Source organism: Dendropsophus ebraccatus, chromosome 2 (genome assembly GCF_027789765.1).
Source record: "Dendropsophus ebraccatus isolate aDenEbr1 chromosome 2, aDenEbr1.pat, whole genome shotgun sequence".
NCBI classification, from domain to species: Eukaryota; Metazoa; Chordata; class Amphibia; order Anura; family Hylidae; genus Dendropsophus; species Dendropsophus ebraccatus.
This window is the reverse complement of record NC_091455.1, coordinates 81315557-81387645: the sequence shown is the minus strand read 5'-3', so window position 1 is coordinate 81387645 and position 72089 is coordinate 81315557. Positions and strand designations below refer to the sequence as shown.

At 43.4% G+C, this 72089-nt stretch overlaps 1 long non-coding RNA gene across 1 annotated transcript; it reads right to left on the bottom strand.

Moving 5' to 3' along the window:
• Positions 1–21502: 21502 nt before the first annotated feature.
• LOC138784535 (uncharacterized) lies at positions 21503–49647 on the bottom strand. Its single transcript, XR_011361872.1, has 3 exons — positions 49520–49647; positions 38454–38548; positions 21503–21677 (listed from the first exon to the last, which is right to left on the bottom strand). It is a non-coding gene; the product is annotated as an uncharacterized lncRNA (long non-coding RNA).
• Positions 49648–72089: the final 22442 nt, after the last annotated feature.

Genomic DNA, 72089 nt, shown 5'->3' with positions numbered 1-72089 from the left:
GGGCCCAGTACAGCAGAGCTCTCTGTCTGGGGAGAGAGGGGTTACAGCTATGGGGAGATTACCTCCACAGTCCTGTCCCCTGGTGTAAGCCCCAGCCTGAAGTGGATCTGCTATGATTTGGAAGGTGAGAGAGACTTCCTGGGTCAGAGTACAGTGCTGTAGACCCAGCTATGCAGGCCATGCCCCTCCTCCACTCGCACTCCCACCCAGTACAGGGAGCTCTTAAACCAAAGCAATGCTCTTAAACCAAGTCACAATTTTGAAAAACTGTGAGTTCTTAAACCAAAACGCTCTTAATCCAAGTTACTCTTAAACCAAGGTACCACTGTACATATATGTATGTAAATAGAAGCCTGGATTTACTGTTACATCTTACCAGGGATTCTGCATTACATGACACTACTATACATATATACATACAGGGGTAGAGGTAGAGGTTTTCTTAAGCACTTACAGTAGCACTTAGATCAGTGATGCCGCTTGATGCCAAACTGGCATCAGAATTGGAAGTTACACAGTACCTTCTTCTGATAGCTTCAGGCAACCCTATGCCACTGAGCAAGTTTGCAGTTCAAAGCATGACATATATGGATTAACAACGGCTCATACTGTACTTTTATATGGATTCACAAGATATATATATACAGTATATATATATATATATATATATATATATATTAGCAATGAGCGAATAGTGAGATATTCGAATATTCGATATTCGTATGAATATCCCACAAATATTCGAATATTCGATCGAATATTCGATCCCATTAAAGTCTATGGGAACAAGTATTCGATTAGTGAAAAACATCTAATTGACTATTTAGAGGGTAAAACCGGAAGCTGGGGGATTTGAACGCTTATAGAATATATATTGAATATTCGCGGGATATCCGTACGAATATCGATATATTCACTCATCACTATTCAGTATTCGCTCATCACTAATATACAGTATATATATATATATATATATATATATATATATACAATCTATGAAAAAAATATTGTGGTGTGATTCAAGAAATGTCATATTACAACCTACAACTGCATAGACTATGTAGGCTGATAACAAGTATGTTACTGTAAACCCTACATTGTTACATTTTGTGAGATGCCTCATAGAAAATCTGAAGGTGGCGATAGTTTCCTTTGCCATACCCCTTTCCATGACCGATGGAAGAATATCCCACAATTTATTTCTTCTGGAGTGGGGATTCTTGCACAGGTTCTTCCAACACAGTTGTAAAAAAATGGGACCAAGCCAATGGCCTAATTCAATTGCCCTATAGCAACTAAGTAAAGTATAATATTACCATGTTCATTATATTTTATTTAAAAAATACAAAGATTTATATATAAACTGTAAGCTGGATAACTAACATCCACTATGGGTGTAGCAACAACAACCACTGAACCACCAATGATATATGTAAGTGATTACAATATTGGTCCAAAAGAATACGTTAATTATGGAAACTGTACAACTGAAAGGAAGACCTGGTACCCTATTTGGCCACCGAGATACAAGATAAGTCATAGAGACATGCAGATTCCATCTGGCATCCTGTTGCACATTTGCCCACAGAGCTTGAAGCTGGACCTATAGACCCTGATGATAAATCTGGCGAGCTGGCAGGCCAACTGTTACAATCAAGAGAAGACACTCTGGAGAGGAGAAGAGCTATTTTGCATAGAAGGATTTGTCTTTTTGGCTTTTTGGCAAATCAGGAGAGTCAGGGCCCTTTAAATGGAGTGTCATTGACTTTTAGGGGAATTGTAGGCCATCTATAGGTGCCCCCAAAAAACTGCAACTTTTTTTTCTTCATAAAAGTACCTGTCATGAAAAATACTCTTTGGCGTGTCATCAGGCATCCTATGTGTTCACATAGACATCAGGCTAAGCTGTGACAGCAAGATGTTTATGTTTACTGAGGCACCATGACTACCACTGGGCAGCACCATCCACCAGTTTTTTTCGTTGGGCCACGGTTGACTTTCAGTAGTGTCACATATGGTAATCAGGTTCAGTTTTTGAAGTTTTGGGCGGCTATTTTTATGAAAAGAAAAGCATTATTTGACTTAAAAATTTTTGTTTCTGAAAAAGAAATAAATATACAGTGTATGACAATGTGCAGACTACGTAAGAGACCGGCTGGATGATCGTTAGGGCCGCAGAGTTCTGATGCGGGCGCATCCATGCGCGCCCGCATCAGAACTCCTCACTGCAGAGAAAACCCTGTATTCTCGCTCTATAGTGTGCACTGACAGGGTTTTCTGCTGCTGCGATTCACTGAATAGCGACCGCAAAAAAACTGACATACGAGAGATCCCGGCTGGAGCATATACTATGGGGGGGATTTATGAAACATACGCCCGAGGCGTACGCCAGGGAGAAGGTGCAGATTCCCCCCTTCTCTCTGGCATACGCCTCCCGTGCGCCCCGCTCACCCGATGGGTGGGCTGGGGGAACTTGGGTGTGTGTGACGAGATGGGGAGGAGGCGTGACCGCCTCCCTCGCCACATTTACCATGATTTAAGCCTGCTCGCAGGCATAAATCATGATCACAATCTACAGCTGTTTGAAAGCAGGTGTAGATTTCGTACGCCGGGCGCAGGTTCGGGCGCCCGACCAGCTGGATTCACTAAGAGGCGTGCGCCTCATAGTGAATGCTGCTTGAGAAAAGAGGGCGGAGCCTAATATAAGACCAGTGTACTTGTACGCTCTTCTTTGTAAATCCCCCCATGTGTATAAGCTGCGGCCGGGATTCCATAGAAGACAAGGCAACGTATATTTTCGTAAAAAGTACAGCTGTTGTTGCAACAACGGCTGTACTTTTACAAAAAAATATGTTGTTTATATATAACCTATATATATTTTTTAACATTTTACGAGACACATTTGAACATATACAGTCATTATATGCTTATATATTAAATGCATCATAGTAAAGCTAGACATATTCTATTCTCGACTTATTCAGGGAATAAATGCAAACATTTAAACAATCCTGTAAAAAAAAAACTTTTTTAGAAAGTGAATGGTCTGTTTCTAATTTCCTTCCATTAGCTGAACACATTTATAATTGGTTGTTTATAATAGGTTGTTTTTGCATCAATTAATCTTTTATGGGGAAAAAAACATAGTGAAGGAAGTTTTTCAAGATCATCTCATCCTTTACAATTGGTATGATGTCTTGTCCTAATCCCTTAATCAATTTAACAGTATGACAGGAGGTCACACAGTCACATCTAGGATACAGTAGAAACACATTTATCTGCCTAATCACTTTTTAGTGATTAAAACATTGTAATTACCCTACAGCATACTAATGCTATAATTGGCTCAGAACACATCTCAAGTTTAAAAGGTTGTGTATAGAAGCACGGTTTTATGCATCCGTACCTGTTTTGAAAACATGATAGATGTGACTGACAGGGAAGTGAAAAAGACAATTTGAAAATTAAGCATTAGTTAAAATCAGGTTCCAATAGAAGAGGGATTGAAATCCTGCTACAGTGATGTTGACCACATGGATTATTAGTACTTTCAGGCACAGGAGGTAAAATTATTACTATTGGTAGGTAGAGGATGGGGGGGATTATTATATCAGAACAGAAAGGGGAGTTTACAAAAAAAATAAAGTATATCCAAAAATTTCAAATACGGACAAGGAGAGAAAGGAGCGCCGCACCTCACAACAATGGCTGACACTAATGCCTCTCGGCTACATTTAAAAACCATAGCCAGGATGTTGGTATATAATTTGATCAAACCATATTGCCTCATGTACCACGTGCAGGTCCCCTGGTTCACATAACTCCCTACACTAACTCAACACTGTGTCAGTCAGTGACCGCCAACCCTGCAAAGCGAGCACAGATAGGGAAGGGAGGCCATAGAACGGCCCTGAAACCCCAATGTCACAAGACCAATCCCCAAGGATCCCTCCAAAACCCAGCAGGCACCGCCGGCGGCGAAAGCTGCCACCAAGCAACACAAGTGTGAACATGGTCTTGTCACTCACCATTGCTCCTGCAGGTAAAGTGGGAAAGATAGGAGGTACTAGTCATGTGTGCACAGGTGCCTCCTGCTGATTGCGGTCGTGTGGGTCTTCCAGGAGGAGTGCAAACATTCATAAAAGATAGAAACGTAAAACACAGACAAGGAGAGAAAGGAGCGCTGTACCTCACACCTATTGCTAACACTAATGCCTCTCGGCTACATTTAAAAACCAATGCCAGGATGTTGGTATATAATTTGATCAAACCATATTTCCCTGTGTACCACGTGTAGGTCCCCTGGTTCACATGAGTCCCTACAATAACTCAACACTGTGTCAGTCAGCGACCGCCCACCCCGGAAAGCGAGCACAGACAGGGAAGGGAGGCAATAGATTTCAAATCAGTCTGGGGACTGTGACTGGACAGGCCAGGCCTACCCAATGCCATTCTCTTACAAATTTGTAGAAACCTGCTACAAATGTTGCGTAATACCGTCTTGAAATAATAACTCACTTAACAGATAATCTCAATTTTAGTAATGGAAACCCATCCAATGCTCTGCTCACAATGAAAATGTCTTAACATACCCTCACCTTTCAGGGGTTAAATGCAGGCTGAACCAACACCTCTAAGTCAGTTGTTCATATAGCTGTAAAATGTATGGTACTTCTTTCCTTGCACTATGGTCTCTATTGGATATGTACCAGTACAATACATCTCCACTGCACATAACTAGTTTATTGCTTCTCTGTATTTTTATGGTTCTTACCCTCCCCTTTACCCCCTTTTTATGTTATAGCTTCCAATATTTCATCTCTGTACTGTAAAAGCTTGATGCTTTTTATTCTTTGATTCACATATCCTGTAATGTGTATTGTTGTCTACTTTTGTAAAAGTTTAAATAAAAATAAAGATAAGATCTGATCTGGGAAAAAGGATGTGCAGCAGCTGATAAGTACTTGAGGGTTCTTTTTTTTTTCTTTTTAAATAGAAGTAATACATAAGGCTATGTTCACACAACTTTTTTTTTTTTTTAGCTCCGTTTAAAATTATGTCCGTTATTTTGAGTTTGAAATAACGGACATAATTTAGCCGTCTGGCCTCCCCTTAGTGCAATAACTGGTTTTTGTACTTTATTCTAGTTTGGTTACTGATTGGCCTTTGGGTGTGGCTTAATTGTCCAATTCAAGTCCATTGAATTTATTAGTAAAAACAGAGAAAGAACTGTGACAAAAGAAAAACTGTGTGTGAACAACTAATAAAAATACGTTCGCTGTTTGCAAAAGACATCTGAAAATAATGATCATGTTCATAATTTTAACGTTCGTGGTAAAAACGTCCGTTATTCAATGCATTGAATGCATTAAATGTCCGTCTTCCCATTGACTTCAATGCATTGCCATTGCAGTCAATAAAATCGGACATTTTTAAAATATCAAAATCGTCCGCCTCTGCTCTATTTTTGATGTTGTGTGAACCTAGCCTAAATCTGTAAAACATTCTGACACCAGTTGATTTAAAAAAAAAAAAAAAATTTCACTGCAGTTCACCACTTTAACAGCATTCATTTTGAATAGCCTAGAATATAGGTGTCAAACTAGTGGGTCTCCAACAGTTGCAAACTACAATTCCTATCATGCCAGGGCAGTCAAATCAACAAAAATGTTACTTTCACAATAGCTGGAGTCCTGCAGGTTTGACACCTGGGCCCTGGAACCATTCTTCTATACATGGTTATTAGAGATGAGCAAACTGAACCATTCAAACCTTGTTTCGGTTTGAATTTTAAAGATGGCAGCTTTGCATGCATTAGAGCTAAAGGAAGTGAAGAGAAAAAAGCATGAGAAAGAGCAATTACCCATAATACCTTGCAGCCAGCAGATCTGCAGCTAGCATGCCCCCCCCCCCCCCCCATGCAGGCACCCTTGCAAAGCTTGGATAGGAACAGCATGTCTATGTCTCACAGAACGAAGAACATAGGGAAAGATAGAATTTGAGTGATTCAACCACATTCTACTGAGCCACCACAGTGCTTGCAGCAGACATTCTGTGTGATGAGTGATATAAAGAGCTTCAATTGCTTCTATTATGCCCCTTTCAGCAAATGTTTTTTCAGTAAAGTGTTTAAAGCACACCATTTTGGGGGGTCATTTGCTATTGTCAATTTTTGGGGGTTATTACAAGTGTCACACAAAGCTGTTGTCGCAGTCCTTTTTTTGAACCGCGACCTGGTTCTTGTGTATGGCGCTGTTCTATCCCCGGGCATCAGCCCAAGCTGAAGCGCTGTAGGCAGGCAGCGGAACCAGCTTCCCCATGCCGGTGCAGCTCTATACATATGCAGAACTTAAAGCGAATGTACCTGATGGTACCTTTGCTTAAAGAAGTGTACATTTTTATACCACAAACTCTAGTGTCTTTAACCTTCTTGGAATTGAATGTTTGCTGTTCAGATGGATCATCATTCGAAGAAAGTGGTGTACTTCATCAACACCAGACACCAGAGAAGACTCTTGCATGAGTTTTGATTTTAAGAACTGGTGCATAAGACGTGTTGGGTATTGAACAATTACAATGGCACTTCTACCTGTAATCTCCATCTCCTCACTTCTATTATAAAACCAGGCTAAATATAGAAAATAGAGCAACATTTTAAATTGAAGAATATATTAATAAAAAGGAACCCAATTTTTTAATTTTTTTATTTTTATGATAGGTTTTTACATTATAAAATAGAATAACACAAGCAAAAGATGCAAAATTATGAACAACTATGTAGGCAATGCAGAGGCAGAGAAAACAGGAAGTACACAAGCCAGAGGTTCATCTGGACTGCTTTATATAGTATACAATTGAATAGACCCATAAATCAACTGATGGGTTAAATCTTTCTCTTCACTACTAAATTGATCATCAGAAGCTTTACCTGGTATTTAAAACTGACAGTTCCTAAGGAAGCTGAGATGATGTGATCCCCATGTAGTTGCTTCAGACAATTAAGCTATAAAGGCAGTGGATTTGGGGTGAAGACATCACATCACTTGTGAACTCCTGCAGTTGATGCAGGGAATTACACTTCATCTCACTTATAATACGTAGGGTGAAGTGACAGCTGCCAAGACCTATTGGAAAGGTTTGAGCCGACAACTACTGTCTAATGAAAACAGACTAGTATGTAACTATGGAGATGGAAGGAGGGTCAATGCATGAGTGGGCACACATTTAATAACAAGTGAAAGAAACTGGCAATCAGCATAGTTACATACCAAGAATCAATATGCCCCAATGATGATGAAGTAAACAATTATTAGTATGATGATTATCCACTATGACTACAATATTGTATTTACAATTGGATAGATCAAGTTATTTGGTGACCATGAGTGGGTAGCAGTATATATCATGTTTTTACACATATTTTTATATTTTCAGAATCTTCATTAAAAAATAGTGATCCAGATGGGCAAAAAAGTGTTCGGTGGAGCCTCAGTTGCGAGTCTCAAAACACGGGAATAGCCAGATATCCCTTCAGGGGAGGGAAGCCTATTGCCAAGGGCTCCCAGTGTGGAGATCACCAAACCACCCTGATACGTAGCCCCTTAAGTCCCACTCATATCAGGGTGGCTTGGTGATCTCCCCACTGGGAGGCACCCCCTTGGCAACAGGTTTTCCTTCCCTGGAGGGATATATGGCTATTCCTGTGTTTTGAGACAACTGAGGTTCCACGAAAGCATTTTTTGTATGTTTAAATTTATAGGGGGCAATGTATCAATGGAGACTCTTGACTGAGTGCTTCATTGGATCTCCTTGAGCTCAGTGATTTCTGTGTTTCGGTGATCAATATGCGGGAAGGAAAAGAAGAAGTTAAAGGGGTATTCTCATGTATGCAATTCTCCTTACCCTGGAGAATTAAAAGGGCTCTTCAGAGTGTATCATTTCTCCATTGAGAATATTACTAGAGATGAACAAACAAGATTTGTTTTGCTTCGTATGAAGCAAAACTGATCTGGGCTCATATCCCGCAGGCTGGCTGCTCCGTGGAAGGATACCATCCAGGACCGCCTGGAAAATGTGCAGATTAGTTTTGCTTCGTAGGAAGCAAAACAAATCTTGTTTGCTCGTCTCTAGATACTACACTTTCTGTCAAATTTATCCGACAATGGGAAATTCTGTAGCTATTTTCCAAAAGTAAAACTCAAATAAGACTTTGGGCAACTACTGCAAAAAAGTTATGTGTAGTCCCATGTATGAGAATGGTCATTCATTTTCATATAACTGGCACCTATTTAATTACAATATATTCTACATATGTAGCAAAACTTTTATTTGAGACTATTTAAATCCTGCTTCAGTCGTAAAGTCATTATTTAATACAACTGTGGCAGGAAAGAGAAAGGAACAAAATGGAAACCACTGAGGAAGTGTTAAAACCATTAACCTTTAAACAGATGGATAATTCCAAACAGTGTAGTAAAATTAATAGAGCATAGACTATATGTCTCTAAACTTTACTGAATGCATGTTTCAGAGTATATATTAAAGATTTTTGTTTCTTGGTACCGCTTCAGATTTTAAATAAAGCTCATTGAGTTTATTATTTAGAAGTCGGACCTAAAAACAAAAGTTAGGCAGATTTTTCATGCGTGATAGAGCTGTCTTTAAAGTACTCTGCATGTGAATGAGGGGTGTATTTGGGAATGTTATTATATAGGAAGGAAAGGTTATACATGTATTTTAATGTTGTAGAATTTATACATTAATATTTATTTTTTTTTGGTTGCTAAAGTGATGCAAAGTTCACATTGGAAAATTCACCAGGCTTATGCCTGTAAATGCATTTATCCGCATATGTCTGTAGACCCAGTGGTGGACATTAATAACAGATTTTCATGCTTTTCTCTTCTTTTTAATTGTCAGTTTGATAAAAGTGAAATGCTAGCAACAGAATACCTTGTGTATGACTATTAAGTTACCTACTGCTGTACCAGTCCATATAGATGGGAATGGCCATAGCCCCTTACAAGTATGTGAAGAGATAGTAGGGGGCACTCATTTCTTCAACATAACAATGGCCCTCCTCACCAGCAGTACCACAGCCCCTGTATTTCTGCCCTTGAGCAGATTTGCAAAGTTGTTTGACCACTAGAGATGAGTGAGTACTAAAATGCTCGGGTGCTTGATACTCGAGACTAATATTTCCCGATGCTCGGGTGCTCATTTCGAGTAACAAACCCCATTGAAGTCAATAGTAAACTTGAGCATTTTTGCAGGGGACCAAAACTCTGCACAGGGAAGGTTGTGTGAAAACCTGGAAACCTCAGAAAATTATGGAAACAACACGGAAATGGACAGGAAACAGCAGGGCAGCATGTATTGATGCCTTTTGGGGCTGGCTGAGTGCAACATTATGCCAAATTATGAGCAACAGTCGGGTGCTGACCCAGACCAAGATGGGCAAGGCCAGGGCCGGCTCCAGCTTTTTGTGGGCCCTCGGGCGACAGAGCCTCGGCGGGCCCCTTTGAGGAGCAAATCACGGAGAGACAGGTGAGGAAAGATTTGCAGCAAAAGAAACATGCGGCTGCTGCATATCTTTCTCCTCCTGTATCTCCTGATCTCTTCTGCATGCAGCTCCTGCTGTGTGTGTGTGTGTGTGTGTGTGTGTGTGTGTGTGTATATATATATATACATGCGCACACACACAGAGCAGGAGCTGTATACAGGAGAACTAGCAGCACCAGCATGATTATATATATATATATATATATATATATATATAAACATGGTGAGACCCCTAGTTCTCCTATATACAGGTCCTGCAGTGATATACAGTGTATATATATATATATATATATATATATATATATATATATATACACACTGAACATCACTGCAGGACCTGTATATAGGAGAACTAGGGGTCTCACCATGTTTATATGATAGAGACAGAGAGACAGAGAGAGATAGAAGATAGATAAGAGATAGATTGATAAGAGATAGATAGATACATAGATAGATACAGATATCTAGTTGTTTTGTGTATAGAGGTCCTGCTGTAACATATATATATCCTGCTGTAATAGATATATAGATATTTTACAGCAGGACCTCTATACACAAAACAACTAGAAACCAGCACATACAGGACACTTAGTTTGCAGAGCCTACCATGCTGCCCTCTATCAGGTCAGGTGTCCGATCACATGACCCGTGACATCATCAAAGGTCCTACACACTGAAAGGTCCTTTCCTACTCGGCTGTAGGGAAGATTTGTGAAGGAAGACAGGTGCCCGGGGGCCCTAGTATGTATCGGCGTGGCCCCTAACTGTCACATGCGGCCTCTAGGGGCCCAGTCCCCTTTGTTACTACACTTTTTTTTCTTTTTTACTAACAAAAAAATGTAGTAACAAACGGGAGTGGGCCCCTAGAGGAGCTGGGGGCCCCGGCATTTGCCCTAGTTAGCCGGGTGCTGACGCCGGCCCTGGGCAAGGCACATGTGCTGGCACATGTTAGGAAAGCACCCAACCAGGTGCAACTGGGAGGACTTTTGGTGTAGTCTATAGAGTCTCTGTGTACCAGGTACCAGGTGCTTTTTGTTTTAGAGCCCCCGTTACACTGCACACTGCACAGCCATGATAAGTGTAGCTGCACTACAGATCCCAGCAAGCCAAGGTACAGCAGCAGCAAAAATGAGTACTGGGAGGACTTTGGGCAATTTCTTTGGGGTCTATGTGGACCACTTGTTGTCCCCTTTCTGGCACCAGTCGCTCTCCATAGTGTGCGGCCAAGATGGCAGTAGCTGCACTACAAGTCCCAGCCAGCAGCCAAGAGGAGGTCAAAAATGTAGTTGTAGCCCTTAGAAGGACTGTTGGGTTCTTTGTGGATGATTCCTGCCTAACAGACACTATTTTCCCCACCCTAACACTCAACCTGATAGACAGCAGCTCTCTCCCGGAGCTCATCCAGCCTGCGTCTGAAGGGAGCATCGAGGGACCTGATTCTTATATGCCCAGGTCACCTGATCTGGCCAGCCAATTGCTGCTATCGACATGTAGGGTTCCCATATGATGCTACAAGCTCCCAAAGCCTCTCCTGCATGATGATGATTGGCGGATAAAAAGCCGCCAAACATGCAGGAAGAGGAAGATGCCATTGCATGCTCACTCAACTCTAAGCGGATTCCGATGCTCGACATGTCAATTCATTGGGTGGACATCAGAATCTGCCTAAGTATTTAAAAGGGAAAGTATTTTAATGTTTTAAAGTATAATAGTAAGAATAAAAGTAAATATATATGCAAATGTACTAACCTGCTACCATTTCTCTACTAAAGCTGTTCCACCGGTGCCTAGGAGGTGCCTAGATAGCCAGTCATTGGCTGAGGTGTGTCAATGATGCAGTTAGTAACTGGCATAATCAGAAACCTATAACAATCCCTTTAAGTTGAATACTGATTCCTTTTGAATAGGGTTAGTCCGAACCTGGTTCGGGTCGGGTTCGTACGAACCCGAACCCTCGGAAATTATTCCCGCTGTCTGCCCTCTCCGTGGAGAGGGTGGATACAGCGGGAGGACCGCCTGGAAAACTGGGATACAGCCATAACCATAGTCTGTATCCCAGTTTTCCAGGCGGTCCTCCCGCTGTATCCACCCTCTGCACGGAGCGGGCAGACAGCGGGAATCTGATGCCGAGCGTTCGGGTTCATACGAACCCAAACCTCGGCGGATTCGGACCATCCCTACTTTTGAAAAGCAAGTCTTTAAACAAGCTCAAGCTTATAGGAACAGTAGATAGGTAGGTAGATAGATAGATAGATAGATAGATAGATAGATAGATAGATAGATAGATAGAGAGAGAGATAGATAGATAGATAGATAGATAGAACATTTGTATATTCATATATATTATAATGACTAAACAGTTAAGGATGCCTTTCAGTATTTTTTTGATGTAATAAATATATTTTTGTTTAGAATTCATGTTAGGTGGATCAGTTAAGCTTCATTGTCATAGATGCCAAAATATTTGACATATCAAAAGTATTGTTGACTTTTAGTTTTTTTCTGCATTCCGCTTGATCTTAACCCATATTTGCCATAGGTTAAGTCATTCTACTGCCAAAACAAACTACACATATTATTAAAACTTCATGCTGTTTAAATTCAGATATTTGGCATTAAAGAGAACTGAATTGTCTCTACAAAGGATTTCTTCCTTGAATATAAATTAGCACTGGAACAAAGGACTGTTGTGCATACATAATTATAATATTAGTGAACTTGCTGTTAAGTTGGAAAAATAATGTTTGGTAATGTATTTTACATACAATAAAACAGTATTGCTCATTTCACAGCACTTGGTGCATGGAGGTTGTAACACCTGATCAATTTCATGTCTGGTTTATTTCAACAGCATTATGGTGAAGGTATTGTTTGGCTTACAGAGACTCATTCATTTTACTCAACCCAAAGATGGAGCAATAATGAAATATTCCTTTCTACAATATATCAGAAGAAGTCACTTTCAAATCAGCTTATTATATCAACAACATACCCTAACATTTACTTTTAGGTTGGCGAGTGTATGAAAGGGAAGAAAGTGTGACTTCGCAGGGGAGGTGGCTTGCAGCCCATTGCTGACTGCAAAGGATTTTGGATAACCCCTTGCACCCAGGATTTTGATAATGTAATGTACAATGTGTGGTTGCCATTTTGGACTGGGTTCACCCCTATTTTCAAAATAAATTATAATGAATCTCGGTTTGAGAAGTTTGCCACAATTCCTCCTTCGCAAAAGGTTATTTATTTATTTATTTTTATTCCCCCCCCCCCCCCCCATCAAAGTGAACAAAACACCACCAATTTCCACCAAATTTATTATAGACTCTCAGCTAAGAACTGGGTACAGTGTATTTTTGTTTAACCCCCTTCCCATACGTTCCTACTGCACGTACCCCGTGCAGTAATCTACAGCAATCATGGCGTTTAAGGTACTCAGTGACAGATCAAGCATAAGGTAAGCTCAAGGTAAGCTCCTTACCCCCGTCCTGTCTGTTCGGCGATCCATGTATAGAGTCTGCTCTCAGGCAGGCTCTATGCATAGATTGCCGATAACACTGATTTATGCTATGCTATGGCATGGCATAGATCAGTATATGCAATCTAATGATTGCATCTTTTACAGTAAATAAAAGTGTAAAAAAAAGTGTAATAAAAAAAGTTTTATAAAAGTATTAAAAAACCACTTATAACCCCCCCCCCCAAAAAAAAGTTTAAAAGACCCCCTTGCCCATTATAAAAATAAAAATATAAATAAATAAACATATTACATATCGCAGCATGCAGAATTGTCCGATCTATTAAAATATAATATTGTTCCTGCAAGGTGAACGGCATAAAAGGTAGTGAAAAAAAAAACGCACCAGGATTACTGATTGTATTAAATTATATATCACAAAAAAATTTATAAAAAGCAATCCAAATTTTCCTGTTACACCAATATGATATTAATAAAGACATAAGATCTCAAAAAATGACACCCCAACCAGCCCTGTAGGTGGAAAAATAAAAGCGCTATGGCTCTAAGAAGGTGGGGAGGAACATTGTATTAATTTGACCCAGACTTTAGTGCATCAAAGGGATTGAAGGGATTAAAAACAAATGCATGGAAAGCAGGGCCGTATTAACAACTGCTGCTGCCCTAGACACTAAACCTGAAGACGCCCCATCTTCACTCACCAATTAGCATCATGATTTTCTAGTTTCTGAACATCATATTGATATCAGATCAGTTTTAGGCCGCATTCCCACATATCCTGTACCACATGTAGCTGAAACCAGACCCTTATGCGGTAACCAATAGGTGTATGGCCGCTAATCCTGGTAACAGCACATGACTATGTAAAACCCTTAGACTATGTTCACACACAGTATTTTGTTCTGTAATTTAGTCAGTATTTGTTTTAGCCAAAGTGGGTTGAAAACAAAGAAACTGCGCAGATCTTTCAATTATGGTTTTTCACTTTACACCATGTTGGATAAATCTGCCCACCTACAAAAATATGCTATAGCTCAAATAGAACAAATATTCTTTAATAACATAAAATATACATTAATTTATGACAAAAAAGGTGAACCAAAACTGATAATGGCACAGACAACGAAGTTAAGAGAAGCATAAACATATTAGTATGCAAGCCCTGTATAAGGCTGCTGACAGAATGTATGTAAGGTGCCTTAGTGCAAAACAAACCTAATCATATAGAAAATGTACACATACAAGTTAAAGTACACTGAGGAATCATGGCATCCCATGACAGTATAACATTTCCTATGGTAACAGATTCCTAGAACTGCCAACTGTATTAAACCCCGAAGCGCTTTTCAGCAAATGCCTTTCGAGAAGGGCGTGATTAGGTTTGTTAACACTAAGGCACCTTAAGTACATTCCATCAGCGGCTTTATGTCAAGGTTTGCATACTAATATCTTTATGGGGCCTGAAAAGTTGCATACATCCCTTAAATTCTTTGTGTGTGCCATAATCAATTCTGGTTCATCTCTTTTATCATAAATTAACCTTTTAATGACCACCAATATGCCTTTTTATGGCCGTCATTAATGGTACCTGTACTAGGCCGCCATATTTTCATGGTAGGCCTAGAATAAGTGATTACCAGGCCCCTGTATAGGGATCAAGGGAGCTCAGCTGTCAGTATGACAGCCTGGCCCCTGCTATATCTATCACAAAAGAAAAATCCTCCATTCCTGATAGATTAACTCTTTACATGCCGCAATCAGATCATGACTGCCAAGATTCCCACTATACTTAGGGATCTAAGGTCAGCAGTGTTCTAATGACTGTAAAAGTCCCCTCGTGGGACAAAAAAAAAGTTGAAAAAGGACAGAATATAAAATGTAATAAAATAAATTCCCCCATACAACATACAATAATTTTTCCCTTTCTCTTCTTTTAAAAATTAAATAAAAATTAACATATTAGGTATTGCCGCATCCGTTAAGACCTGAACAATAACTTCAGGAACTCACCTGTGTACGCTCCTGCGTCATCCTCTTCGAGTTCAACTCCGGCAGCCAGATGAGGAGGCGAGTGGCGCCACGGAGACCTGACGGTGTCCCTGGTAACCAGGAGCGTCGCGGTCTCATGTCACGCAGATCCTCCCATCCCATCCAGCTGAACGGCATTTCACTCAGGCTGAGTGACAGATCTCTCTACCAGTTAGCCTGTAGTGCCTCAGCTGCTGTGTGGCTTAACTCAGGAGGTCAAACCAATTAGGATCTCGTCCGGGCTCCTGGTCCAGTATAAAGTGTTGTTGTGGCCAGTCTCTCATTGCTGGCTATTATTTTATTACTAAACTGTGTTTCTTGTGTCCTCTGTACCACGTGTTTTTGACCTTCGACCTGTTCTTTTTGCCTGATCACCCGTCTCTGACCATTCTCTGTCTTACGATTTTGTACTTTTGCTCCCCACTGTTACTAACCTGGACTAAAGACCTTGGCGTTTGTGTGTTGTTTGTCTGTCTCCATTTTGTGTCCCACTTGTGTCCCACTTGGTTGCCCAAAGTTACCTAAGACTGTCTTGAGGCAAGTAGGTAGGGACAGGAGTTGGGTTAAGCTTTAGGGCTCACTGTCATGTCCTGTTCCCTTCCTTGGTCACTCCCCCAAAGTGGCACCAATAAAAAGTACAAGAAGAATAAGAAATGGAGACCTTTTATACTTTCGCACTATGACCCAGATGGAATCTGTGATATTGTCCGCCCATTTCAAATGACTAAATGGTATTGCACAGAAATGCTTAAGGGTACCCTACAATCTCTACAAATATAGAGGGAATATAGAGGCTGAGGGAAACCCCATCTCTCCTTATGCTGAATAGTTTGATGGTGTCTTTGCATGTGGAAGTGTTCTTTTGCAGTTTCTGTTTTATCCTTTCTGATTACGCCTGTTTCTACTTATTTGCACATGTACACATTTAATTTTGTGTTTTGGGATTACTTGTCTTATCTTGAAAAAACAATAAAAATGTTGTTGTTTTTTGTTTGTTTGTTTTTTTTTTTTTTTTTTTTTAAAGTACAAGAAGCAAAAAGGTTATAACACTTGGAAGGCGACCATGAGAAAAAATACTATTCTATTTTTGCTATTTTTAGTAAATTTTTGTTTGTAAGTGGTGTATATATCCCTGAAAATCAGACATCCTCAGAAAATAAGGCTTCGTGGAGGATTTACAAGGTGGCTTAAGATAAGGCATCCCCCGAAAGTAAGACCACCCACCACCACTCTCCGCCACATCTACATAAACTGAATGTTAATTTTTTTTCTTGTTCAACAATAAATGTTAATTCTTCTTCATGGAAAAATAAGACATCCCCTAAAAATAAGACACAATGCATCTTTGGGAGCAAAAATTAACCCCTTCAGGACGAAGGACATAACCGTACGTCCATTATTGTGGTGAGTTACCGCTAAAGGACGTACAGTCACGTCCTAAGATGAAATGGGTGCAGGAGCTGCGCCCGTGTCATCCCACGGCAAGTCCCGGTTGTCAGTGATAGCCGGGCCTCCACCACATCTGCCGCAACCCAAGCTAAGCACGGATTGAAGCAGATAACACCTATAGTGTACAATAGAGGGAGAAACTTCCCTCTATTCCCATTGGGGCTGTGCAGAAGCGAACGCACGGCCCCTATGGTTGCTTTGACCCCAGGAGGTTTCCCTAAAGCCTCCTTTGTCATAACTACAGTGGCTGATCATCTTTGACTATTTTACAGGCACATTACGATGGAATGCAGATCTGCATTGCAATGTAATGTGCCTGTAATCAGGCAATCAAATAGTGATGTTCCCATGGTGGGACATTAACATAAAGTAAAACAGTAAACAAAACACACAAACAAATAAATAAATAAAATACACAACACATAAAATCCCCATAGCCTCCAATGCAATAATAAAAAAATTAATGAAAAAGTATTGCCACATGCGTAATGACGCTGGCAAAAAAAATTATCCATAACTAAATCCGCATGGTGACCGCAGGGAGAAAAAATCAGAAAATAACTAATTTTGTCATTTTTCAAGAAATGTGGGCATTTTTCACACGAAAATTTTACGGCCAAATTTTCCCAATAACCTAAAGTACAATTTGTCACAAGAAAAGAATCTCTGAATTGCTAGGGTAATTTCTAATATCACAGAGGTATAACCACATAAAGCAAGACTGGTCAGATTTAACCCCTAGACGACATAGGAAGTCCTGGAAGTCTGTCCCCAGACGACCCTGGACGTACCGGTACGTCCTGAGCTCTGAAGAGCGCTCTGGAGCGGAGCGCGCTTCATAGCAGGTGGGGGCCGGCTGCAATCAGCAGCCGGCACCTCACCGTTAATGTCACTCTGCAGCGATTGTGCTGCAGCGTGACATTAACTCCTTAAACGCTGGCGCGGTGTTTATGTATAACTGACAGGGGGGTCCCCTGTCACTTACCTATCGGGACCCGATCGTTAAAACGGACCACCGGAGGTCTCTCACCTGCCTCCGTGCGGTCCGATTAGCGCTCTGGTCACTGAGCCTGCACAGGCAGGCTCAATCAGAAGAGCGCCGATAACACTGATCAAGGCTATGCCTATGGCATAGCAGTGATCAGTGTGTACAATCAAAGTATTGTATGTACAAACCCCCAAAGGGACTTAAAATGTGTAAAAAAAAAAAGTTAAAATCACTAACACACTGCCCCAAAACCCCTCCCCCAATAAAAGTTGAAATCACCCCCCTTTCCCATTATATAAATAAAACATATAAAAATAAATAAATAAATAAACATATAATATACCGTAGTGTGCGTATTTCTCTGATCTATTAAAATATAACAAGCCTCATTGCGAAGGGTGAACGGCGTACACGAAAAGAGGGAAAAAAGTACGCGGATTACCGATTTTATGTTACATTATATATTAAAAAAAAACTAATAAAAAATAAAAACTGATCAAAACGTCCGATCTTCACAAATGCAGTATTATTAAAAAGTAGAGATCATGTCGGAAAAAATGACACCCCATACAGCCCTGTAGGTGTAAAAATAAAACCGTTATAAGCGTCACAAAAGGCCCATTTTAATAATAATTAATTGCCAAAATAAAGGATTTCATTAAAAAAAAATATATAACATTAGAGAATCTGTGTAAACCTGCATATCGTTGTGTTCGGACTGACCTATAGAATAATGGTATCATGTCGCTTTTACCATATAGTGCATTACGTAGACACAGGAACCTTCCAAACGTTACCATATTGCATTAATTTTCACAGTTTCACCTATTTATATCTTCATAAATAATATATTTGGGATTCCGTCATACATGTTATTGTAAAATGAAAGACGCCATTACAAAGTACAACTATTCCTGTAACAAACAAGCCATTATAGGGCCTTGTAGATAGAAAACTGAAAGTGCTAGAGCTCTTAGAAGGGTAGGAGGGAAAAACGAAAGCGCAAAGAACAAAATTTGCGCAGTCCACTGGGTCATTTTGGGCCTGGTCCTCAAAGGGTTAAAAAATGGGCTCTGGTCTTTATGGCACTAACTGGACTGATCCTGAAAGGGTTAATATAAGACACTGTAGCTTGTGCTATTAGCCCCAGTATTGAAGTAGTAGTGAAATAGTAAGTAGTGTAATATCATAAAAGTAGACTGGAAGAAATATATATATATATATATATATATATATATATATTTATAATTTTTTATTTTTATATATTATTTTTTATATTTTTTCTGTTCACTGTTTGGTATAAATGATAAAAGAATGTTATTGTTCAGGTCCTAATGGATGCTAATTTATATAGAAGTGGGATAGGAAAAGGAAATGGGGGGGTAAACTAATATTTGTGTCAACAACCTGATTTGTGCATTACTAGGTGCCAACTAGGGATGGTCCGAACCGAGTTCGGTTCGGGTTCGTACGAACCCGAACCCTTGGTAATGATTCCCGCTGTCTGCCCGCTCCGTGCAGCGGGCGGATCCAGCAGGAGGACCGCCTGGAAAACTGGGATACAGCCATAGCCATAGGCTGTATCCCAGTTTTCCAGGCGTTTCTCCTGCTGTGTTCGGACCATCCCTAGTGCCAACTATAAGCTATTTTACAGGGGGTTTTTTTGTTTTGTTTTCTTTAATTCTTCTGACGGATCCAGCAGAAAAAATGATATCTTAACATGTAAAATCAACTCCATATCTATACAAATTTGAATACATTGAGTTTACTATTAGGCTAACAAAATAAAAAACGAAATATCTGATCAATCAATTTATGTATTCACATAACATTTTCCAATCCTTTTTTTGAATTCATATGTACAGTCACAGAAATGCATACATCTATTACATGAAATTACATGAAACACATAAGCAAATATTTTTTAGTAATGTGAATAAGAAATATAGATATATTATTAACTAGTGTAGTGCATTCCGATTCTGTAGCAATGACTTAAAATGCAGTGTAAATTCTAGCTAGCATAGTTATGATAAAAAAAAGTGTCTGGAAAACATAAAATAATTGGATATTTTTATAAATATGATGCCTGATCAAAAAACAAAACTCTAATGTAGGTTTGGAGAAAATTTAAGTTCAAAGTGTAATGCTGCATAGCTGCCAACCTTAGATATGCCAATTCCTCAGAGACTTTTTCATTAGCAGAAAGCTGTGGAATAAACTTGAAGCGTGATGTGATGATCTCTTGCCTTGATACCTCATAGACCACTGCTAATTATGAAGCTGGTTGACAAGCAAACAGTGCTCCATATTTATAATAAAACAGTAGACAAAATCCGCCAATTTGTAATTTTAATGTTAGATGTAACCTCATATTTCCCTGCAAAAGCATAAAAAATGTGGTAAATAAATTAATGAGAACAATATTTTAGAGCCTGCAGAAAAAACACACGCACACATAGAAGAAGATACAGAAATGGCTCACAGACCAATTAGCCTCAATATTTACCCCATTGCATGATTTCCTTACATCAAAGCCTGCCTATTTCTATACCCTTATTTAGGGTTTTACTGACTGACTGCAATTAAAGCAACTCTGATGACAAATAAAAACAAATGCATTGGCATTCGGCTACATATTTACAAAATTAAATTTAAACATGGTTGCATTGGGAAAGAGGGTTTTTATGTATAACAGTAAATGAGAGCAGAAGATGGAGAATTCCTGCATAATTATACTTTATCATTAGGACGCAGCTTTACTTCCAACTTCAAAAGCAAAATTCAGCTCTGAAACTCAGCTTTCTCTATGGATTCGGTCACTGTGCGTAAAATGATTTCTTCTGTGATTTTGTGAGATTTAAAATCACAATGGAAGGCAGGCCACTGACTGCCAAATATTTGAGTATTTTCACTGTATCTACGGCAGGAAACCAATGGCCCAGATGTACTAAAACTGTAAATCTTAGGCTTAAACTTAATCTATGAGCACATTGGTTGAAGCGGTGCCGTTCATAATAATAATAATATTTATTTGTATAGCGCCAACAGATTCCGCAGCGCTTATTCATCTAGAGATCTGCCACCCCATATACCATTATTGGTGTATGTAAATTAGGTTGTTTGGAGGTAGGACCTCAGTGCCTTGGGTTCACACACTGTATTTTGGTCACTATTTCAGTCAGTATTTTTAGCCAAAACCAAGAGTGAAACTCATACAGAGAAAATTAGAATATAATACTATGTCACGTGGCACCTAATGGGACCTGAAAGGCATGGGAACACAGAAATAATGCTGTGCCATAGAAATCAGATTAGTCTGGATGATATGTGTGCAGGCATTGACCTATTGTGTAAGATGGCATAGTGCACAGTGCTGTGAAATATGATGGTGCTATGTAAAGAAATTATTGTCAATTACAATTTAAAATGGACATTTTCACTCAACAAAGGCAGAAGTATGATGGCCATGTGCATATGTAGCATCACATCATCTCACCTTCTTCTGTAGCATTAGCCCCCAAGTCTACAGACATCAGCTCATCCTTTACTTTAGGGGCCGCCTACAAGTCAGCAGACACCATCTCATCCTTTACTTTAGGGGCCGCCCACAAGTCAGCAGACACTATCTCACATTCTACTTTAGGGGCTGTGCTCAAGTCAGGACACACCATCTCACCTTCTTCTGTAGCATTAGCCCCCAGGTCTACAGACACCAATTCATCCTTTACTTTAGGGGCCGCCCACACGTCAACAGACACCATCTCACCCTTTACTTTAGGGGTCGCCCACAAGTCAGCAGACACTATCTCACATTCTACTTTAGGGGCTGTGCTCAAGTCAGGACACACCATCTCACCTTCTGCTTTAGGATTAGTCTTCAAGTCAGGAAAAACCATCCCACTTTCTGCTTTAGGGGCAGTACTCAAGTTGCCAGACACCATCTCACCTTCTCTTGCAAAAAAAGTCCCCAAGTCGCCGGACACTATCTCTCCTTCTCCTGTAGAAGCAGTCATTCCCCAAGAACCAGAGGGGGTATCTTCCACCATATTTGCTGCCATTTCTACATCTACAGGCTCCCAACTGTCTGTGCCATCAGGAGTGAGAGGATGCTCAAATTTCTCAGGTGCCAGAGGTCGAGCTTATATCTTTGACCTACATGAGTGCAGGCTTAAACTGTGGATCAGGGGAAACATTTGGATTTTTTAAAAAAGGTTTTTAAAAGCAGTCAGATAAAATAAGACTTAGCACTTGCATTTTTTCACCCAGAGACCCACATAAGCCCTTATTTTTTGCGCCACTAATTGTACTTTCAATGACAGGCTTCAATAAGCTGTGCAGCCAGAAAAATAATGCATTTTTTTTATTTTATTTTATTTTTATTTTTTTGGGGGGGAGGGGGGAAGGGTTGTTTACATTGTTTGCCTTATGATAAAGCTGACATGTTATACATGTTCCTCAGGTCAGTACAATTACAATGATATGTAACTTGCACAACTTTTATTTTATTTGACAGCTTTTAAAAAATTAAAACCTTTTTTTAAAAAAAGTTCCTTAAAATTGCTCTATGACCATGCTTATAACATTTTTTTTTGTCTATGTGTGGGGCTGTGTGTACCTTCTATTGATACCTTGCAACTTTTTGATCACTTTTTATTAAAATTTTTCTGGATTTGATGCAACCATAAATGCACAATTTTGCACTTTGGAATTTTTTCCATTTATGCCGCTTACCATGTGACATCAGGAATATGATAATTTAATAGTTTGGGCGATACCAAATATGTTTGTTTATTTATTTAACACTTTTTATTTATAAAATCTGACTTTTCTTTTTTTTACTTGGCTTGCTGCAGCCAAGAAAAATAGATCCACGAGACGGGATTAGTGCCATTACGGTGCAGCCCCCGGCTGGCTCGGATGGAGGGACCACCTCTCCGCGATCACCTAGCGGCACCATGACGTGCAGTTATGTCATGGGTCCTCAAGAGCAGTGCTTCTCAATCCCAGTCCTCAGGCCTCACCAACAGGTCATGTTTTGAGGATTTCCCATACAAAGACACCTGTGAGAATACCTGATGCACTGAGTATAATGAGATTGCGATGCCCTGGCCCCTGGGGGCCACTTCCGCAGTGCTGGTGTTATGAGCGGGCAATGACCGGGGCAGCTGCAGGGGTTATACTTGTCACGGTATAGGCCTGAGGGCAGCACAGCTGCAGGGCCGGTCTGAGGAATCTGCGGGTGATGATGGACATGCGATTCTTCGCTGCACTTAGTCAGGGCACCAGTTAGTGGACACCAATGCCAGGGTTCAGTAACAGCGGTTTTATTATAGATGAAGTAACTAGTAGCAACAGTTCTGTCCGGATGCAACCGGGTATATAGCAGGCTTTGACAAATAAGGCAGGAGTGGTGCTGCATAGGCTGTGAGAATACGTGCCGGATGATGGGAGTAGGAGTATGAGAGAAATAGCGGGGCTGGGTGGATTAGCTTGAGACTAATACTTGCTGTGAATCCTTGCAGCGATGAGGGGAGATAACGGAATGACACCCAGATGAGAGAAAAGAATCCGGTCACTTGAGCAGGCAGAAACAGCCGAAGACTGGAATATAGCAGCAGACTTAGTCACTCTTCTGTGGGAGAGGATAGAACCACACAACCTCCTTGCTTGGAAGCCGGGGCTCAACTAACTTGTTAGCAGGAAGTGGGAGGTCACATGGTTGCTCCTGGCCAGAGCTAGTCGGCCATTGGAGGAACCATGGTTACAGGTCACGTGATCAACAGCCTTGCATACCACTGTACACTGTAATAATACACAGGAATACATGAGAATACACATGAAAATGCACAATACCAGAGAATACTAGGGGAAAACCAGCAGCAGTTGCAGTGCAAACAATTACCAGAACAGGCATTGACACAGAAATAGAAATGGGCATAATAGGAGTAGTAGTCTGCATGTTCTGGGACACTGCATACCTCCCTAGCAAATTTGAGCCGACCTCGGCGAATCTAGAAGGCAGCAAACATGAATAGACTGGACAATCAAACAACAGGAATGAATGATGAGAGTGAGTGTGATGAGGTGTGTGTTTCCCACGCCCAAGGCACAGGTGAGAAGAGAGAGAGGATGAGAAACCCTAGTGGCAGGACTTCACCTAGGGGTGCCTAACGTACTCTGGCGACCAGGTAGCTAGTGCGTGAACCATCTGACGTGTAAGCCAGGACAACTTAACTGCTGGCGGGGGACCCTCAATATTCCAGCCAGTTAGACAGTAGGTTTTCTGTTAAATGTGTTACCCTACTGGAAAAGAGAACTGTGAAGACCTGTGTACTACCTTGGCGTGTCTGAGTAGTGTCTTGGATACCTGGAAGAGAAAAGAACAAAATAATAAAAGCAAACATACATGGGGAGCTCCCTTTCATACCACTCAATCACACACACAAGCACTCCACAGGCCAAACACACGAAAAGATATCCAAGGTGCGATATGTATGGACAAGTGTGAAGGTTAGGTATGACTATGTGTGATAACTACTGTGTTGGGACAAGACAGAGGAGAACAAATACTGGAAACAAAAGGAAGGGAAACACAAGGGACAACAAATACTGCGAGGTCTTGAGGAGAACTGGCTCACATAAATCTGAATGAAACCTGAGAGAAATCTGAATGAAAATCTGAGAAAAATCTGCACACGAACTGGCTCAACTACATCTTTCCAGCTATAGATACGATAATAATACACAATACTGAGACTGGATGAGAAAATACACTCCTACATAAACTGGACTTTCTCTGAGGTATATGTAAACTGACTTCTCTTACTCAGAGGAGGAGCTATCTGACTTTGACACTGGAAAATATACTGTTTTACAAAAGAGGCACTCTACTCTGAGGCAATCTATGTAACCTTGTGCTTACTCAGAGGAGGAAATACAAAGACTTTGATAACACTGGAATGCAATAGTAGAAAAAGTACAATAATGAAATAAGTGCAATAATACCCTGTGTGGAACACACAATCACAGGAAAGTGCATTAGGAAGGAATGGGTTAAGTGTCTCTGTTAGGTAGAGTCTCTTTTAGGCAATTAGACATCGTCCATGTAAAAGGCTCTGGGACAGGCACTAGAGAACCTTTTGTTATTGTAAGTGTCCATCAGCTCATGGCTGGTTAGTACAGGGAACTTGGTCAGGAGGACCAGGCACGAACCTTAAACGTTGCAGGAACTGGAACAAAACAGTTAGACAACAAAAACAGTTTAAGGGCTCTGGTCTCTGTAACGAAGTGGAGGAATTCCTCTGGTAGAGCGCTCAGACCGTCTCAGCGGAGGATCCTCTTCAACAGTGATTGGTGCAGGTACCGGTGGAAGATCACCCCCAGTGTCTGGTTGTAGAGATGGAGTCGTTGGAGGCACAATTGGAAGTGGAGAAACCGCTGAAACGGGTACAGGGAACGCTGGATAGCCTACGGCCATGAGGAACGGTTCAACTTGGAACATTTCTTCCAGAGAGAGAGGTTTAGCTGGAGCTGCTGGGGGAGCCGGAGGCGTGGATGCAGGTACCGGACACGGCGCTGTAAGGCCCTGTAGGTCCTCCTTAGTGCAACGTTTTATCCTATTCCGGTGCACCGTCTGTGGGGCTAGCCCAGGCTTTTTGACTTCATACACATCAGTCTCTGGGTAAGGGATAGAGGAGATGACATAGGGCTCAGGCTCCCAAAGGCTTTCAAGTTTGTGAGAGCGATGATATTTCTTTAGCCAAACTTTATCCCCCACTTGTAGTGGTGTGGCATTCGCCCTTAGGTTGTAGGCATCCTCTTGGCGCTGCTGAGCCTCCCCCATCCTCCGGTCAACAATTTCCCGGGCATCCTGGATTCTCCTCTGATGTTCCCGAACCCAGTCAATTTCAGGTAGGGGGTTGAAGGTGTCAGGAGCTTGGACTCCAAGAGCACGGTCCTGAGGAAGTTGGCCTTGGCGGCCGAACATCAGGTAGAACGGGGAGTAGCCAGTGGAACAATGAGTGGTATTGTTATAGATGTCCACTAGTTCATCCAACAAGTGGGGCCACTCTACTCTCTTTGTCACTGAAGCCGTTCGGAGCATGTTGATAAAGACCTGGTTAACTTTTTCACACAGACCATTCCCTTGAGGGTGATAGGCCGTGGTGCGGAGCTTCTTACATTCATGGTAGGCACACAGCTCCTGGAAAAGTTGCGACTCGAAGGCCGGACCCCGGTCCGTCAGCAGAGACTCTGGGCACCCATAGTGCTTTACATACTCCTTGTAAAAAGTAAGAGCAGTGGTCTTGGCGGTCAAGTCCCTGACAGGTACCACGACTACCCACTTGGAGTAGTGGTCAACCATGGTGAGGGCGTAGGTATACCCGCATCTTGTAGGGGCTAGCTTCACATGGTCCAGGGCGACTAGCTGATTCGGCCGGTGGGAGGTGATTGGATGCAAAGGGGCCCTGACTTCTCTTCCCCCAGCTTTGGAGATATTACAGGCAGGGCACTCAGCACACCAGTTCTCGATGTCAGCCCTCATCCCGATCCAGTAGAACCGCTGTCGGATAGTGGCCTCCGTCTTGTGTACCCCGAAATGACCGGACCGGTCATGGTAGGCATCTAGCACCATCTTAGCGTCTCGTCGGGGAATGAGGATCTGGTGGCACCTCTCCCCAGAGACCGGATCAAGAGAGTTCCGCAGGATCAGTCCCTTCTGTAAGAAGAGCCTCTTTCTTTGCCTCCAGAGTCGCCTTAGCTCGACATCAGGATAGGGCCTCTTTATCCGCATGGGGACCCGACCAGTAGAGAGGTAGTCATAGATCTCCCCCAGGACACGGGACTCTTCCTGGATGGTCTGCCACCTGGCCAAGTCTTGCGGGGCCCTAGGTGGAGGCGAAGGCGTTTCAGGCCCGGCTACATCAATAGCACTCTGGGTAGCGAACCTTTGATAGAAGGGAGGCATTTCTACGTCTTCCCAATCGCTGTCCTCTGGGGCCTCTTCGCCCTTGGATAGTCGGGACAGAAGGTCTGCATTGACGTTAGCCTTGCCACTGCGGTACTTAATTTCAAACTGGAAATTGGCCAGTCGAGAAGCCCACCGCTGCTCCAGGGCGCCCAGCCGAGCAGTGTTGAGATGCGCCAACGGGTTGTTATCCGTATAGATGGTAACAGGGGTGGCAGCCAGGTAGTCCTTGAACTTTTCAGTGACGGCCCACACTAGGGCTAGTAACTCCAACTTGAAGGAGCTATAATTGTTATCGTTCTTTTCAGCACCCCGAAGACTCCGGCTGGCATAAGCTACGACTCTCTCTTGGCCATCTTGAACCTGGGACAGCACAGCTCCCAGGCCTTGGAAGCTGGCGTCTGTGTAAAGCCGGAAAGGAAGGTTATAGTCCGGGTAGGCCAGGATAGGAGGCGTGGTCAACAGGCGTTTCAGGGTTTGAAAAGCAACCTCCTGCCGTTCGGACCACTCGACGGGGAGTCGTCGGTTGTAGCTTTCTCGAGGGCAACCCCGGAGTAACTCATTGAGGGGCTCGGCCACTTGGGCAAAGTGGGGAATGAAGCGGCGGTAATAGCCGGCAAATCCCAGAAAGCTTCTCACCTCCTTGACGGTCTTAGGGGTATCCCAGTGTTCCACAGCCGAGATCTTCTCTGGATCGGGTCGTATCCCCTCAGCACTCACAACGTGCCCCAGATAGTTCACTTGGGGTTTGAGAAGGTGGCACTTGGAGGGCTTGATTTTCAGGCCGTGATCGATTAGGACCTGGAACACTTCAGCCAGATGATGGACGTGATCTTCGTAGGTACGTGAATAGACAATCACATCATCTAGGTAGAGCAGGACACTCTGAAAGTTGAGATGGCCGAGACACCTTTCCATCAACCGCTGGAAGGTAGCGGGGGCGTTGCACAGACCGAAGGGCATGCTGGTGAATTCGAATAGTCCCATGGGGGTGGTGAAGGCCGTCTTCTCACGGTCTTCGGGTGCCATGGGCACCTGCCAGTACCCACTGGTGAGGTCCAAGGTGGAGAAGTAGGCGGCTGACCCCAAAGCAGCAATAGACTCTTCGATCCGGGGCAAAGGATAGGCATCCTTGTGGGTGATTGTGTTTATCTTCCTATAATCCACGCAGAACCGGATGTTACCGTCTTTCTTCCTCACGAGGACAATAGGGGCAGCCCACGGACTCTGACTTTCTTGGATAACGTTAGAGTCTTTCATCTCCTTGAGCAGTTTCTTGACCTGCTGATAGCTGGCAGGAGGGATTGGCCGATGTTTCTCTTTGATAGGCAAATGGTCCCCTGTGTTGATCTGATGCTGGACCAGGTTGGTCTTCCCGAAATCGAGGGAGTGTTTGCTGAAGGCCTCGTGATACCTTGAAATGCACAATACCAGAGAATACTAGGGGAAAACCAGCAGCAGTTGCAGTGCAAACAATTACCAGAACAGGCATTGACACAGAAATAGAAATGGGCATAATAGGAGTAGTAGTCTGCATGTTCTGGGACACTGCATACCTCCCTAGCAAATTTGAGCCGACCTCGGCGAATCTAGAAGGCAGCAAACATGAATAGACTGGACAATCAAACAACAGGAATGAATGATGAGAGTGAGTGTGATGAGGTGTGTGTTTCCCACGCCCAAGGCACAGGTGAGAAGAGAGAGAGGATGAGAAACCCTAGTGGCAGGACTTCACCTAGGGGTGCCTAACGTACTCTGGCGACCAGGTAGCTAGTGCGTGAACCATCTGACGTGTAAGCCAGGACAACTTAACTGCTGGCGGGGGACCCTCAATATTCCAGCCAGTTAGACAGTAGGTTTTCTGTTAAATGTGTTACCCTACTGGAAAAGAGAACTGTGAAGACCTGTGTACTACCTTGGCGTGTCTGAGTAGTGTCTTGGATACCTGGAAGAGAAAAGAACAAAATAATAAAAGCAAACATACATGGGGAGCTCCCTTTCATACCACTCAATCACACACACAAGCACTCCACAGGCCAAACACACGAAAAGATATCCAAGGTGCGATATGTATGGACAAGTGTGAAGGTTAGGTATGACTATGTGTGATAACTACTGTGTTGGGACAAGACAGAGGAGAACAAATACTGGAAACAAAAGGAAGGGAAACACAAGGGACAACAAATACTGCGAGGTCTTGAGGAGAACTGGCTCACATAAATCTGAATAAAACCTGAGAGAAATCTGAATGAAAATCTGAGAAAAATCTGCACACGAACTGGCTCAACTACATCTTTCCAGCTATAGATACGATAATAATACACAATACTGAGACTGGATGAGAAAATACACTCCTACATAAACTGGACTTTCTCTGAGGTATATGTAAACTGACTTCTCTTACTCAGAGGAGGAGCTATCTGACTTTGACACTGGAAAATATACTGTTTTACAAAAGAGGCACTCTACTCTGAGGCAATCTATGTAACCTTGTGCTTACTCAGAGGAGGAAATACAAAGACTTTGATAACACTGGAATGCAATAGTAGAAAAAGTACAATAATGAAATAAGTGCAATAATACCCTGTGTGGAACACACAATCACAGGAAAGTGCATTAGGAAGGAATGGGTTAAGTGTCTCTGTTAGGTAGAGTCTCTTTTAGGCAATTAGACATCGTCCATGTAAAAGGCTCTGGGACAGGCACTAGAGAACCTTTTGTTATTGTAAGTGTCCATCAGCTCATGGCTGGTTAGTACAGGGAACTTGGTCAGGAGGACCAGGCACGAACCTTAAACGTTGCAGGAACTGGAACAAAACAGTTAGACAACAAAAACAGTTTAAGGGCTCTGGTCTCTGTAACGAAGTGGAGGAATTCCTCTGGTAGAGCGCTCAGACCGTCTCAGCGGAGGATCCTCTTCAACAGTGATTGGTGCAGGTACCGGTGGAAGATCACCCCCAGTGTCTGGTTGTAGAGATGGAGTCGTTGGAGGCACAATTGGAAGTGGAGAAACCGCTGAAACGGGTACAGGGAACGCTGGATAGCCTACGGCCATGAGGAACGGTTCAACTTGGAACATTTCTTCCAGAGAGAGAGGTTTAGCTGGAGCTGCTGGGGGAGCCGGAGGCGTGGATGCAGGTACCGGACACGGCGCTGTAAGGCCCTGTAGGTCCTCCTTAGTGCAACGTTTTATCCTATTCCGGTGCACCGTCTGTGGGGCTAGCCCAGGCTTTTTGACTTCATACACATCAGTCTCTGGGTAAGGGATAGAGGAGATGACATAGGGCTCAGGCTCCCAAAGGCTTTCAAGTTTGTGAGAGCGATGATATTTCTTTAGCCAAACTTTATCCCCCACTTGTAGTGGTGTGGCATTCGCCCTTAGGTTGTAGGCATCCTCTTGGCGCTGCTGAGCCTCCCCCATCCTCCGGTCAACAATTTCCCGGGCATCCTGGATTCTCCTCTGATGTTCCCGAACCCAGTCAATTTCAGGTAGGGGGTTGAAGGTGTCAGGAGCTTGGACTCCAAGAGCACGGTCCTGAGGAAGTTGGCCTTGGCGGCCGAACATCAGGTAGAACGGGGAGTAGCCAGTGGAACAATGAGTGGTATTGTTATAGATCTCCACTAGTTCATCCAACAAGTGGGGCCACTCTACTCTCTTTGTCACTGAAGCCGTTCGGAGCATGTTGATAAAGACCTGGTTAACTTTTTCACACAGACCATTCCCTTGAGGGTGATAGGCCGTGGTGCGGAGCTTCTTACATTCATGGTAGGCACACAGCTCCTGGAAAAGTTGCGACTCGAAGGCCGGACCCCGGTCCGTCAGCAGAGACTCTGGGCACCCATAGTGCTTTACATACTCCTTGTAAAAAGTAAGAGCAGTGGTCTTGGCGGTCAAGTCCCTGACAGGTACCACGACTACCCACTTGGAGTAGTGGTCAACCATGGTGAGGGCGTAGGTATACCCGCATCTTGTAGGGGCTAGCTTCACATGGTCCAGGGCGACTAGCTGATTCGGCCGGTGGGAGGTGATTGGATGCAAAGGGGCCCTGACTTCTCTTCCCCCAGCTTTGGAGATATTACAGGCAGGGCACTCAGCACACCAGTTCTCGATGTCAGCCCTCATCCCGATCCAGTAGAACCGCTGTCGGATAGTGGCCTCCGTCTTGTGTACCCCGAAATGACCGGACCGGTCATGGTAGGCATCTAGCACCATCTTAGCGTCTCGTCGGGGAATGAGGATCTGGTGGCACCTCTCCCCAGAGACCGGATCAAGAGAGTTCCGCAGGATCAGTCCCTTCTGTAAGAAGAGCCTCTTTCTTTGCCTCCAGAGTCGCCTTAGCTCGACATCAGGATAGGGCCTCTTTATCCGCATGGGGACCCGACCAGTAGAGAGGTAGTCATAGATCTCCCCCAGGACACGGGACTCTTCCTGGATGGTCTGCCACCTGGCCAAGTCTTGCGGGGCCCTAGGTGGAGGCGAAGGCGTTTCAGGCCCGGCTACATCAATAGCACTCTGGGTAGCGAACCTTTGATAGAAGGGAGGCATTTCTACGTCTTCCCAATCGCTGTCCTCTGGGGCCTCTTCGCCCTTGGATAGTCGGGACAGAAGGTCTGCATTGACGTTAGCCTTGCCACTGCGGTACTTAATTTCAAACTGGAAATTGGCCAGTCGAGAAGCCCACCGCTGCTCCAGGGCGCCCAGCCGAGCAGTGTTGAGATGCGCCAACGGGTTGTTATCCGTATAGATGGTAACAGGGGTGGCAGCCAGGTAGTCCTTGAACTTTTCAGTGACGGCCCACACTAGGGCTAGTAACTCCAACTTGAAGGAGCTATAATTGTTATCGTTCTTTTCAGCACCCCGAAGACTCCGGCTGGCATAAGCTACGACTCTCTCTTGGCCATCTTGAACCTGGGACAGCACAGCTCCCAGGCCTTGGAAGCTGGCGTCTGTGTAAAGCCGGAAAGGAAGGTTATAGTCCGGGTAGGCCAGGATAGGAGGCGTGGTCAACAGGCGTTTCAGGGTTTGAAAAGCAACCTCCTGCCGTTCGGACCACTCGACGGGGAGTCGTCGGTTGTAGCTTTCTCGAGGGCAACCCCGGAGTAACTCATTGAGGGGCTCGGCCACTTGGGCAAAGTGGGGAATGAAGCGGCGGTAATAGCCGGCAAATCCCAGAAAGCTTCTCACCTCCTTGACGGTCTTAGGGGTATCCCAGTGTTCCACAGCCGAGATCTTCTCTGGATCGGGTCGTATCCCCTCAGCACTCACAACGTGCCCCAGATAGTTCACTTGGGGTTTGAGAAGGTGGCACTTGGAGGGCTTGATTTTCAGGCCGTGATCGATTAGGACCTGGAACACTTCAGCCAGATGATGGACGTGATCTTCGTAGGTACGTGAATAGACAATCACATCATCTAGGTAGAGCAGGACACTCTGAAAGTTGAGATGGCCGAGACACCTTTCCATCAACCGCTGGAAGGTAGCGGGGGCGTTGCACAGACCGAAGGGCATGCTGGTGAATTCGAATAGTCCCATGGGGGTGGTGAAGGCCGTCTTCTCACGGTCTTCGGGTGCCATGGGCACCTGCCAGTACCCACTGGTGAGGTCCAAGGTGGAGAAGTAGGCGGCTGACCCCAAAGCAGCAATAGACTCTTCGATCCGGGGCAAAGGATAGGCATCCTTGTGGGTGATTGTGTTTATCTTCCTATAATCCACGCAGAACCGGATGTTACCGTCTTTCTTCCTCACGAGGACAATAGGGGCAGCCCACGGACTCTGACTTTCTTGGATAACGTTAGAGTCTTTCATCTCCTTGAGCAGTTTCTTGACCTGCTGATAGCTGGCAGGAGGGATTGGCCGATGTTTCTCTTTGATAGGCAAATGGTCCCCTGTGTTGATCTGATGCTGGACCAGGTTGGTCTTCCCGAAATCGAGGGAGTGTTTGCTGAAGGCCTCGTGATACCTTTTGGCCACCTTGAGGATGCCGTGGAGGTATTCAAGTGGGGTATTGGCATCGCCAATATGGAGTTCATCCCACCAAGGGGCGAGAGCCCTGTTTGAGTCCCTTTGAGTGCCACGGATGGAGCTCTGATAGGCGATGGTCTCCTCACAGACGATGTCCTCAGGATCGAGTTGGTATAGCATGGCCACGGTGGTGAACTTGGGTAGGTCAGCTGAGGAGTCTCCAAGGTTCACCAGACGGACAGGGACCTGACCATTGGAGACGGTCACCAGGCTTCTAGCGGCCCTGACAAGAGGTTGCCCCTCAATTTCAATAGCATCCAGAAGGGCCACATAATCAGCATTGTTGAGGCCTGGACGGACCCTGCACCAGATGAGGAACTCACTGTTAGCTGGGATGGTGATCGGACGAGCATCTCTAGTGCGGACACGGCAGATTTCTCCTCGAGGATTGGCAAATTTCCGCTGAGCGGCGAGCACCTTTATGGTCTTCTGAACGGCTTGCCTGTACTGAGGAGACATAGCACAAGACATAGAGGCATTCAAGGCATCCAACACTTCAGTGAATACATGACGGATAATATTCATGCCTAATACCACGGTCCCACTATCTCCCTGAGCCTCAGTAACAATGATACCCTGACGCGCTAGCTCCCGCTTCCCTATGCAGACAGTGGGTTCCCAGTAACCTAGTTGCACAATAGGACGACCATTACTAGCAATAAGTTTCAGACGGTATTTCTCAACTGGACCTAGGGTTCTCAGATCCCAATGTTCTTCAAACACATGCCTCGGGATAGTGGTAACCTGGGAACCTGTATCTACCAGAGCCTCCAGGGGGACTCCGTCCACCCAGAGAGTCACATGCGGGCATTGTGAGAGGAACCTTGAGAACCACTGTGCTTCCTGCGGGCCTGGATCTCGACCTCCTGGGTGTTGGCCCTCGGACCCAGGGGTAGCCCGTTTAACTGATAGCACTGAGAGCGGTAGTGTCCATGTCGCCTACAGTGGCGGCAATAGGGGCGCTCAGGGGATCTAAGTCTCGGTGGAGGAGGCCGATCGGGAACTGAATACTCAGGGCAGGGGTCCTGTGGTGGTGGAGGTGTTGGATAGGCCCCTTGTAGCCCCCTTAGGGCTTGGCAGAGAGAGTCAACCACTTGCGTAAGGAGAGCAGGGATCGCTGGTGAATTAGCCGGGATAGACTGTTGGGCAGCTTGTATAGCGGAAACTGGTGGAACCATAGTGGGCACTGGAGGTGGGGGTATAGGTCCCACCGGATCCAGGCAATCTGAACCTGGAGTACAGCCGGCACAGGGATTGTCAATGCCAACCACCCTCAGAGCCAGAGTCTTGAAGTCCAGGAAAGGCATTGTAGGGTTTTGGGCAGCTAGCATACGCAGTTGGCTCTGGATGAGTCTAGAGTCCACCCCCTCTATGAAGCGGTCAGTGATCATACTCTCCACAGCCGAGGGGTCTATGGTATCAACCTGTCTCAGGGCCCGGTAGGCAGATTGGAGTGCTAGTGCATAGTCTCTGAGGGTCTCACCTGGCCTTTGTCGTCGGTCATAAAACTTAAGGCGGACCTCCGTGGGTGACTGTACCTCAAATTCTTTACTCAGCCGGGTCAGGATCTGTTGTACATTAGCTTTCTCCGAAGCTGGCCATGACCGCACCTCCTCGGCAGCGGGACCCTCAAGTTGTCCTAGCAGCAACTGCACCTGCTGAGTGGGAGAGAGTGAGACAAGTTCAAGGGTGCGGGAAATTTTTTCCTTGAAATCAGCCAACGTGTGGGGTTCTCCTTTATAACTGGGAAGATTGTTGGGCCCAATGAAGAATGGGACCGCTGCGGTAGCCATAGCAACGGGAGCCGCGGGAAGCCTTCTTCGGGCCGTCGGCGAACTGCCGGACCCGTCAGAGTCACTGTGATGGCCGGTGGACATGACGAGGGGTTCTGGTGTAAGGCGCCTGGAAGAAAGTAGGGGCGAGGAGAGCTTGCGGGAACAGCAGGCACCGATAGGCAGGGTGTCCGGGACCGGAGAGGAATAGGGCGGAAGTCAGCATCAACACTTCCGGCGGTCCGGGCACAATCTCCTTCCCTCCTGCAACAGAGGCTTGGATACTGCAGGGCCGGGGCGGAGCGCGCGCGCGCGCGAAGACAGTGCGTCACCGGCTGACTTGACCCCTTAGCAGGCCGCAGCGCGGCAATAGCAAAGTCTCTGGGGGGATTAGCAGTACAGTTCTGGGGACACTGACAGTTGGCACAACACAGTCTGTATCCTGTTCGTGACGCCAAAAATGCGATGCCCTGGCCCCTGGGGGCCACTTCCGCAGTGCTGGTGTTATGAGCGGGCAATGACCGGGGCAGCTGCAGGGTGTATACTTGTCACGGTATAGGCCTGAGGGCAGCACAGCTGTAGGGCCGGTCTGAGGAATCTGCGGGTGATGATGGGCATGCGATTCTTCGCTGCACTTAGTCAGGGCACCAGTTAGTGGACACCAATGCCAGGGTTCAGTAACAGCGGTTTTATTATAGATGAAGTAACTAGTAGCAACAGTTCTGTCCGGATGCAACCGGGTATATAGCAGGCTTTGACAAATAAGGCAGGAGTGGTGCTGCATAGGCTGTGAGAATACGTGCCGGATGATGGGAGTAGGAGTATGAGAGAAATAGCGGGGCTGGGTGGATTAGCTTGAGACTAATACTTGCTGTGAATCCTTGCAGCGATGAGGGGAGATAACGGAATGACACCCAGATGAGAGAAAAGAATCCGGTCACTTGAGCAGGCAGAAACAGCCGAAGACTGGAATATAGCAGCAGACTTAGTCACTCTTCTGTGGGAGAGGATAGAACCACACAACCTCCTTGCTTGGAAGCCGGGGCTCAACTAACTTGTTAGCAGGAAGTGGGAGGTCACATGGTTGCTCCTGGCCAGAGCTAGTCGGCCATTGGAGGAACCATGGTTACAGGTCACGTGATCAACAGCCTTGCATACCACTGTACACTGTAATAATACACAGGAATACATGAGAATACACATGAAAATGCACAATACCAGAGAATACTAGGGGAAAACCAGCAGCAGTTGCAGTGCAAACACTTACCAGAACAGGCATTGACACAGAAATAGAAATGGGCATAATAGGAGTAGTAGTCTGCATGTTCTGGGACACTGCAAGATCACCTGTGAAATACTAAGGAAATCCTCAAAACATAACCTGTTGGTGAGGCCCGAGGACTGGAATTGAGAAGCACTGCTCTAGAGGTTTAATAATTTTTTCCCTTTTCGGAGCATATTTTATGAAAAGATTAAATCTGCCAAATGTGTGTCTGTAGGTAAAAATATGCGAGCTCTAAGGCCTTTTAAAAAACAAAAATGCAATGAAAATTGGCATGGGAGGGAAAGGGTTAAGTATTGTTATATCCCATAGCAATAAATCTATGTATTCCTACTAAAGTGCCTCATAGTTAAATTCTTATATGAATCGACAGTACAGAGATCTTTGTAGTGGTCTTTTTACTCCTAGGTCTGTAACCATGACAAGGGGACATCCTCAACGTCTAGAGGAAAGAAGATTTCACGGTCAGCACAGACGCTGATTCTTTACTGTAAGAGCAGTAAGACTGTGGAACTCTCTGCGACATGATGTTGTCATGGCTGATTCATTAAATATGTTCAAGGGAGGCCTGGATGATTTTCTCAGGTTTCTCTAGGTTGAACCTGATGGACTTTTGTCTTCTTTCAACCCTATTAACTACTATATTAACCTGCTATCCTCAGTAATCGTAAAGGGAAAGTAACCAAAACTCTTTACTCTCAGCATATGAGCTACATGACACTGTATGTTTGTTTTTTGATTTTTGCACTGCCTAGTAAAGTTTAAGGCTCTGTCAGAAGTCATTTATCTACACCTTGTATGACTGAAACAGCTCATTGAAAAGGAGTGTTTATTATACACAATGGATATTAGCATTGCCCCTCTGCCACATGACAATGCACTACTGCACCCAGTTAGCCCTACACTACACTAACTGTTGCAGCCCCTCGTGCTGTATGACTTTTGAGCAACAGTTGATTTGAAAACTTTGTTTAATCTCTGGAATACTCCTTTATGGGTTCACACTATGTATATTTGAGGCTGTATTTGTGAGGCTGTATAGCAACCAAAACCAGGAGTGGATTGAAAACACAGAAAGGCTATGTTCACACAATGTTGTAATTGAGTGGATGGCCGCCATTTAATGGCAAATATTTGCTGTTATTTTAAAACAACGGCTGTGGTATTGAAATAATGGCCGTTATTTACTGTTATATGGCGGCCATCCACTCAATTTCAACATTGTGTGAACAGACCCTTTCTGTGTTTTCAATCCACTCCTGGTTTTGGTTGCTATGAGGACCTGACATGAGGACCAAATACAGCCTCAAATATACATAGTGTGAACCCAGCCTAAAGTTTAATTTGTCATTGAAAAGTTGCTAATGGATTCCCTTTAACATTTTCTATTTCACATATCAGGAAAAACATGCTGGTCTTATATTAGGCCATGCCTCCAATTGCCCCTCTAGATTCACTAAAAGATGCACGCTTCCTAGTGAAAACAGCACAAGCTGCACCTACTGTACAGCAGGCGCAGAAATCTACACTAGGGAGAAGAGGCAATTCCGCGCCTTCTTCTTAGTGTACACCAGTGGCACAGATTTCATAAATGTTCCCTCATATCCTTACATTTCAAAGGCTTTATCAACACTGTCATTATCTTATTGTTTTTTACTTTTACAAAATACCTCTCTTCATTTAATAGCCATCCATAGTCATGTAACACACTGGCCATGATGTCCACGGTTTCATTACTGTTTTTATATGTGGTGATATAATACTTCCCTGTATTCTGCTATTCAGAATATAACATTTCATTTTAGTTGAATTTTATATTCTTCCTGTCTGCTTTAAACTGAATCTGTGCTGTGTGCTAGTGATGTTTGGAACAAAAGAGTAGAACTGTGCACATGGTTAAGGAAAAATATGACATCAATATCACACATAAAGGTTTATAATTTAATTTTTACAAGGAGGCTACGATTTTTATTCTGCGGTTAGTATCTTAACATGAAAATTGTATAGCAGAAATCTATAATGAGTTTTGTTATTGGTTTTACTCATGCACAAGAGCACCCTCTTGTGAGGTTAGAGAAACTAATCATTTAAAGTTGTTTTTTGTCCTTATTACTTCTTAACCTCAATACACGTGTATGTATGTGTGTGTAATATATATATATATATATATATATATATACATATATATATATATATTTACAATTATGTCAATGTCTAGATCCTTGCATATCTGTGTCAACTGTATATTTGTAGCATTTTTATAAAGACATTGTAGAACAATGTCGTGTTGCACATACACTCCTTTAATTTTCTGATCAATTTGTTCTTACATATGCATGGGTAAACAGTGGCTGAAAAGCTGCTTTTAACTTTTGCAGCAGTTCTGACCATATAGATTTAACCTAAGCATTTAGCCTTTTTTATTTCACTTAGCGCTGCCCCTCAACACTACTGCCTTAATCATAGGCCTTCTGTGCCTAATGATAAATATAGCAACGATTCCTCCAACCACAAACACACGGGATGTATAATAAAACTAAAAAATATGTATAAAATATATATATAAAATTTATAAAAAGACTCAACGCGTTTCGGACCGCTCCAGTTCCTTTCTCAAGAGTCGTGTATGTATGAGTCATGGATGACTCTTGAGAAAGGAATCGGAGCGGTTCCGAAACGCGTTGAGTCTTTTTATAAATTTTATATATATATTTTATACAAAATTTTTAGTTTTATTTTTTTTTTTTGTTGTTGGACCTGCGCCCTCACACCCGTGTGTTTGTGGTTGGAGGAATTGTTGCTCTATTGATCCCTGGAGGATATTGGGAGTGGCTGCAGTCTGTCTCACATGTGCTTCTGAGTGTTGTGCCTCCTAGCTAGCACAACCTTACCAGGTGAGGGTTACCTTGTTTTTTCCTCCCCTTCGTTTTATCTGGTTGATCCTCGCCATGGAGCGCTGTCTCCTTCTTCTTTTTTGTCTAATGATAAATATGGACCTGCCTTTGAAAATAATTAAAGCTGTTAGGGACAGTATGATGCTCTGTACAATGTTTTGCTGTAAATCTTTAGTACTTAGTTCACACTTAATTTTTGTGGGCACATCAAAGGTATATTCCAGGAGTATTAATCAGCTTTTGAAAAGTATTGTAAAGAAAATGTATACCAGGCAATGTACTTTTTTTTTTAAACAGTGTTCTTCTGTTAAAATGTGGTACACCATTGGTACACGGTAAAATATGGTACACAATGTTCCTCTATACAATGAACTGCAGTAAAAGGTATGCTTCTCTGTAACAAAACACAACAATCACTGAGATCAGGGAGATCAGTGAAAAAAATCCAATGAAGTACTCACTCAAGAGTCTCCATTGCTACATTGCGCCCTATAAATTAAAATATGCAAAAAAGGGATCAATGGAGCCTAATTTTTGAGTCTCAAAACGCAGGAATAGCCAAATATCCCTCCAGGGAAGGAAAACCTGTTGCTAAGGGGTGCCTCTAAGTGGGGAGATCACCAAAACAGTTGTGAGACTCGCAACCGAGGCTTCACGAATAGAGATGATCGAACAGCGCAAATGTTCAGGTTCGTTCAAACTCAAACCATTGGCATTTTACTCCCACTGCCTTCCCGTTCCGTGGGGAAGGTGGAGACAGCCCGAGTACCACTGGGAAAACAGGGACACAGCCTATTTCCTAGGCTGTATCCCTGTTTTCCAGGCGGTACTCGGGCTGTCTCCACCTTCCCCATGGAATGGGAAGGCAGTGGGAGTCAAATGGCAATGGTTCGAGTTCGAATGAACCTGAAAATTAGCGTTTTTCGATCATCTCTATTTACGGACCCCTTTTTTTACATATGCTTCTGTGTACTTGTCTATTATATTGTAACAGACAGCGTGTGTAGGCCTGCTATGTTACTCAAACGGTTTGGCATTGGGCCACACCAGGGAGCGGAGTCTAAGTGCTCTCCAGACCTTCAACCATCATTACTTTGAATTCACTTACAAGGTTTCTGTTCCACTAGCCAAAATCCTGCTCCACGTTGATGAGAGGAAAAAACCTTAAAGAGCTGTCTGTGGATGGATATCTAGCTTGGGACACCTTGCTTTCCCAAGTCATGTTACTCTTGATTGTGGCATATTGGAAGGTGGTGTCCTTGACCTTGGCTTAGTTGTTCCTTCGAGGTAAAAGGTCTGGCTAGCTCACTGACATTGAGAAACATGTGATGGTGTCAAAGCAGTATTTTTGCATATTTTTCTTCCCAGGGGGGGGGGAATTTTCATTGACGTTGAGAAACACAAGACATTATTTCCGCTGTGTTTTGGTTGATCTCCCTGAGGTCAACTATCATTACTTTGTTCCCCAAGAACTAGACAGTCGGTGCTAGGCATCAGGGAATGTGCCGAGTATACTGTATGTACTCAGCATGAGTAGGAGGACCAGGAAGAAGAGGACTAAACCCCCTCTTCTTCCCTTGTGTTGTGTTGTCTTTCAATAAAGTTTCGGGCCTGTGATTTCCCCTCCCCACCCCTCTTACCCCATCACTTGTCTGTAATGCTTTATTGTTTGTTGTTTAGGTTGTTAAGATGTGCAGGAATGTTAGTGTAGCGGGTGGTATGATGTATAGCGTAGGGTGCCTGTGCTGTATGTTGTACCATTGCGCTGAGTATGTATTATTTATTGAGCTGTGCTGCGTCGCGGTTTATGTATGCTTGATGACGACTGATTGTAATAAAGTTTTATTCAATAAAAAAGGAGAGGCAGCGCAGTAACAGGGATAGTCAGGGGAGGGATCAGGGCAGGCAGCTTTAGAGGATGGTCAGGCAATCGATTTGTAAGGCTGCCTCAAAAGAACTAGATTTATCAAGAGATGTGTACCTCTAAATTTATCTGGTGTAGTTAACACAGCACAGGATCTTACATTGGCTTATGAAACTCCAGTTTCAGTAAACCCCCCACCACATAGGATATTTCAATGGTCCATCCAAAGTATACTGAAAGCAACTGTTAATGGAAAGTTCACTCCAAAAGTACTGAGTTATAACCTTAGCTCTGCCATGTGCAAAAGCCTTAAAAATATCTGAATTAATTCCATACTTGTTATGCTACTTGTTCCATAGTATGCAATCAACCACTGTGATTAAACAACGGCCGTTGTTTCAAACCTACAAAAACAGGCGTTGTTTAACTAAAAAATAGAATGTTTGAATGAGGCCTTATTCATAAAATGGCTTTTTCCAATCACACCTATAGTTTGAACTATAACTATGGAACAGAGAAGAGTTTATTTGTGTACTACAGTAGGGGTCACCTGTTTCTCTCTACTAAATACACATTAACACAACTCAGGGTCTGCTGAAAATATGATGATATGATGGGGAAATCGTTTGTGTAATAATAAATAAATACAATGTCACTGACAATTGTAGAAATAATGTTGAAACCTGCATGTATCTTTGCAATTTTGCTGCACATTACTCAAGTTTTCTCATTGTCACTCCAATACCAAATAGAATATGCTAATTGGTAACACACTCATTTTTCATGCCCCATTGGGTTCATTGACATGCCTAAGGCTCTAGAGTCAGTCCTGCTACTTTTCTATGCGGTGTACGCCTTTTATGCTAATTACCAACTGATGATAAATAATTCTCCACCACCTAGGAGAACTTTTCATAAGCATTTTTGAAGAGTCAGTATTGTTCATGTAATGTAAGCCTCCATTAAGACTGTATGACTGTATTCAAGCCTTTTCCAATGTATGTTTCCTAATAAGAAAAAGTTGGTCTATTTAAAAATTAAAACAAAGCAAAAAAAAAAAAAAAATCATTTACCCAATTTCCTTGGGAATAAGAAAAATAATTTTCAGACTGATGCTTACTTGGATTATGCTGACATTTTTTACATTTTAATATTATTAAATGGTATCATAGAAGCAACATTTGCATTGATTTTAGGTTTTGATCAATATAATAACACTGGTGCTCTTAACTTGGATATTGATTTAGCCCTCTAACACTTGACTTGATACATCTTCTCTATTGACATGATCAGATTTATATTCTGTGTTTCAATTAGTACACATGGGAAGATTTAATGACTTTCCTGTTTGCCAAAAACATTATATTGTTGTTCCCATGAATATGTTATCATTCTTGATCAAAGTTCTCAAGGGTAATCCCTCTGGTGTAAGCTGAGATTTGTCTAGAAACCATTTACCATTATTTAATATACAATCTACTTGTTTCATTTAGCTTGTCTTCCATTTAGCTTGTCAATATTAACAGTGTGTGGCCTCACAAGATTCTAGTTTATCCACTTTATTTTATCTGTTGTTACAATAAAAGAAAATTACATTGTTCTCATTGTACAATGTGTTATGTACGACAACCCACCCCCATAAGGCTATTCTATTCACTGTAGTTTAATGTCTACCATTATTCAGGTCAAAAGATGTCACTGAGGACAGGGTTGTGGGACAGTGCAAATAAATTGTAGACAATAAAAACCACTAAGAACTATTTGCTATTGATAAATTTATGAATCAAAAACTTGGTCAAAGGAGAGAAATTCTTTGGAGATCCCACAGCATGTGACCCAAGTTTTTGAGTTGATGTTGGTGTGTGAAGGTTTACTGTGTCATTGATCACATCTTGATATGCAAAGAATGGCACATAAGCTCTTCTCAATGTACAAAAACGAGCATACTATCTTAAAACAGGTAAGCTTGATATGCGAAACATAAGAGCATTTTGTCAGATTGAATTGGAGACTGTAATAATCCATGACATTTCCTGACAACCCCTAAACCCTCTATTTCATTTCCATCAGAGGATTTGAACCGGATAATACCCTGCTGGCAGGACTCTAGACAGGAGAGTTATCCCTGGACTACAGCTCCAAAACATTTGGAGGCAAAGATTCAACTATGCCTGGAGTGTTTCTTTCAGACCTAAACTGCCTACAGAGGACTGATCTTCAATCAGAGACACTGACTGACGACTGAGTGAGCAGGAGGCCGGGCAGCATTGATTATTCATTAAGAAGAGGGAGGAGGAAGGAGTGGGGAGATGGCCAGTGTGTGGCACAAACAACTCCTCTGTGACTCTTTATTACAGTAGGAGACTTAAGATTGTACATAATCCGCTGCACGGGCAAAAGGCACCAAAAAGGCACCATGCTCACTAGGGGACTTCCAACTACAGCACACTGTCATCACCTTAGGTAGGGCCCAGAAGCTGACAGATTCCCTTTAAGTTGCCATAAAGTACTTACACACTGCTACTTGATTTATATAGTCAATACTAGAGAAAAGTATCACAGCACTCTCCAGAAGAATATAAAATAAATAGCTACAAAATGTATAAAATAGTAACCGCATAAGTCATATTTTATTAAATTCAATAGACCTTTCAGTTAAAGACACCCCCAAAGGCCACCTAAACTAGAATAATGTACCAGAAGCTGTCATTGCACTGACGGGCGGCCAAACAGCAAAATGACACATCATTTTAAACGGAGATGAAAGAATGTTGTGTGAACACAGCCTAAGACTTTCCCCTTAAAATATGATCTCTGTCCTTCTTGCATTCCTCCACATGTAGTTATGCAGATGCAATGGATTACCAGTTTATATCCATTATACTTTCTAAGGATAAGACTGGCACTCTGCAATGTCAGGAAAGTAGAGAGTGAGAATTTAGAAGTAGTGTACTGTTCTGCTTCATATTTAAAAACATATTTTTTATTTGTGTTGAAATGCGGCATTTATCATAGAAGCTTCAGAATGATTTCTGAGTAGAATCATCTGTTGTTGTATCAGTTGACACGTGTCATTTTTGTTATTACCGTTACCTGCGATTGTTTTTCTTCTGTCTGAAATTATTCTTTTGGGAAATCCTCCCATTATTCCACTCAGTGCTTTGTTTCTCTATCAGGCCCTATGCAATTACTACAATGTGCAAATATAATTTATTTCAAGTAAAATTCAATCACTCACCCCAAGCACAGAACTATAGATGTAAGACAAATAACAAAGAAACTTTCAATGTAAATGGCACAGGGGAATTTTATGACTTCCTAAAACAAATATGTTGCAATGTATAAATTTACCATAGGTTTTGTTAGGTAACAGAGAAAAAAAAACTAAGAAATGCATAGGCCATGAAGTATATTCTAGAGATTGTATGTAAGAATTGTATACATTGCAATTGTGCTAATATACTTTATATGTTAGAATTATGATACGGCCAGATATTCTTTATGACTGTTATATAACTTACATATAGTCTTTAAATCAAGTTTTTATGATAAATGCATTATAAATTATGCATATTTTTAAAAATTCTGTTATATAATTTTGAAATCTTGTAGATTTTATTCTCACCACTACGTTCTTACCACAACATTAATCTCAATGACAAAGATACTGTGTCCATGGGGCTTGCAGTAAAGCATATCACTAAATACTGCAAAAAAAAAAAAAAAAACTGTAGAAAAAGAACATGTTTTAGTACCTGACTCTATTCAGTATAGGAAAATCTAGGCTATACTTGCCCTTTAAATTGTGTTTTGATCAGTCAGGATCTTAGTGCTGAGACTCCAACTGTCCCTATGCATCAAAACTTTTGACCACTGTATGGTCATTTATCAATATCTGGCACTATTGTGCAGATGCTATGCTACATGTGAAACTAATGTGTATGAAAAATTATATATAACTAGTAGAGATGAGTGAACCTTGAACATGATCAGGTTCATCCGAACCCAAGTATGTGATATTTGATTACTGGTGGCTGCTGAAGTTGGTAGCAGCTCTAAGGTTTTCCAGAACTTCTTAGGTTGCATTCAACTTCTTCAAATGCCACATGTTTACACGAGGTTTGCTCATGTTTTGTCTATTAGCGTGCAAGTCAAATTCCATTCCTTAGGTTAGCTGAAAGTTTCCAAGTCTGATGCAAGTTAGGGTGCAAAATGGCAACAACAAGACACATGGCACCAAATCATAAAATTTCAGTCTACAGAGCTGTTTGACATGTTTGAGTTTGTAGGTACATATGGTACAAGGCCCGGATTGACTATCTGGCAGATCTGGCAAATGCCCGGTGGGCTGCTTAGATTGTCACTCGCTGCTGTGCTGCTTATTCAGCTGCTGTGTTGGGAGGCGGTGCTAGACACTGAGGGCCGCTGCCAGACACTTTTATCTCACTTTTACTGATGCACGCTGTGGATAAGGCTGTGCTGAGCCAGAGGAGTGCGCGCTGTCACCGACGGCGAGGAGGAGGGGAAGCTGTCATCTGTGAAGGTCCAGGGGTGCCGGGCTGTCTGGCTGCTGTGTCTACATGTGGTGGTGGCAGTGGCTGTGTGTGCACTGAGTATAAGTGGTGCTTGCTGCTTTGTCTGTGTGTGATGTTGAGGGCTGTTACCTGATGAATAATCCAGTGGGATCCTCCATGACTTTCCTCCTCCTTTGTGGCTGCCTTTGCCCCATTCTCCTGGCCTGCCCCTGGGGTCCTCCTGACACCATGCACCTTCAGGTCAGTCAGTAGAGGTGAAGGCGTGTGGAGCAGAAAGAAGAGGGTCTTCAGCAGAACAGGGCACTCATTGGCTGCCTCAGGGTGGGTGAGCTATTAACCCCTGTACTGCTGTCAGGGATCTGGGCTAAACAGGGGCCTGTCTTGTAGTGAATTATAATAAGGGCGCAGTCCAGAGTGAGCAGAGGCTGAGCCTGCATATTACTGAACTGATAAGCTGGGGAAGCAATGCACAAGGCAAGCTGATGCTGGTTGCCTAAGACTGTGCCATATAGTGCTAGTCTTGTTCTCTGCCCACCCCTCCAGATTATCATTGCTTTGGTCTGTGGAGGAGCTTCCCCCAGAGCAGGTGCCTAGGGTGCAGGATGGAGAGGGAAAGAAAACACTTGGCAATTCGTTTTTATTTTTACTGTCCCCTGCAGATGGTACTGCCCATAAGAGTTACACATATCGGCAGTAGATATAGGAATTACACTTAGTGGCTCTCTGAGCAGTCACCATCCCATCAGTGCACAGGCAGCAGCACTATTCCTCAGCATACAGTGCTTTATCTGTATACTGATAAATTACATGTATTTCTGCTGCCCAGGGGGTCATGACCCCTGAAACACATGACCTGCTCTTTCCAGCGTCTTTTTCCTGCAGCAGCCCCCGCCCACTCTGAGATAGAAGAGAGAAGTTTCTACAGAAGAGCAGAAAAGGTGTAAGGAGGAGGAGGAGGAGGGCTGTAGTGTAATGGATGTTAATGATTATGGGTGATGTGTAAATGCTTGTCTATGTGTGTTTATGTGAGTGAATATGTGTGCTATTAGCATGCAATAGTGCAGATGAATCCAATTATTTTTACTAGTAGTTTAGTGACAAACTGAAAGGGTTAATTTGGTGAGGGCTTTTTGGGTTATTTGTGGGGGTGTTTTGACCCACGTTCGATGTGGGGGACATGTCACATTATTGTGTAAACAAAGGCTGGGTTCACACTTCCACTGGGGAAAAGGAAAGAGTCCAAGATGTCACCTTTCACTAAATTTTTTGAGTAAAAAGAATTAATGACAGCACCTCCGGATGGGGTATCGCTTAGGGGAGCTTGGTCCACCTTGAACATGTGCTTTAAATTTAAAGAGGATGTGTCACTTATACTGACCTTGTCTGTTATGGTGCACCTGTGTATTACCTATGAGGTAACAGTTTTGTGCTTAAAGGGGTTATCCAGCACTTCAAAAACATGGCCACTTTCTTCCACAGACGGCACCGCTCTTGTCTCCAGGTCAGTTGTGGTTTGCAATTAAGCTTCAATCACTTCAATGGAACTGAGTTACAAATCTGCACCCAAACTGGAGACAAAAGTGGTGCTGTCCCTGGAAGAAAGCGGACATGTTTTTGTAGCACTGGATAACCCCTTTGGGATACATTTTGAGGTAGGTATTGTATGTGGGCTGGTAGGGTTTGTATGCCAGGGCTGCTTTTAAGCCCCAGTCCGGCCCTGTATGGTACCTTTGTTGTTTGGTTCTTTCTTCTGTTTGCAATCTGGCCATGCACATTGTTAATTGTCATTTTCCTCTAAATGGTGCCCTCATAAACAATACATCAGCTAATGTGCAAATAAGGCTGCTGCAAATAGCCTGCATGGAACAATCTTTGTGCTAGCTAATTAACTATTTGAATGTATCTGCAATTTTATATGGTATTGCTCTCCATCATTGCTGGGGCAGTGCTAGACCTACATGGCTGCATTGACTTGGCTATTGATTTAGCCTTCCTACAGCAGACTGAAGCAATAGACTGCAGATCAAACAGATCAGTGCAGTTCATATGTACTGCATTAATTTGCATGAGCAATCAAGTTACTGCTATATGTCCCCTAGGCCATGTTCACACAACGTAAAAGAAAAAAAAAACGTCCGTTATTGGTGCAATTTACTTGACTTCAATGCAGTGCATTAAAGTAAATGGAATGAAGGACATCCAATGCACACAGTGTATAAAATGAGTTAGGTTGTCTGCGCAGATGTCAAAATAATGACCATGTTAATTATTCCTGCCATGGTTCCTGCCCTTGGTTCCTGCCCGTGGTTCCTTGTTCCAGCTATCTGTGGTTTCTGCCCATTACTGCTATTCCGGTTTCAACCATGAGCCCTGCTTAGTTCCAGCCTGCCTACCTACCTGTCTCCAGCTGCACCTCGCCCACCACCACTGGCAAGCCAAGCCAGGGGTAACAACCCAGGGGTAGTCTGCTGCAGCAAGTCCATCCCGCCTTGCGGTGGGCTCTGGTCAAGACCAGCGGCTCTTTAGACTCTGCTCCCTGGTGCAGCTTACGTAATCGCTAGTGGTGGTGCAGCAGATCCACAACTTCCGTTGTGACACCTTTCACCGTTTTTACTAATAAATTCAATGGCATTTCAATTGAAGACACAGCCCAAGGCCAATTAGTCCACCTAAACTAGAATAATGTACCAACAGCCATCATTGCACTGACGGGCGGTCAAACGGCAAAATGATGGACCTCATTTTAAACTCAAAATGACGGACGACATTTTAAATGGAGAGGAAAAAACGTTGTGTGAACATAGCCAATGGGTAACAACAAAAATGTATATTAAAAAAAAAAAAAAAATGTTTAAATGAATGTTTTTTAAATTATAAATTAATCCATCCTATAATTATATTCAGATCACCTCCTTTTCACATTTTCCTAATTAAAAAAACAAACATCAAAATTGTATATATTTTTTTTTTTTGGTACATTAAATCTCAGAACAAACTGTTAAAATGTGATCCAAAATTCCCATCTATACTCATTCTAAAGTAAAGATATCCTAAAAAAAAAATCCTCCACAAACAGCCCTTTAGATGTAAAAATAAAAAGTGAGGGGTCAGCAATTTTAAGGCATCAACCCCTCTTCTGAGGTCCTCAAAAATTTCCTCTGTTTGTGTCATGATACACTGCCACAAAGGTTTTGTAAATATCAGACTTTGATAGATCCCTGTTCTTTAACTTAAAAAGGTCACCCATTCACAGCTGATCACCATCCCATTGATTGAAATGCCTGACTATAATGTCACCTTCAAATTATCTGCTAATCCTAAAGGTTCATATACTTTTGACTTTCGCAGATAAAGTATATTGGGTGATTTTCCTCAATAAATACATGACATTAACATTAGCAATAACATTTTTTACTCATTTGTTTAATTTAGTTCGATTTCTCTACTTTTAAAACTTCTAATGCAGCTTTAGGTCAATATTATTATTATTATTATTATTATTATTATTATTATTATTATTATTCGGCAAGATCTGTAACCAATTAATTCCCAAAATTTTATAACAATTTTCAGAAATCTTCAATTTATTTCCTTTTTCAATTTTTTCTTTTTTAACTTATTTTTCCCTGCCTAAGATTTTGTTTTGCATTTTTCTTTCCTGGAGTCTTTATATGCTGTTTTATGGCTTTCTGGGTCAGTTACTAGGCCTTTTCTAGGTAGATATGTCAGTATCTCACTATGGTTAGAACCAGCGCTCCAGAACATGCTTGGCACTCCTTGTACAAACTTTTTTAATTCAACAAATATTTGTCTTATACTTTTGATTATTGCACATTAAACTTTTTGCAAGGATTTGAAATAGTGACCTAATAAATTAGGTCACACAAAAAACTACAGCAATAAAATATATTACTAAAATGTTGAAAATTCACCAAACATGAAAAATGACGATCCTGCAACACAGGTTTATTAGGGAAACAGAGTATTTTAAGCATTATTATGAATAGGTCCAGGCTCTGATGTTGTGCTCTATATTACAGTAAAACAGTGACAGCTCATTAAATATGATGTACAGTACAACAATGTGTAAATTATCTTTAGCAGTTCCATCTATGCATTTCCAGAATGCCAACCACTCAGTTCAGTATACCTTTTCCTGTTGTCAGGAACACTGATTTGGTAATGTTCATTATAGTCCGCTGTGCAGAATACTAGACCAGTGGTGTACAAACACTAGATTGCAATCTATTAGCAGACTTTTAAACTAGACATTAGTAGATCTCTATCTTAGGTCACTAGGACGATCTTTTAACCTAAAGCTCAAATAAATAAAGATTTCTATATACCTTCAATATCTTTCTCTCCCATCCTTCCCATGTAATCCATGCAGCTCATGAAATCCCACTGCCATATAGCTATGGCGCTGGTTTTTATCTCCAAGAACAAAGGGTCGGGCAGTGAAAATAAATCCCATGTGACCTCTATCTTCACCAACATTATCCGTTGGTGAAGGTTCCAGAGGCCCCAAGCACTATATACTGACAGCCAAACCCGTCACCAGTGTCAGTTTGGATGACTTTAGTAAAAAGTCTATGGGGGCTTTAAGACACTCCCTGACAACTTAAAGGGGTTCTGCCACGAAGTGATTAAAAAAAATAATGCTTGGAGTAATACCTACCACCATTTTAACACTATCCATGTAAAAACAGCTACTCCTAGATCTTATTTTAGTCCTTTTTAGCCTATTTCTTGTCTCTGCGCTGCCCTGGTATCCTGACTGTATGTGGGAGAGGCCTATTGTGAAGCATGTGACCAGGAGGCTACTGTATTTATCAGTAGTGCCTTGCAGTTTGGGCCTTGTTACCATAGCTACCAGATAACAGTTGTTTGGTTTCCTTCCACTGACCTAATCTGCATACAAAAATAGTCCCTTACACACAGCTGCAGTGATCTCACTACTAGTGCAATGGTTTATAATCTCCCTTGGGTACATCTGATAGATAGATAGATAGATAGATAGATAGATAGATAGATAGATAGATAGATAGATAGAGACAGGAGAAAGGCCGCACTTCCGAGTCCAAGCAGCGGGTGCTGTACAGAGTAAGTCCCTTGGCTAGGGATCCCAATAGATACAAAACGAAGTTCCGCAGCACACCTGCGTCAGGTGAAAAAAGTTGATATTTATTGCATGTGGCAAAAAATAACAGAGAGGATGCAACGTTTCTGCCTTCTCACAAGGCCGTTATCAAGCATAATGAGGAGGGGCCAGTGACTTCATTAAATAGTGGAGTTAATTAGTGACATCATCAGGTCATTAAAAAGTGTAAACAAATGATTGAAATATAAAAATATAAAAATACATGATCAAAACAGACAATTCATAATATATACAAGTCTCCATACTTTGGAGCGTGCAGTGTACATTGTGATCCATTGTGCTCCTTAGTGATCGTGGTTTATAATGTCCATGCTTAATAAACAAACAGCACTACATAATACAGATGTAGAGAGGTCACGGGATCCACTCACCGCTGTCATAGGGAACTGTAAGAAGAGGCAAATGTAGAGGGTTCGGACCAATGTGCCGGTGGATGATCAGGAAAAAGTTCATGGCACTGGATGGCGTGGGGAGGGATGGACTGCGCAAGCGCGCGGTGCGCAGGTCACTGTGATGCGAGGTGGTGTTTGCCGTTCCTAAGCAACCGGCTGAAGGAGGAATGGCGTGGGGAGGAACGGACTGCGCAGGCGCGAGGTGCGCGCGTCATTGTACTGCGAAGTAATGTTTGCCGTTCCTAAGCAACCGGCTGAAGTAGGAATGAGGAGTGTGCTGGGTCCTAAGAGCTGCCGATAACACAGGTCTCGCGCTGGTATACGAATACGAATCGCAAGTCAGATCGCTACAACCCGACTGTAATTCACATCGCTGCTCCGTGCTTCCACAGGACTGTAGAAGGTTAGAGCTTACCCAATACGATTGTCCTGGTCTGGCTGCTCTCATACAGGTCCCGATCTGGTAAGTATTTTATCCTCCATGTTGGCTCTAGTTGCAATATAATAGGTAAAAGGGGTTAATCCACCATCTAGGGACTTGGTCATCGGCTAATGAACCTCTGTGTGAAATTTGCTGTACATATTGTTTGTGACGGGTGAGGGTTCCGGTGGCCTCTACATTGACGACGTGTTCCTGATATGGCAGGGTACACAACAGGAATTAAGTGATTTTCATACATTTCTAAATTCCATTGACTCAGACATCCAATTCACTATGACTTCTTCAGAAAAATCGATACAGTTTCTAGACACATTGGTCACGATACAGGACGGGACTCTGACGACTGACCTGTACACAAAAACAACGGACTGCAACACACTCCTTCATTACAGAAGCAGCCACCCCAGACCAATGGTTAAATATCTTCCATACAGCCAGATGCTTAGAGCCCGAAGGATAGTCAGTGAGCCTACACACATCACACCAACTTTGGAAATGATTGCCAATAAATTTATAGATAGGGGCTACCCTACCCATTTGGTAGAAAAACACAAGGGTGCTGTTGCCAACCTAAACAGACAACATCTTCTGCATTCATCCCAACGTACACGCTCTATAGAACGCCTACCTTTTGTAACGACTTACCATCATGTTGCAGGCCACGTTGCCCAAGTTCTGAAGAAGCACTGGAACATTATCCGAGATAGCTATCCCAAAATTCCCGAACTGAACCTTCCACCTTTGATGAGCTACAAAAGAGACAGGAACATTAAAGACAGACTGGTGAAAAATGACATCTCTCTCAAACCCAAACTCAGACAGACGTTCCTGAAACCTCAAAAGAAAGGTTCATTCCCTTGCTGTACTTGCATTAACTGTCCCCTGATGCACAAAGGTTCTACCTTCACCCATCCAAACACGCAGAAAACATACACATTGAAATATTATTTAACATGTAACTCAGAATACGTTGTCTATGTCCTTTGGTGTCCGTGTTTCCTCCTCTATGTGGGAGAAACAAAGTGTGACTTTAAAACCCGCATTACACATCATCGCTACACTATACGCAAAAGGAGACAAGACCTCCCTGTCTCTAATCACTTTCTTGAAAAGGGGCATTCAGAACGTGACTTGAAATTTATGCTCATCGATCACGTACCTCCGCTTCAAAGAGGGGGTGACCGTTTGAGCATTCTCATGAAAAAAGAACTTTTCTGGATCCATGAGCTCCAGACACTCAAACCCCAAGGGTTAAACGTAGAATTTAAGGTAAACCCAAAGATGTGCAAATAATATGTCTAACCCTTCGCCCCTCAGATACAGGTCTTCTGTATTCATGTATATATGTATATATTAATTCTTTTTCTCTTGTTTGATTAATTAGATCCAGAGGCCACCGGAACCCTCACCCGTCACAAACAATATGTACAGCAAATTTCACACAGAGGTTCATTAGCCGATGACCAAGTCCCTAGATGGTGGATTAACCCCTTTTACCTATTATTTTGCAACTAGAGCCAACATGGAGGATAAAATACTTACCAGATCGGGACCTGTATGAGAGCAGCCAGACCAGGACAATCGTATTGGGTAAGCTCTAACCTTCTACAGTCCTGTGGAAGCACGGAGCAGCGATGTGAATTACAGTCGGGTTGTAGCGATCTGACTTGCGATTCGTATTCGTATACCAGCGCGAGACCTGTGTTATTGGCAGCTCTTAGGACCCAGCACACTCCTCATTCCTCCTTCAGCCGGTTGCTTAGGAACGGCAAACATTACTTCGCAGTACAATGACGCGCGCACCTCGCGCCTGCGCAGTCCGTTCCTCCCCACGCCATTCCTCCTTCAGCCGGTTGCTTAGGAACGGCAAACACCACCTCGCATCACAGTGACCTGCGCACCGCGCGCTTGCGCAGTCCGTCCCTCCCCACGCCATCCAGCGCCATGAACTTTTTCCTGATCATCCACCGGCACATTGGTCCGAACCCTCTACATTTGCCTCTTCTTACAGTTCCCTATGACAGCGGTGAGTGGATCCCGTGACCTCTCTACATCTGTATTATGTAGTGCTGTTTGTTTATTAAGCATGGACATTATAAACCACGATCACTAAGGAGCACAATGGATCACAATGTACACTGCACGCTCCAAAGTATGGAGACTTGTATATATTATGAATTGTCTGTTTTGATCATGTATTTTTATATTTTTATATTTCAATCATTTGTTTACACTTTTTAATGACCTGATGATGTCACTAATTAACTCCACTATTTAATGAAGTCACTGGCCCCTCCTCATTATGCTTGATAACGGCCTTGTGAGAAGGCAGAAACGTTGCATCCTCTCTGTTATTTTTTGCCACATGCAATAAATATCAACTTTTTTCACCTGACGCTGGTGTGCTGCGGAACTTCGTTTTGTAGATAGATAGATAGATAGATAGATAGATAGATAGATCTATTTATCTATCTGTATCTCTCTTGTTTGTATGTATGTATGTATGTATGTATGTATGCAGGGCCGGTTTTAGGCCAAGTGTGGCCCAGGGCAGAATTTTAAAATAGGGCCCCAAGTGCTCGGATATTGTACCACAACACATTCACAGTTGAATCAGTAGGTGATGAAAGTGTTGCTTGGGTCTTGAAGATTAAGAGCACAATCCCCTACACATGCACAGAAAATTTTTCAATGCATCAGTACCAAACCACCAATACTGCTTTAGGGTAGCTTCACACGTACCGACTCGCAGCGTTAATAAAGCTGCGAGTCGGCTAGGTCCTGGCAGATCACTTTCACTACATACACACAGCGGTCTGAACGACCGCTGCATGTATGTAATTCTGCCGGCCCCTTCAGCTGCCGCCCAGCTCCCGCTCTGCATACATTACCTGTCCTCACTGCACGGGGTTATTAACGCCGCAAGTCGGTATGTGTGAAGCTACCCTTAGGGGTGGAGTCACACTAGACGTATTTGCAAAACAACAGTAAAATTGATGGACAAGGTTTTTTTCGGGCTCAAAAACGCTGCAGCTAGATGTGAATAAAGATATCTATGGGGCGGGAAATCCAGAAAACACCATGGGGGAGATTTATCAAAGGGTGTAAAATATAGACTGATGCAATCTGCCCCCAACAACCAATCACAGCTCAGCTTTCATGTTACCAGAGCTGAGAGCTCTGGTTGCTGTGGGCAGGTTACACCAGTCTATATTTTACACCCTTTGATGAATCTCCCCCCATGTTTTTATGCATGTTGCCATTCTTTCTTGCTTTTTCAGTACCAATTGCGGGTAAAAAAACAAAACAAAACATGATAATATACAAGTAAAAAACACCTGAAAAAAATGCAAGAAGCTAAGTTCATACACCATCACTGTATGCGGTTACTGAATAAATTCCACCAAACAAAAGACCGATATTACCCTACAAACTGTTCCACATAGAAATAATCACAGAGACCATATAAACATCACACAGTAAAATTGTCCACCAAAGACAGACTGGAAAATGCAAAAAGGTGTATTATAGAGGCACACAAAGCAGGTGACCACTGCATGCAAGTAGTAAAAGGGGTACAGTGTTTCCCTACCTATACTGTAATGGTACATTTCATTACTTGCCCCCCTTCCCCCCCCCCCCCCCCACACCCCCCGACACTGGGCATGGGGTGATGCAGTGCCTTCCCTTCATATCTGCCCAATCTGACACTGAGCATAAAGGGACACTGCTGTACACCCGCTGGGACCATTTTTGGGGCTAACCTCCTGGTACCCTACAGGTATGGTATACATGTGCTATTTTATTTAAAGGAGCATTCTGTGTACAGAACTGTTTAAATGTTTCTGGGGAAGATCTGAAAATAAAATTAATATACTTATCTCGCTTCCTAGGGGCTCCCCCTGAGATGTCTAAGGCTGCATTCCCACGTTCCGTGATCCTGACGGATCCTCATGGACGTGGAATGCATGGAATGCATGTATCGGAGTCCCCCCGTGCCCGGACAGCATCTGTAATGATATGCTGGGAGCGGGGGAGACTGTCATAAGCGCCGCGCTGTAATGAATCAGCCGCGCGGTGCTGTTACTACAGCGCGGTGCTTATGAATACAGTCTCCCCCGCTCCCAGCATCTAATTACAGATGCTGTCCGGGCGCGGGGGGGACTCCGGTACATGCATTCCATGTCCGTGATCCGTCAGGATAACGGAACGTGGGAATGCAGCCTTACAGTCCCTCACTGAACGCTATGGCCTCTACTTCCAAGACAGACTGGTATTAGTAGTAACAGCCTGAAAAGCCAATCACCAGCTGCAGCGCTGTCCTCCTCAGTCAGTGATTGGCTGAGCGGGCTTTTACTGCTGATACCAGTCCGTCTTGGAAGTAGAATGGGTCTGGAAATCCGTCTGGATTTCCTGATAAGAAATCCGGACCAATTTTCTGGACATGTGAAGGGGGCCTGAGGCCTCCTGATCAGTATTTCCTGACAGTAAAAAATGACACGGACGTGTGAATGGGGCCTCACACGTCCGTGTCAGTTTTTACTGTCAGGAAATCCTGATCAGGAGACCTCAAATGGCATCAGGAAAGTATCAGGATTTCCTCACAGTAATCCGTTTTTACCTTCAGATAACCATCAGGAAATGCCTTCAGGATTTCCTAATCAGAAAAAAAAGGGTTTAATATGGTCTAGTATGCCAAAATACATCACAAGTACCCACATCGCTCCTAGTGCCCCGTGCCACAGTCTCCCCCTCGTGTACCCTGCCACCGACTCTTCCTCATGTACCATACCACCGTCCCCCCTCATGTGCCATACCACCGCCCCCCCACACCTCCCCTCATGTACCATACCACCATAGACACTAGGCTGGAAGATGTAGTTCTACAGCCTACCCTATCTACCATGCTGGGGGATGTAGTCCTGCATATTACCACACACACCATGTTGGGAGACGTAGTTCTACTGTGCCACTGCCTCCCCCCTCCTATACCATGTCAACCTTTAATTTGTTGCAGAACTACAACTCCCATTTGAACTGCCAATAGCACATGATAGAAGTTGTAATTCTGCAACCTGGATGACCGCAGGTTGCAAAACTACAGCTCCCATCATGAACTGCCATCAGGGCATGATGGATGAAAATAGGACAGGATCTAAAAGATCCTGACCTATTTTCCAGAACGGCCACCCTTCAGGACAAATCCTAAAGGGTGTCCGTGATTAATGTGCTCCTATGGGTCCGGAAATCCGAACGGTTTTTACAAATGTGTGAAGGGGGCCTAATAGGGCTGGGAGCGCAGTTTGCAAACATATAAGTACTCCCTATGACTGTTACACTAATCCCCGAAAAAGATCTCCTGATCTTTATGTAAATCATACTAAACTGGGCATGTGGGCGGTCCTCAGCGCTTGTGCAAGAAATCCTCCGCAATCCTGCCTCTCTGGGTGAGATTCTTACTTCACCACTAAGGATGGCCCACATGCCTAGTTAAAGGGGTAGTGCGCCGCTCAGCAATTATTCACAGAATGACACACATTACAAAGTTATACAACTTTGTAATGTATGTTATGTCTGTGAATCGCCCCCTTCCCGTGTCCCCCCACCCCCGCACGTGTACCCGGAAATGTGGTGCGCTATACATACCTGATACATGTCGACCGACCCTGTCCGCCATGTTCTTTAAAGACGTCATCTTCGGGAGGCCGTCCGACCCGCTCCTGCTGGCCCCCCTCTGCAGCGTCATCAGCTGCTCAGCCGCGACTGGCTGAGCATAACTGTGCTCAGCTAATCGCGGCTGAGCAGCTGATGACGCGACACGCATCATCAGCTGCTCAGCATCGACAGAAGACGGGGGTCGGCACGCGTCAGGTATGTATATCGCACCACACTTCCGGGTACACGTTCGGAGGTGGGGGGACACGGGAAAGGGGGCGATTCACAGACATAACATACATTACAAATTGCTGAGCGCCGCACTACCCCTTTAAGTATGATTTACATATGTTGCTGGAGATGCATAAGGTTCATTTTCAGGGGATTTGTGTAACAGTCATAGCGAGTACACTGTATGTGCACTGGTACGCTGTATCTGTAGCTGCAGGGGCTAGTTGGTGGTGATTGGTTCCCTTTAATACACTTAAATATAATAGAAAACTCTCTCTCTCTCTAGCCACAAACACACATATATAGCCACACATCCAGGGCACATAATATACACATATATAGCCACACATCCAGGGCACATAATATACACACACATATATATATATATATATATATATATATATATATATATATATATCATACATGCACAATGCAATGCTTACATTACATACACATATATAGCCACACATCCAGTGCACATAATATACACATATATATATATCATACATGCACAATGCAATACTTTCATTACATACACATATGCACAAGTTACACATATCTATACTTACTCTTCCTGAAAGAGCAGGGTGCAGAGGAGGTGAAAAATCAGTCTGATATATGGAGCAGGAAGACGTCAGGAAGCCGCACAGTGTGCACACATCCCTTCCCTCCCTGCCGTCCCGACCATGTGACAGCTGCTGCAGACTCAGGCTTGTCAGAGCAGAGCTGAAGGAGGGGAGGGGGGATTTCAGTGCAAACCTCGGCCACCAGTAACCTGGATCAGGGTTTACAATGACAGGCTTCCCCCTGAGCCGCAGGGGCCTGGGGGCCCTGGGCAATTGCCCTGCCCAGCTGAGAGAGAATCCCCAGCCACCTCACTGACCTTTTAATCGGCAACCAGGGACAGCAACAGCAGGATAGATATTGCCCCTGCACAGCTGCCCCCTGCTGAGAAGCAATCCCCGGCTACTTCATAGAGAATGCCTCATCTTTTAATCGGCCCTCAGTGATTTCTTCTCAGCTGGATGCCACAGGATTGTCTTTACATCATGCTGAGTGGGAGCAGGGAGAGGCACAAACTGTAGCTCTATGAGGGCTCACAGCTACAGGTACTTATTGTAGATCCGGCAGGCGGAGGGATTTTAAAATAGCACAGGCAGAGAGGGGAGGCAGATATACGCATGCTCAACCAGAAAAACTGTTACATGGTCGGACAGAGGAGCTTCATTAGAAACAGCAGGGGGTGCCATTCATGTTATGGAAGGTAATTATCTTTACAGGGGGGGATTATTTTAATGAAGTGTAAATTGCAAATATGTTTAGTTTCCTGTTCTCCTGTTAAGCATAATAAAGTCTATTGGTGGCAGAACCCCTTTAAGGAACATTATTGAGGGAAGCATTGTGTAAGAAGAAGGCAACTACAATAAATAACCATTATGAAGGCGCTAAGGCATCAAGAAGTGGAGCTGTGACGGTGTCATGTGCACACCACATGTACCTGATCCCCTGCACTAATCCCAATAACAGGAAATTAGATGAAGGATCAAAATATAAAATAGATAAGCATCTCACTTGAGTTTTATAAAGTGATTTAATATTTTATATTGTACCCACAGTTTGATTAGTTGACATCCCCTGTGCTTTGTTGTAATCCTATTTAGTTCTTTTAATTGTAAGCTCTAATTTGAAATAATAATAGAATCATCTCAGTACTTATTGTTTTCAGATCAGTCTGTTTTTTTCAGGTGATATTGGTGCCTGTATCCATTCTGGTTTGATAACACCTTGGTAGGATAAAAAGTTAAATCTTTAGCTGGTATTGCAAGCTGATATGTTTTGTAAAGGGTTTGCATTTCAACTTAAATATTAACTATTATCAAAACCCTTAGGGTCCTTTTATGTAGTGCGATAAAAAGCTGAATCAGGACAATTAAGCCGATTATCGCTCCGCCTGAACGTTTCTTTAGGTCCTGACCTAAAATCTTCGGGCACGCATCGCTACATGTAATAGCAATGGCCGACGGCTGATGATTCTAGTATAAAATAATAAAGTAATAACTCACCTTACCACACTCCCTGGTGTCCTCGGAGGCCTTCCCCAGCGTCTGCAGCTCTGCCTTCTCTGCACTGACAGACCGCCGGCCACTCAGCCAATCACAGGCCGAGACAGGCCGCTAGCCACTCAGCTAATCACTGTCCGAGACAGGCCACGGCCTGTGAATGGCTAAGACGACGGCGTCCTGTCAGTGTAGAGAAGGCAGAGCTGCAGACACAGGGGGAAGGCCCAAGGCATTAGATGTGTAGCCCGGAGGGGCATTACATTGGGTAACATACATTTACCAAGTGTTTTGAAAACAAAAGATACCAGCTCTTCTTGGTTACACTTGTCTGGGTTTTTCAAATGTGCTTTACCTAGATCTCCGTTATGCGGTTTCTCTAAGAAACAGTCTGAATTCTGTTCTATTGTAACTGGCAAATCCTATACCATTAGATCTTTTTCTTAATTGTAATTCCACTTACGTGGTTTACTTGGCTCAATGTGATATATGTAATTTTCAATATGTCGGATCAACTAAGCGCAAGCTTAAGACCAGATTTGCAGAGCATTTGTCTGATGCGGTTTCCATGCACACTCGTACTCGTACTAGCAAATCTATGTCTGGTCTTTCTAGGCATTTTGCTGAGTAGTTTGTAAAGGTGTGTGTGTGTGTGTGTGTGTGTGTGTGTGATAGAATATGTTCATTTACCCCCGAGAGGTGGTGACCATGTTCACATTCTCAGAAAAAGGAAGGCATTTTAGACGCTGCGTTTGTGTACGCGAGCTCCTGCTGAGCAAAAGTGATATCTTTTACATTTACTAATTTATGTGTTTTTTCTATGTTATATATACTTTATTTCCTTTTTAAGGGGTTAACTTATTTAAGGGTTAACTTTTGTATTCTGGTGAAACTATTGAATATATACCTGTTGTATTTTGCCTTACCATGTGACTGTGTTCCACCCATATTTGGGGTGTGTCCTTTTTCTAAGCAGTCTTTTCCTCTTATCTAAAGATGTTGTTCACACTGTTATATTGCCATGATTAACCCCTTAAGGTCAAAGCCTATTTTCGTTTTTGCGCTTTTGCTTATTCCATTTTAAGTTTAAAAGTCCATAGCGCTTGCATTTTTTCACCTAGAGACGTATATTTTTGCGAAACCAATTGTACTTTGCAATGACAGGCATTATTTTTCCATAACATATGCTGCGAAACCGGAAAAAAATCATTTGCGCTGTCAAATTGAAAAAAAAAACCAATTTGTTTTGATTTCGGGGAGTTTTGCATTTACGCCGTCCGTCCTATGGTAAAACTGACTTGTTATACATGTTCCTCAAGTCGTTACGATTACTATGATATATAACATGTATAACTTATATTGTATCGGATGGCCTGTAAAAAATTCAAACCATTGTTAACAAATATACGTTCCTTAAAATCGCTCCATTCCCAAGCTTATAGCGCTTTTATCCTTTGGTCTATGGGGCTGTGTGAGGTGTCACTTTTTGCGCCATGATGTGTTCTTTCTATCGGTACCTTGATTGCGCATATATGACTTTTTGATCGTTTTTTATTACATTTTTTCTGGATTTGGAATTTTTTTGCGCTGACGCCGTTTACCGTGCGAGATCAGGAATGTGATTAATTAATAGTTCGGGCGATTACGCGCGCGGCGATACTAAATATGTTTATTTATTTATTTATTAATTTATATTTATAAAATGGGAAAAGGGGGGTGATTTGGACTTTTATTAGGGGAGGGGATTTTTTATTAATAAAAACACTTTTTTACTTTTTTTTTTACTGTAACTAGAAGCCCCCCTGGGGGACTTGTATATAGGCAGCACTGATCTCTCATAGAGATCAATGCTGTGTATATACACAGCAAAGATCGATTAGATCGGTCATAGATTACTATGGCCTGCTGCAGGCCATAGCAATCTATTGCCGAGCCGGGATCAGCGTCATTCCAACGCTGAGGCCCGGCACGGGCAGAAGAACGGATCTCCCCCCCGCGATCGCATCGCGGGGGGGAGATCCGTCCCACTAGACACCAGGGACGTGAGGTCTGAAGCCTCTAAGTGCAGCTGTCAGGTTTGACAGCTGCACTTAGAGGCTTAATTAGCCGGCGCGGCAACGGGACCCGCGCCGGCTAACAGAGGCACTGCCCGGCTGCACGTGTCAGCCGGGATCAGCGCCGTTCAGAGCGGGGTCCCGGCGGGACCCCGCTCTGAACACCCCGAGCGGCACCATGACGTATCAGATACGTCATGGGTCGCTAAGGGGTTAAGGGACTGCAACCCTTTCTGTTTGTTTACAGTTTATGATTGGGCCATCTAATAGGACCCTTAGGCTAAGTGGGACAGTCCATTTGGGGACAGCACATCAGGAAGTAGCATGGATGAGCGGGGACTGTAATAATCAACATCTCTGCTGTGGGAGCTTAGGATAGGTAAGAATTCTTGTTTAATATTTTTGCACTAACCCCAAGTACAAAGTCACAGCAAAGCAATAATGATCAGGTTTCACCACCTATTATTAAAAAAAAAACATTAACTACAAAATTATGTGGTGTATATCAGTCTAAAACATAACTTTTAATAAGTTAATAACTTACAACAAAACATAAATTAGAAAACTCTGCCACATCACAATCAATGGCCACACTTATTTGATAATGCAGAGTGGGGACAGAGACAGTAGGACTTATGGTTCTGATGTTTTCAAGGTCAGCCGACCCTAAACTCAGTGATGGTCTGGGAAACAAAAAATCCCACAGTGAGTCACATTGATTACTGTACCTCAAAAATTAAAAGAACCTTGATAGCTGGGAAAATGCCCTAGTCAGCCCTTAATACAGACCAGGCTCTCCCTAGTCTGTCCCTGTCCCAAGACACAAGGCCATTGAAAAAATCCTATGACAGGGATCACATCACCATGTTGCAGTCAGATGTGATCCTATCCAGACCCCATCTTATACCTCTTCGAGTTTCCCTCCTCAGCAATTAAATCTCAAGGAGTTCATCAGGAGGTTAATCAATAAGGATAAATATGTCCCTGGGATAAGGATACAGATAGAAATCCACAGCGGGACCTGGCACCATGGATGGAAGGCAGCACCAGACTGAGTGAAGGAGTCTACTACTTATAGCAGTCCATATAATTTGCTCCACCTCCTAACATTAATTACCGATATGTATGATAAACATGATTAGCATACAACAGTCCATATTTTTCTACTTACAGTCATAGTACCGATGACATCCATAGCTATTCAGCACGTGCACACACAGTACACGCCGGACTAGTGTTCATTACAAGCGCCATCCGTATCACTTCCGGTAGGTGACACGCACAGCTCGCGTCACATCCGGTATTTGGAACGCACAACGCTCATTTTACTACGTATGATGGAACGCATCACGTATTATGCCGTGCGTCTAATGCCACTGAACCCACAGCACTATAGAAAGCCATCACTTGCTTTAAATGGAACGCAGAGCGTCCATATTGATTAGTGACTTGGAACGCATGTCATTTTAGACAGTAATCTACAGTATATGTCATATTAGAATAGATAAAATAAGTTTCATACATGATAGACAATCAGTTACAATTGATCCATAATCAAATTGGTCACTTAGTCGTATGATAGGGTCATCAGGACCCAAGTACAGTATATATTAAAGCAATGATACCTTCAGACAACCCCCTTAAAACTTACATGCACATCTACTGTGGAAAAATGTCTTTAAAAATGCATCTGTCTATGGGAAGGTTAAACAGGTTGTACTGTGTATATTAGTAATTTACCATGCTGTAAGAGGCTGGGGGGGGGGATTATATTGATGTATACTTACTCATCTCGCTTAGCCGCAGCTGCTGGTTCACTGGCCATCCGGTGCCACTTTCCTCCTCTTCAGAACTTCTGCTGACATGCCATTTGGATAGGTAATGACAACTTAGTATATTGTCTATGTAGAAGACACTGTATGTGCAGGATGTTAGTGGAAGAGGATAGAGGCAGACACTGGGCCGCCTGGAAACCAACAGCTGTGGTGGACCTGTACGGGTAAGTATACAGTGCTATTATGTTCCCCTTAGCCCCAGCAGCATGGTAAATTTCTAATATACACCAGACAACCCATTTAAGTTGTGTAAGCTTGCTGATATGTATACTGCCTTCTATCACATGCCTAATTGTAAAGCTGCCTTTCCAGAGCTCATTGGGCAATTCCTATGAACCATGCTGCCATTTTTCCCTTCTGTTCTCTCAAAGGTTTATCCTGTATCTCTTGTCATAGATAGGAGTCCCTGCTCTGATACTTTGAGTGACCAGGCGTACATTTCATACCTTGCCACTTAATTCATATCCACCAGGTTAAGCACAGCGTGCCTTGCTCAGCCAATGAGTGTCTCTGGCTACAGGTATATAGCTGTATACATCGCTGCTAACTCCACTCTGCACCCAGTACAGTGACTGCTACTTGAGCAACAATACATACTCAGTACTTACAGGAGCTCCTGTCTTTTGACAGGAGTCCCTGCCTCTATATGTTTTGGAATTGCCTATAGATTCCAAATTAAACCTGATTGCTGATTGAATGCGTCTTTCCGAAATTTTGCTAATCTTTAATTTACAAACAGCATAATCTTTTTTTTTTTTTTATTGAGCATTTATGTAAACATAAGTCCTATTTCTTTCAAAAAATTTGCTAAAAATTGTGAAAAAGATGACAGCAGTACCTACTTGTTCATAAGGAAATCATTAACAGTACTGCCTTTCAACTGAGACATCCTTTCAATGAGTAAGCAAGCATGAGTCCTTAGAAATAGAATTCTGTATATGGTAAGTGATTATTTTAGGTATATTTATCCAAAAGAACTCTTGCGTTCAAAAATAGTTGAACCAACCACAATTGCAGGGGATTCCGATTTCTGCAGTATGCTAATTTTTTTGTTTAATATATGCAAAAATAGTTTATTAACCCATACATAAATAGCAATTATGTCACAGGACTCAGGTCATAACCCAATAAAGAATGCAAAGCATCCCAGGCATCGCCTACTGGCCTGCAAGGCAAACATTTACAAACAAATATAACTGTATGTGAAGCGTCATTTCCATAGGTGTTTTTTTTTTTTGTTTTTTAATATGTGTATGTCATTTGTACAGTTGTGATAATGAGTAATGATCTACACCTTAAACTCAATTTTCTAACAATGGATTAAATTGTAAAAATACAAGAGTAAATTTATATATAGAGATATATATAGATATAGATATAGATAGATATATATAATTATTATTATTATTATTTTTTTAAATCTTGCTAAGATCAAAATCTATTTGATAGGGAGACTTGAAAACGCTTGCAAAAAATATGCAGTTTAGTGAATGTAGCCCTTAGGGGTGTAGAGTTTGTGATAAAAAGGTCAATTATTGGGAATTTTGATGATTTATAGCACTTATGTTTAAACAAGTTGTTATCTATGCACACATAAAATTAATACAGACTATTTCCTAGAGTAATTGAAGTTCTGAACAGTGAGGACAGCCTCTCATTTCTGTAACAATCGAGGGCACACAAGAGTCAACTCATTAGAATATGAGTGGCTTCTTTCTGGTCTCTAACCATTAAATCTCTATAATGTCACTTGTCACTTATTAATGACAATTAACAAGTAATCAACGATGAAACTATTTGAGGTGGTCGTTGCTTGACAGATGTAGAAAGGGAACACAGATGAGTGCCATGCAGTGACACAGAACTTTGAAAGGAATCACAGTCTTTCCATAAATTATGGCACGAAGAAATTATCTGCATTTGTTCTCCCTCTTTAACTATAATTGGGCTAAGTAAGGCCATTACCATTTCAATTTTCACTGACCAAGCAGGAGAAATGTAACAAAGTATATTTTTACATCTGAGTTTATATTAGGATAGCCTTCACAAGTAAGGATATGAAATGCATTCATGGACATTTTTTTTTACAATCTCTTATACTTTCTATGTCTTTTGATACATTGAATAATTACTCATTCTGAAAGTTTGTAATGAAAGAACATACAAGTTTGTATGCCTTCTCCTTCATTCCACTTTCCGTCCTATGACTTTTGGCAATAACATGTTTGTTTGTACAGTAAATCCCACCTTTTCAAGAGCCACAAAATTAGTATTCTTCCATCTTCATGACTATGCGATGGATTATTTTCTGGGGGACAAGTTCTACTATTTCTTTGTATGATCTGATGTCATTTGATGTTCCATAAAATACAATGAAAAGGTTTTAAAAGTTTCAAGTGGGGTGGAAAAAGACAACCTTTTGTCATTTTTTTTCTTAAGGGGTCATTTTTTTTATGTAATTCACAGTATGATCTAAATCAGTGCTTCTCAATTCCAGTCCTCAGGCCTCACCAACAGGTCATGTTTTGAGGATTTCCTTAGTATTTCACAGGTGATATAATTATCAGGTATTATCACAGCTGTTCTTTGTATGGGAAATCCTCAAAACATGACCTGTTGGTGAGGCCTGAGGACTGGAATTGAGAAGCACTGATCTAAATGACATGCAAACTTTATTGTTTGGGTCATTGCAATTATGGTGATACAAAATTTATATAATTTCGTATTGTATACGTATTTCTCTTTACACTGTTCACCATGCATGAAAATAATATAATATGACAATAATATAATAGTGATCCTTCTTTATTCTTGTGTATTGCAATGTTGACAGCTTTTATAGTATATCCTGCCTTAAAAGTACTAAGATGGTTGTCCTACAGACCTACTCTAGGCCTCAAACTGCCATCTTAATCACTTCCTATTTACACCATCGGGGTCAACTGCATGGCAGACAGGGACATTTTTCTATCCACCTAAATGCTGCAGTCCCTTTTGACTGCAGCATTAAGTAGCTTAATGGCTGGGATCAGAGTTATCTGACCAGTTATCTAACCAGTTATCTCTGATCCTGGTGGTAACGGCTGTAATACACTGGCAACCATTAAGCACTGTATGGAATAGTCTCAGTGCCTGACATATATGTACATCAAGTGTTAGGAAGAGGTTGAAGTAAAGCAGTCAGGCCTATTATGCTACCTGAATAGAGCATATGAAGGAGCATGAGATGATGTGTCTATATTTCCTTGAGAGCAGTCTCACATATAAAGCTGTATACACGTTGCTAAAACCTATAGAGAAAACCTGAGGGCCCTGTGTCCGCCACCGTCACATAGGGATTGACATCTTTAGTGGATTAATTTGTTTACAGTGAGAGGTGTCAATTACTTTGTGTGGGTGTGGAAGCAGAGCCCACAGGCATTCTCTATGTGTCTAAACAGCATTTAAGCGACTTTTTTTTAATGAAAATGCTGTTTGATGTTTCGCGGCCTTTTCTTACAACTGAGGTCTTTGTGCTCCTTCAGTTTCCCTTATAATTCTTTCATCTAAACCTGATTTCTCCATCTTTGTCTGTATCACCACTACCCTATTCATAAAACTTGAGGGCTTGGAGTGGTACTTGATCTCTGGTCTGTCCAATCTGTCCCTACCTCAAAATTGACTACTAAAACAATAAACAAGGGCCTAAACATTTCTTGTCTGAAACCAAATTTACTGCATTCACTGCAAAGCTATTTCAGTAAGGTGAAGAAGACCTGTAATAATTTAGGCTATGTTCAAATTATATAAAAACAAAGGTCATTTGTGAAACAACAGCCATTGTTAACACAACAACGGCCGTTGTTATAATATATCGCAGTTGTTTTTATATAGTGTGAACATAGCCTTATGGTGCGTTTACACAGACAGATTTATCTGACAGATTTTTGAAGCCAAAACCAGGAACAGACTATAAACAGAGAACAGGCCATATAGGAAAGATTGTGATTTCTCCTCTTTTCAAATCCATTCCAGGCTTTGGCTTCCAAAATTGGTCAGATAAATCTCTCTGTGTAAACGCACCATAAGGCTATGGCAGGAACTCTCCAAATACCATAGGACGGCTTGTAGAGGCCATGCAGGTTTTGTAGAGGCCAGCACAGGGAGGACATGCTATTGTAATAGTCCATGTTGTATTGTTGCATGGAGTCACAGACCCTCTGTATTTCAGTGTACAATGCTCTGTATAGGGTGGTATTGCAGAGGATTTACCCCAGAATCAAAGCTTGTAAAGTACGATAGCGCTAATATACTGTATGGCACCTGATGAAACATGCTACGATTCATGGGCTGCCATAGGTGCCATACTTTGTATCCATACAGCTTGCAGATCGTACTAATGCTTTTAATCTAGGTTGAAGAGGGTTTCACTTAAATACAGTATGTCCATACTTTTGACTAGTACTGTATTTAACCTCTTAAGGACATATGACGTACCCGTAAGTCATATGTCCTCATTAGCACTTCAAAGCGGGGCCGCGCGGCGACCCCGCTTTGAAGCGCCGCGGTCCCGGGTGCCGCGTGTAGCCCGGGACCGCCGCTATTAGCGGGCACGGTCTGATCGCCGTGCCCGCTAATTAGCTAATCGGAGGCAGCTGTCAAAGTTGACAGCTGCCTCCGATTACCGGCCGGGGACTCGTCCAAGATGGCGCCGTCCCGGCTCGGCACTCGTTTACTTCCGGCTGCAGCAGCCGGAAGTAAACGAGTGCCTATCTCATTTATCTTTGCTGTATATCTATACAGCAAAGATCTCAATGAGAGATCAAAGTATATATACTAGAAGTCCCCTAGGGGGGCTTCTAGTATATGTGTAAAAAAAAAAAAAAAAAAGTGTTGTTTATAGTAAAAAGCCTCCTCCCCTAATAAAAGTCTGAATCACCCCCCTTTTCCCAGGTTTTAAATAAAAGTAAACAAATAAATAAACATGTTTGGTATCGCCGCGTGCGTAATCGCAATCAAGGTACCGATAGAAAGAACACATCATGGCGCAAAAAATGACACCTGACACAGCCCCATAGACCCAAGAATAAAAGCACTATAAGCCTGGGAATGAAGCGATTTTAAGGAACGTATATTTGTTAACAATGGTTTCAATTTTTTATAGGCCATCAGATACAATATAAGTTATACATGTTATATATCGTTTTAATCGTAACGACTTGAGGAACGTGCATAACAAGTCAGTTTTACCCCAGGGCGAATGGCGTAAAAACACAGTTCCCCCAAATAAACAAAATGCGTTTTTTTTTTTTTTTCAATTTCACCACACTTTGAATTTTTTTCTGGTTTCGTAGTGTCCCAAATGCAAAAATTCAGCCTGTCATTGCAAAGTACAATTAGTGATGCAAAAAATAAGGGCTCATGTGGGTTTCTAGGTGGAAAAATGCAAGTGCTATGGCCTTTTAAACACAAGGAGGAAAAACCGAAAACGCAAAAACGAAAATGGGCCCCGTCCTTAAGGGGTTAATTAATAATATCTAATCTTTGTCTGGATTTTTATGTACAATCTTATTTGAATGCTAAATAAAATGATGAGATAACTGTAACGCCTGGAGTAGTGGATCCCCTGGACCGGCACCAGCGATGGCACAAACCTCACCAGGGAGCGGAGTCTAAGGGGCCGCTGGTTTTCACCAGAGCCCGCCGCAAGGCGGGATGGACTTGCTGCGGCAGGCGACCCCCAGGTCGCTACCCCTGGCTTGGTTGCTGGTGTCGGCAGGCGAGGCGTGGCAGGAGATGGCACAGGCAATGGTCTGCAGGTGAGAGCGCACGTGACAGGCTGGACACGGGAACAGGTGGAGTGACAGGGAAACAGGAACCAGGAACAGGGACTTGGGACCAGGTAACGGACAGGACTCAGGAACAGGGACTTGGGACCAGGTAACGGACAGGACTCAGGAACAGGGACTTGGGACCAGGTAACGGACAGGACACAGGAACAACAGGGAGCTGGGCCAAACGCTATGGGAAGCATGTAGAGGCTCCAACACAGGGGACAGGGCATGCTGGGATTTATAGGGGAGTGATTAGGTGCAACTACCAATTAGGAGCGCACTGCCCCTTTAAATCTGAGACAGCCGGCGCGCGCGCGCCCTAGGAGGCGGGGCCGCGCGCGCCGGCCGGCACAGCAGGAGACAGGAGCGTGGAGAGGTGAGGCGCCCCCCGGGGCCGAGGTGATAGCAGCGCCGGGTCCCCGACTATGGACACCGGCTGCTGCATGGGGCAGGAAGCGGTCGCGGCGGCGGCCCGGAACGCGGGACGCCGCCGCGGCCGTGACAGTACCCCCCCCCTTTGGCCTCCCCCTCTTTCTTGCCTGCAGATGGCACAGGAAGCCACAAAGTCTTTGACATCTTGAAACAGACTAGGCCACCAGTAGTGGCGAGAGATCCGTTGGCCGGTCTTACGGACTCCAGGGTGCCCGGCCTCCAACGAGGAATGACCCCACTTCAAAATACCTCTTCGAAGCGCAGGGTGAACATGAGTCTTTCCGGGGGGTACTCTCTGAAGCGAGGAGGTGACGACTGGTGCTAGGCGATCAGGCGGTAAAACATGGCAAGGGACTGTGGGTCTGTGGACGAGGACCTTCTGTAAGTTCTCCCGGTGGTGAGAGGACACGACCTTAGTCTTGGGTACGGAGAGAGGGTACACCTCGGCAGAGAAGGCATCCGCCGAGTCTTGGTCTTCTGCCGGTAGGTCGGGTAGAGGCTTGGCTGGGACAGGAAACGACATAGTACACTTGGTCTGAGGTGACCTGAGACACTGGTTGGAACAGTCCTGACCCCAGCTGAGAATCTCCCCGGTTCTCCAGTCCAGTTGAGGGGCATGTTCTTGCAGCCACGGGAGTCCCAGGAGGACCGCGGGGGAAGAATGGGGCAGGACGTAGAAGGATATCTCTTCTTGATGTAAAGGACCCACCTGGAGGACTAAAGGTGCGGTCTGGTAGTACACACGGTCGGTAAGAATTTCGCCTGTGACCGAGGAGATAGACAGGGGCCTGGCTAGTCGGGTCACGGGTAGCCGCCATCTTTGGACCAATGTTGCCGCAATAAAACTGCCTGCTGACCCAGAATCGAGGAAGGCAGTAGTCTGATGATTTCGTCCTGAGAGAGTCCGGATGGAAACTGGCATAGACAGACTTGGAATGGTGGCATTCACACCTAGGGACACCTGTCCCACCGGACCTAGGTGCGAGCATTTTCCGGATGTTTGGGGACGTAGGGGACATCCCAGCCGGAAGTGATCGGAACCACCGCAATAGAGGCAGAGATTCTGCTCCAGGCGCCGGATTCTTTCATCAGGCGTCAGGTGAGCCCGTTCCACCTGCATAGGAATCTCAGGAGAGGGTTGGGACATCGAAAGGTCAGGATTCTGGAAAACCGGCGCCAGCTGGGGATGGCGACGGGAACGGGTTAGTAAATGTTCATGCCGAACCTCCTCCTCCCTCTCCGAAAAACGAGTATCAACTCGGGTGGCCAGTAGAATGAGTTCGTTCAGGGAGGTAGGCAGGTCTCGGGCAGCGAGCACGTCTCTCACACGACTAGACAGGCCCTTCTTGAAGGTGGCCAATAGGGCGGCCTCGTTCCAGTCCAATTCGGCTGCCAGGGTGCGGAACTGGATGGCGTAGTCACCAACAGAGGAGCTGCCTTGAGAGAGGTTGAGGAGAGCAGTCTCGGCTGAAGAAGCACGGGCAGGTTCCTCAAAGACGGAGCGAAACTCGAATAGGAAGGCCCGGAGATTGGCAGCAACTGGATCATCACGGTCCCACAGTGGCGTGGCCCAGGCCAGGGCTCTACCTTCTAATAGGCTGATGATGAAAGCCACTTTAGAGCGCTCGGTGGAAAACTGACTACTCAAAAGTTCAATGTGCATGGTGCACTGAGTCAAGAATCCTCTGCACAACTTAGAGTCCCCAGAGTACTTGCTTGGGAGGGCCAGTCGGAGTGAAGAAGAAGCGTCAGGAGGTGGTGTGCGCTGGGCAGTAGTCTGCTGCTGTAAGGCGGCAGTGAGTTGCTGGATCTGCTGTGACTGCTTCTGGATTTGTTGCGCCTGCTGAGTGACCACTCTGGCGACATCACGGAGATCAGGCACCTCGCCGGGATCCATGGTTGGAGCCTACTGTAACGCCTGGAGTAGTGGATCCCCTGGACCGGCACCAGCGATGGCACAAACCTCACCAGGGAGCGGAGTCTAAGGGGCCGCTGGTTTTCACCAGAGCCCGCCGCAAGGCGGGATGGACTTGCTGCGGCAGGCGACCCCCAGGTCGCTACCCCTGGCTTGGTTGCTGGTGTCGGCAGGCGAGGCGTGGCAGGAGATGGCACAGGCAATGGTCTGCAGGTGAGAGCGCACGTGACAGGCTGGACACGGGAACAGGTGGAGTGACAGGGAAACAGGAACCAGGAACAGGGACTTGGGACCAGGTAACGGACAGGACTCAGGAACAGGGACTTGGGACCAGGTAACGGACAGGACACAGGAACAACAGGGAGCTGGGCCAAACGCTATGGGAAGCATGTAGAGGCTCCAACACAGGGGACAGGGCATGCTGGGATTTATAGGGGAGTGATTAGGTGCAACTACCAATTAGGAGCGCACTGCCCCTTTAAATCTGAGACAGCCGGCGCGCGCGCGCCCGAGGAGGCGGGGACGCGCGCGCCGGCCGGCACAGCAGGAGACAGGAGCGTGGAGAGGTGAGGCGCCCCCCGGGGCCGAGGTGATAGCAGCGCCGGGTCCCCGACTATGGACACCGGCTGCTGCATGGGGCAGGAAGCGGTCGCGGCGGCGGCCCGGAACGCGGGACGCCGCCGCGGCCGTGACAATAACCTTCTTCTTAGCTGACATAAGTCATATCTAAAGCCATTTCTTTTATTGTCATGATCTTTTGCTTTCAACTAAAGAGTTTCAGGTGTTCTCTTTTAGCCTATTTTCTTTTGGATTTCTCTTTTCCCTTTTCCACATAATTTAAATAGGTCCCTGAAAGTATGACATTAGATATACGGTATATGAAGGCACTTTTTAACATGTCACTCTGTTCACACTTAAGGCCAGTGCACTTAGATTTTCGTCATTTACTCTGGAGATAATATAAGAGATTGAGGAACTGCCAACAGACGCCTCCCGGCACAATCAACCATTGTTCCTAGTTTGCTAATTCGAATGATGGAACAAAGCGCATTAGTCAAACTTTGATCCTTGTTAAAAAATCTATTTTTTCCTCTGAAACTGGAGAGTGATGGTGGCTTTCTGAACTATGTGATTTCTAGACAAGCCCCAATCCTTCAGTTTGTGACATTTCTGTGCTTCCATGACAACAAGTGACATGCATTGTGCATGTGAGTTTACAAGCAGTGTCAGCTTTCTTTTATCGCAAATGTTAAAATTAATT